General features: G+C 38.8%; 2 protein-coding genes across 7 annotated transcripts; one reads left to right on the top strand and one right to left on the bottom strand.

The window, feature by feature from the left end:
- The first annotated feature begins 25,739 nt into the window (after positions 1–25,739).
- LOC104232332 (proteasome subunit beta type-5-like) lies at positions 25,740–29,854 on the top strand. 2 transcript variants are annotated; one of them, XM_070174033.1, is made up of 9 exons: positions 25,776–25,834; positions 26,181–26,234; positions 26,691–26,814; positions 26,928–27,057; positions 27,792–27,898; positions 28,590–28,724; positions 28,802–28,905; positions 29,394–29,494; positions 29,624–29,854. In XM_070174033.1, the coding sequence occupies exons 3-9, from the start codon at positions 26,698–26,700 to the stop codon at positions 29,749–29,751; spliced, it is 822 nt and encodes a 273-aa protein (XP_070030134.1). In that variant the 5' UTR covers positions 25,776–25,834; positions 26,181–26,234; positions 26,691–26,697; the 3' UTR covers positions 29,752–29,854. The 2 variants fall into 2 exon arrangements, with proteins under 2 accessions (XP_009783836.1, XP_070030134.1); XM_009785534.2 differs by lacking the exon at positions 26,181–26,234 and having other exon boundaries at positions 25,740–25,834.
- Positions 29,855–30,409: 555 nt separating this feature from the next.
- Positions 30,410–44,082, bottom strand: LOC104232110 (uncharacterized protein At5g03900, chloroplastic-like). Of its 5 annotated transcripts, XM_009785241.2 has the most exons (15): positions 43,526–44,082; positions 42,120–42,227; positions 41,922–42,022; positions 41,745–41,825; positions 35,500–35,572; positions 35,351–35,416; positions 35,010–35,096; positions 34,443–34,508; positions 33,620–33,673; positions 33,283–33,425; positions 33,113–33,199; positions 32,962–33,025; positions 32,081–32,224; positions 31,002–31,127; positions 30,410–30,905 (listed from the first exon to the last, which is right to left on the bottom strand). In XM_009785241.2, the coding sequence occupies exons 1-15, from the start codon at positions 43,865–43,867 to the stop codon at positions 30,888–30,890; spliced, it is 1,560 nt and encodes a 519-aa protein (XP_009783543.1). In that variant the 5' UTR covers positions 43,868–44,082; the 3' UTR covers positions 30,410–30,887. The 5 variants fall into 5 exon arrangements, 2 of the variants coding, with proteins under 2 accessions (XP_009783543.1, XP_009783606.1); XR_011407537.1 differs by lacking the exons at positions 30,410–30,905; positions 31,002–31,127 and adding an exon at positions 32,516–32,730 and having other exon boundaries at positions 32,134–32,224; XR_011407535.1 differs by lacking the exons at positions 30,410–30,905; positions 31,002–31,127 and adding an exon at positions 32,516–32,657 and having other exon boundaries at positions 32,134–32,224.
- Positions 44,083–72,089: the final 28,007 nt, after the last annotated feature.

Raw genomic sequence — 72,089 nt, 5'->3', positions numbered from 1 at the left:
ATAAAAAATTCCCTGATGCTCCAGAAAAAAAACACAAATGATTTGCTTGAACTACGTTCTGACTTGATTCCGAAAGGATACGTAGGCAGCCTCTATCTGGGGTTCAGTCACACCAAAACAAAAATCCAATTTTCCCTGAAGTTGAAACTGGGGCAGATGCTATCATGGTTCAACCAAGGGCACACCAAATGGTTCCGAAGTTGTAATTTCATCCACAATTCTTTTTACCAAAAACCAAGTACAAGTCCTTCGGGTCAATTGCCAAAGGCGGTGGAAACCAAGAAATATCATGGTTGGAAGTCGATGCATTCTAAAATTGAGAGAAATAAAATGAGAGAGTCTTGTTGGTGAAAACCTTTGGGTACCATGAGGCAACAAGAGTAGAGAAACCAAGAATGAAAGAGTCTGTTTAGTGAAAACCCGCAAAAGGTACTATCGGGCGACGGTGAGAAGAGAAATGAGAGAGGTCGACTAGCGAAAACCCGCAAAGGGCGCTGTCGGCTGAAAAGATGATTTTACCACAGAAAGTTCTGGCAAGGTTCCCTGGTTGGGAAACATAGATCCGTTTTGGTTCATGAGAAAATGCAAGTTCGTGAGGTTCGGGTATCCAGTCCAAAAAGCGTGTCATGTCAGTTTGAAGCCAACATGCACCTCAGATAAGTCCTTCTTTTCCCCCGACAGGGACGTTTCTCTTTTAAATTCGTTTTTTCCGCTCTTTGTTTATATTTCCTTGAATCCTTTTCGGCTTAACCCTAAATTCCAAAATGTGTTAGAAAGAAAATGTGGCAGGACCGATTTCACAAAGCTCCGTCTGGAAAGAGGTGAAGAAAATACCCAGCCTCAGTGATGCGTCAGTCCAATCCCGACTGATCATGACGTTTGATTACCTCCAAATCCCCAAGCAGAGTGAGATGGAAGAACCAAAGCCTTACACGGGCGAATCATCATGAAATCCTGAAATCTGAGTCTTATCAGTTTGAAAAGGGGTCGCCTTTGAAGCCAATCAATGGCGAAGTTTCTCAACAGAAATGAGGCTGGGACCAAGAAAAATAATGAAGGCCACAAACCGACCATAGTTTCAAACTAACAATTGTTCTTTGTTTGAAAAATTGAAACAGGTGCAATCCAAAGCAACTGTGCAAGAAGCAGGTGCAACCAAAAGAAAAAAAAATGCACAAACCGCACAAGAAGCAGGTGCAACGGTGCAAAAGGCAGGTGCAGCGAAAAGGAAATGCGCAAGGGTTAGAAATAGCTATGCTGCAATAATCAACCCAAAAGGGAAGTCTCCTCCCAATTCTTTCCTGCATTTTTACTCATTTTTCTTAAAAAGGGTCTCAATCCCTAGTTGATTCCCGGCATAATCCGTGGGCCTCCCTGGTATCACCCAGGGACCTTTTTCCTTTTTTTCGGCATAACCCGATGACTTCCCCGGCATAACCCGAGGACTCTTTCCCTTTTCCGGCATAACCCGATGACTTCCCCGGCATAACCCGATGACTCATTCCCTTTTCGGCATAACCCGATGACTCCCCGGCATAACCCAAGGACTCTTTCCCTTTTTCGGCATAACCCGATGACTTCCCCGGCATAATTCGAGGACTCTTTCCCTTTTCCGGCATAACCCGATGACTTCCCCGGCATAACCCGAGGACTCTTTCCCTTTTCGGCATAACCCGATGACTCCCCGGCATAACCCGAGGACTCTTTTCCTTTTCCGGCATAACCTGATGACTTACCCGGCATAACCCAAAGACTCTTTCCCTTTTTCGGCATAACCCGATGACTCCCCGTCATAACCCGAGGACTCTTTTCCTTTTCCGGCATAACCCGATGACTTCCCCGGCATAACCCGGGGACTCTTTCCCTTTTTCGGCATAACCCGATGACTTCTCCGGCATAACCCGAGGACTCTTTCCTTTTCCGGCATAACACGATGACTTCCCCGGCATAACCCAAGGACTCTTTTCCTTTTTCGGCATAACCCGAGGACTCTTTCCCTTTTCCGGCATAACCTGATGACTCCCCGACATAACCCGATGACTTCCCCGGCATAACCCGAGGGCTCTTTCCCTTTTTCGGCATAACCCGATGACTCCCCGGCATAACCCGAGGACTCTTTCCCTTTTCCGGCACAACCCGATGACTTCACCGGCATAACCCGAGGACTCTTTCCCTTTTTTGGCATAACCCGATGACTTCCCCAGAATAACCCGAGGACTCTTTCCCTTTCCGACATAACCCGATGACTTCCCCGGCATAACTCGAGGACTCTTTCCCTTTTTCGGCATAATCCGATGACTCCCCGGCATAACCCGATGACTCTTTCCCTTTTCCGGCATAACCTGATGACTTCCCCGGCATAACCCGAGGACTCTTTTTCGGCATAACCCGATGACTTCCTCGGCATAACCCGAGGACTCTTTCCATTTTCCAACATAACCCGATGACTTCCCCGGCATAACCCGAGGACTCTTGCCCTTTTCCGGCATAACCCGATGACTTTCCCGGCATAACCCGATGACTCTTTCCCTTTTTTCGGCATAACCCGTGGACCTCCCTGGCATAACCCAGGGCCCCTTTTTCTTTCCTCCCCGGCATAACCCAAGGACCTCATTTCTTCACGGCATAACCCGTGAACCTCCCTGGCATAACCCAGGAGCCCTTTTTCCTTTTCTCCCGGCATAACCTGGTCAGTTTTCCGGCATAACCTGACAATCCTCCCAATTTAGGGCTCCAATCCCTAAGTTGAGCGAGTTTCCTTTAGCCGACATTAGGGCTCCAATCTCTGAGTTGAGCAATTTTCTTTTAGCCGACATTAGGGCTCCAATCCCTGAGTTGAGCAATTTTCTTTTAGCCGACATTAGGGCTCCAATCCCTGAGTTGAGCAATTTTCCTTTAGCCGACATTAGGGCTCCAATCCCTGAGTTGAGCGAGTCTTCTTTAGCCGACATTAGGGCTCCAATCCCTGAGTTGAGCAAGTTTCCTTTAGCCAACATTAGGGCTCCAATCCCTGAGTTGAGCGATTTTCTTTTAGCCGACATTAGGGCTCCAATCCTTGAGTTGAGCAAGTTTTCTTTAGCCGACATTAGGGCTCCAATCCCAGAGTCAAGCGGTTTTCCCTTTTTAGCCAATATTAGGGCTCTAATCCCTGATTTGACCATTTTGCCTTTTGCACACATTAGGGCCCCAATCCCTGAGTTGCGCCTTTTAGACTTGAGGTTTCCAATCCCCTCATCAATTCTGTAGATTTTATGGCAATTAACTCACGAAATTTTCCTAGTGAAAACTGGGGCAGAAAATTTCGTTTGTTTGTTTGTTTGTTTGTTTTGATGTTTGAGCAGGTTGCCCTCGAAACACAAGGTACAAGATGACTGATGGAATGAATCTCAGTCTAGAATAAAGAAAAGAAGAAAAGAACAAAAAAGAGAAGTGAATTCATAATATTGAAGTGGAGAAAGATGCGGACTGCTCAAGATACGTTTGAAGTTACAAGTTTTCGCATGTCCCGCCTTGATCCAAGCTGAGGAAAGAATCAACACCTACAGCTAACAAGCATCAAGATTCAGATCGGAGTCTGCAGCAAGACCTAGCCAAGACTCAAGATCAAGCTTCAAGAGATTTATAGATAGGAATCTTGTAACTCGTAGCTGATAGGTTTAGTTAGTCTTTTTAATTTTGATTTTATGTAATAAATAGGACATCGGACCGGAACTTCGACGGAACCTCGCGCGGCTCTCAACCTCAGAACTCCATCGCCCCATTCACTTCTGAACTACACCTGACCTGATTCCTTTATAACCCGGGATATGTAGGCCGTCCAAAACCAGGACTCGGTTGCGCCTTTCCTTTATTTTTCTTCCTCTTTTGAATAACGATATGGTCAAAAATTAGTCACATGGTTCACTTTATCTTTCCTCAAAAACTCTTCGTGTTTCCGAGCAAAGAGGGGCAGCTGTTGACACCTAATTTTTTACCCTATTTGAATTTATTCCCACTTTTCCCACTTATCTCGTCAATACCTCACTTTCACTTTCCCTCGCCCCCACACCGGTCCCTCATCCCACTATTCCCATATTCCCATCCCACCTTCTTTTGTCCCCCATTTTTCCTTGTCCCCTCTCACTTTATCCATTTCCAACTCACCCATGTTACACTCCAACAACAAGATAACTTTTACCTCTCCCCCTTTTCCTCATTTCTTAAGCTTCTTTAACACACACACGGTCAGAGGCAGCAAGGAGAGCTCCCCAACTCTCTCCTCTACCCATTTTTTCTCCAAATACACTCACCCTCCCAAAAATGCGGACAGAGTATACCTTCGATATACACTCGATATACCGTGGGTATACACAGGCAGAACACCCCCTCCCCAACGGATCTCCTTCTTTCTTTCTTCTCAAACCAGAAAACAATGACCTTTTCACCATCAAGATCAGCCTTGAAGCTCCAGTAATTCAACCATCAAAAATCCGTTCAAAACACACCAAAACAAGCTTGAAAATAGCTCCATTTCTTTTAGTCAAAACGACCTCTAAAATAGCAGCAAAAACCTGTTGCAAACAGCCATAAAATCCACCCCTAACACCACCCAAAATGAGCCAAAAGATCTGCTGAAATCGGCTAAAAGAAATCGGAACAGATGCGTTTGGATTTTCGTCGCCGGTCGAAGTCGCTAGTCCGGGTTTCCGTTTGAGTCTCCTTCTAGTCCGTATGGTTTTGCTTGGCTTTATTTTATTTTGGAGTAACGATTGTTGAGCTGTATCCATTTCATGAAGAAGGTTGTCTGCTCAGTCTATTGATAGAATATTCATATCAAAGGTTCATTTCCTCTAAATTCTTGTTTGCATTAAGTGAATATTTCAGTTTTGATTTAGATCTGTTTAAATGTTTCATTATTATTTCTTTTGTTTCTATTTTGATTTATGTGTGTTTGATTAGAATTAGTTTCTCAAATTACTAAATAATTAGCTTCTCACCTATGTTGTTAGATTAATATGATTTGAGAAATCCATGTTAGACTTGAACGTAAATAAGTCATTATTTTAAAGGAAATTCTTTTTTTTTAAAAAAAAAACAATTTTTATGTTAGCATTTTATTCCTTAGTTGATGTTATGTTTCTAGTGTTCAATTATTTTAATTTCTTGTTTCATGAAACAATATATGGCTTTAAGTTCAAAATTATTATAGTTATCTAATAAAAACGAAAAAATGGAGCCTTACGCTAAAGAAACTATGGTATATTATAGCCATTGGATCTTTTAAATTCAAAGTGAGATGAATGAGATTTTGGGCTTTTAGATTTAATAAGTCATAGCAAGGATTATGATCCGGGCTCAAATACAAACTGGGTAAAGAATAAAAATCTACACTATATCACTTTTACCACAATAATTCCATAACTCTCGGCTTTCCAATAATCTCAAAGTAGTTTAGAAAAAATAATTGTATATTCGTAGTTTGCTTTAGGCGCGTTAATAAATTATCGTGGCTATGGGAACGGTTCCCGTGGCATAGTTGCGATACCAAATCTCCTAAATTTGGGTGTGCATTTATGTGACCCAAATCCAAATCTCAACGGAGCCGGAATGTATTAACAACCACGGGTGCATTGATTGCGACGTGGTTCGAGATGCATTTTCACGACGTTGCAATTCTATTAAAATAATAATAATAATAATAATAAAAGCGGTTTAAAGTTGATAAAAGCACATAAATTATAATATGTATTAAAATCAGATATTTAGCCATTACAACAATTTAAGCGACCGTACTAGAACCACGGGATTCGGGGTTGCCTAACACCTTCCCTCGGGTCAACAGAATTCCTTACTTAGAATTTCTGGTTCGCAGACTTCATTTGGAAAGTCAAATATTTTTCTCGAATTGGGATTCAAGATAAACCGGTGACTTGGGACACCAAAAGCCAAACCTTTTCCAAGTGGCGACTCTGAATTAAATAAATAATCCCATTTCGAATATTGTCACTTAAATTGGAAAAAACCCCTCACGCATTTTACCCTTCGGGGTAGGAGCACAAAAAGGAGGTGTGACACAAGTTTCACTCCTTTTGAGCTGATATTTGACATCTTATCACATTATTGATCAAACTTGCAATCAAGCACAACTTGTGAGCCTTTTGGGACTATTTTGTACAAATTTCTAATCAAAACTTAAGCAAGAAGGAGTATAAAATGTATTAGAATCCCTAGTTATCAACTCCCCCAAACTTAAGCTTTTTCTTGTCCTCAAGCAAACAAAATAAGACTCACCCCTTAAGAGAACATCCAAGAAATTTTCAGTTGTCCTAAAGTAACCTCATCTAACATCAATTGGGACTAAAAATTGCCCTCAATACAAATGAATCATTAACAACTTTTACTCCTTTAAACACCATGGATTAAGTGTGATACAAGAGCATCAAGAATTGACTCAACACATCAAAGAACTCTTTTCTATTACTTTGGTCATTGTGGAATCCAAACTCACACATCCTCAACTCTCCCTAATCAATCCTCACCTTTAAGATAGTGGCACTCAGAACGAGGATAATGGAAATTCACTCATCTCTCTCAAGAAAATCCACAAGTCCGGCTCTAGGTACCATATGCTTGCCCCTTATGTGAGTATCCACTTATGTAAGCTTCATTCAACTCAATATCATATAGGGCTTTTGTGGAGACATTGTGAAGGTTTTTGGTTTAGGGTAGGAAATGTTTTGGTCTAAGTAGGTTCCATCTTCCCTTAAGCACTTCTTTTGTTTCATTTGGCGTACATTCACTTGACTCTTTGAGTCATTTCACTTCTTTCTAAGGTGTTAGAGAGACACACTGTCACTCTTTCTTATGCATTTCAAACCTTTTCTCCTTTTTCAACTTTTCATACCTTTCATTCATTGCTTTTCTTGAATCCCTTCTTATTCTTTTTTACATTGAATATTTTTTTTGTCTTTTTGCTTTTCTTTTACTCGTTTTCATTGCCTTTCCTTTTCTTCACTTTTTGTGCCTTTTTACCACTTTGCTACAATTCTCGTCTCTCCCCCTAAACTTATACTTTTGCCATTTGCTAAGGAAAGATCGAGTTCCAAAAGAGGGTATCTTTTAAAACGGGTATAGGCTTGTATTATGGGTTTTGAAGGAAAAAGGTCTAAGGCTCAAAAGGGTTGACTAGGGATCTTATCATTGGTAGGTTATGGAAGTGTTCAAGCTATCATTTGGACTAAAGAGAGCCTATAATCATGTCTCAAGTCAAAATTCACTTAGGATTTTGCCTCAACAAACATTCAGGGCAAGTTCTAGACCAATGACTCGGGACTTGGACTTGCAATGCAATTACTCACCACACAAGCTATGGGAGTGCTAAAGGCGCAGAGTCAGGGGCCCACAACGACCTTAGATAGGATTTCAGCAAACCATGGTTCCGAAAAACCATTTGATGATTATCGATCAACACAAGAGTCTCAAGGTCTCTACTTTCACCATCTTAAAGACAATAATTTGTTTTTGACTATAAGATCAAAGGCAAATGTGTTAGGCCTAAGTGAAGCTTTGCTTGAGGCACCCTTATCTACTAACTACTAAAAACAAAAAGAAAAACGGACTCAAACCCTTAAGAAGGTTGTCACACCATCCATCATTGCGAAGAGCCACCCGGTTCACACAAAATTCACCTTTAGAAAGAATCGTGGCATTAAGAAAACCAAAGGCTTATTTCAAGCTTTAAAAACAAGAAGCTAAGAACGAAAAATTTGCGGAAAGTAGAATGAATATATACAAGAGGGGATTTGAATATACAATAGATGAGATGAATATGTACAATGTAGCATAACTTTATATACAGACCCAAAGTAAAATAAAAGTGCGATAAATGTAACGAAATATTAAGATTATATACAACCCAAAGATGAAAAATCAAGAAAGCATAAAAAAATGTCAAATATATACAATCATCCGAATGTAGGGCCCAACCCCTCAAATGAAAGTTGGCATTGTCCCCAATGCCAACTAAATGAAATAAAGCACCAAAATGAAAGAGAAAAGGATATAGAAACTCCATATGGCCCGTTTGTCTGCATAGGCTGCTGAGTGGTCCCAGGGTCCTCACTGTGCTCGGGAACCTCAGACTGGTTCCCGGTGGCCTGCTGCTGTGCTGCTGGGACCTAGGCCTGGACCTGGACAGGCTCCTGAAGTGTATCATGTGGCTAACTGGAGGAAGCCTCCGGTGGGTCGGCCAACTAGATTACTGTATCATCCGCTATAGGAATCATCCTCTTCCTCTTGGGAGGCCTCTATGACTGCTCTTGCTGGGAATGAACTGCATGTCCTAGGTCCTGGAGCAGTAAGTCTAAAGGTAGCTAATCTACCTTCAGTATGTCGACATCAGCTCTCAACTGCTTTACGGACTCCTTGGATGCCCATGTCTTCCTCAGCTTCTTGTGATCCCGAGTAAGCTCCTTGAGAGCCTTGCTATGTGAATCAACTGCCTCAGTCAGTACATTCTGAGTGTCGAGGATTTTCTTTTGGTTGTCTAGTATATCCTTGAGAACATCCTCTATCGACTAGGGAACCAGTGGGGGTGGAGGTGCTGACTAAGCCTCTACCATGGTAGTGAGTGTAGACAACTGGGAAGACGCACTCTGCATCCAGTTGTTGATACTAAGAAGTGTCTGGCTCAGTCAGTGGGCAGTAATAGAATGGACACGGGAGGATGGAATCTCTAGGTCCGCTGAGATGGATGGACTAGGAGGGATAGTAGTGGAAGTAGAGGCAGGCTCAGCAGGAGTCACTACCACAACTGGCTCTTCAGACTGGCCAGTTGGAGCAGTAACTGTACCCTTCAAATTCTTGCTCTTGGGGTTATCATCCCATGTATGTTGTACCAGGAAAAAGGGGCCTTCGCTTTGACTTTAATGTCGAAGGGCCTCTTTTCTACTTTCAGATCCCGGAAGTACATAGTGAGAAAACTGGGGAACGGGTAGTTTCTGTCATGCTCAGCACCCACAATAGTAATAATTCTTGACATCACATTCCCCACATTTATTGGGTACCCCGCCATGATTGACGCCACCAAAACCGCCAGGTGAAGAGGTAGGGAGTTGTCATGTGTCGTGGGGTCCAACCTGCTACATACAAATGTCTCCCACCCTCGTGGCTCAAAATTCAGACTATGTCTCAGAATCTTGACGCCCGCAGTCAACCAATCAGGGGTGGTACCCGGGATTTCCAAGTATTGTGCTAGCCAGGGACGGACCTCCTCGCCCATTTTCATCTTTGCCATGTATAGGGTCTCATCCTCCTCATTGAAGCCAAGGTAATTGTTTATTGTCTTCCCGTCAAACAGCACTTTTAGATTTCGAACCTTGGTCACTTTGGAGCCTTTTTTGATGTGGGCTACATTGCTGTAAAATTCCTTGACCAAGTGTTCGTTGGCATCCACACACTCATCTAGAAAATGTTCCCAACCTACTCTTGTCCTAAACTGCCTCCTCACGTTGGGGTTGTGAGGTAGCAAGTCTCTATCAATAAAACTCCGCTCCGGGATTAACTTCCTCACCGGCCACCATTCCCGAAATTTATGGTATGCTACTTCACTAACGAATCGGTCTTGCCAAACCTCCGGGTTCCTAGTCCTAGCAATACCCCCTACCTGAGGTTCACCTCCCTCTCCTACTTCTTCTTCTCCCCTTATTTCCCCTTCATCACCTATTGTACCCTCTCCAGATAATGAAGCTGCGGGAGAGGTGGAGTATTCCCCACTACCTTCACATGAGCCCTCAGACGACCCAGAAGAAATATTTACGGAAGCTTATGCAGCGGGGGATGCCGGAGGTGTGTCTCTCAGCCTGTTCCTCTCTGGCCAGTCAGGGATGAATTCTAGCACAGAGTCCGAAGAGATCTCCTGGGAGGGCTCGTACTCACTCCCCGACATGTCAATGGCTCTGTCAGCAGTTTTATCATCTTTCTTATTTTTTTGATGTTTTGCCTAGCTTGGGGAGTGAGTTTTATCATTTTCTGCTTCCCTCCCCCAGAGGATGCACCTCTGCCAGATTGTTTAGATCTTTTACCTCGTTGTTTCACCGTTGTCTGCAACCACAATTAGGTAAACTTGTTAGAATCAGTAAACAGTGAAAAGCAATATTGCAGAAAGGGTTGCAGAACAGGAGAAAAAAAATTGCAGACATGTTGCAGAAGTCACCTAGTTTGGACCGCACAAAATGGTGTGCCGCCGCACATGGGTCAATGCGGACCGCACAAAATGGCCATGCGGTTCGCATAGAGGTGGGGTTCAGACTACCCACTCTCTGTATCCCGGCAGTGCGGACCGCACAAAATGTAGTGCGGCTACACAAGGGGCAATGCGGTCCGCACAAAATGTAGTGCGGCCGCATTCCCTAAGATTCAGCTTTCAGAACAATAAGCAGTACGGTCCGCACAAAATGGTACTGCAGACCGCACAGGGACACCGCGGACCACACAAAAAAGACAGGGGTCCGCACTGAATGCCCAGCTGTGGCACTAAGTTAGGGTTCCATGGATTTTTCATTTTAAGCTTAATTAACACCTGAGTCATGTCCCTACGTGATTTACCATTGTTTTTAACCACATGATCCTACTCTAATCAAGAAATTAACAACCCTAATCTAATCAATCGAGGAAAATACGAGAAACATAGGAAAGGATGCAGGAAAAAAAATTAAAAGAAATTAACAAAATTGAACAAGTAAAAGGGGTGTAATGGTACCAGCTATGCAATGAAATGAAGAATAACGATTCCAAGCAGTTAGTTATAAAGAGAAAAGATGATGAACGGTGTTTCTATTAGTTCTAAGAGTGAGGGTTCGAAAAGGGTAAAAGGAGGGCCTCAGACCCTATTTATAGAAAAGGACCTGAGGCTCAGTCTCACCAACTAGTGCAGACCGCACAAAATGGACCGCGGTCCGCACGACACAACTATTTTCAAGCTTGAGGAGGCAACATACTGCGGTCTGCACAAAATGGACTGCTGCCACAGTGGTCCACTGCAGACCGCACAAAATGTAGTGCGGTTGCAGTGGCAAACTTCAGAGAGGTCTACATTTCACCCTTACCAGTGCGGTCCGCACTAAATGTAGTGCGGTCACATTAAATACTTCAGAGACCTGGCACTTTTTTCACTATATTTTACATTGCACCAACACAATCCTGTAACATCTCACAACCAGTTAGCCCAAAAATCAATCCTACTCTACAAATGAAAATCAAATAAAAACAAGAAGAAAAACACATGGGTTGCCTCCCAAGAAGCGCCTGATTTAATGTCGCGGCACGACGCAGGTTACCATCACATCATCTGAAGTGATGAAGTGCCACCACATGGTTGTCATCAATTTTTCCAAGATAATGCTTGACCCGGTGCCCATTAACTCTGAAAACTTCACCATTTTTGTTCTTTAAATCAAGAGCACCAAACGGGGTCACACACACCACTTCAAAAGGTCCACTCCATTTTGACTTGAGCTTTCCTGGAAACAGATGTAACCGGGAGTTGAACAAGAGAACCAAATCACCTACTTTGAACTCCTTTCCACGAGCATATTTATCATGAAAGTACTCCATCTTGTCCTTATACAAGGACGAACTAGAGTAGGCATGGAATCTGAATTTATCAAGTTCATTGAGATGCTCCACACGAAGATTGGCTGCAACAACCCACTCAAGATTTAGCTTCCTCAAAGCCCACATGGCCTTGTGCTCTAACTCAACCGGTAGATGGCAAGCTTTCCCAAACACCAACCGATACGGATACATACCAATCAGAGACTTGTATGTAGTCTTATAAGCCCATAGAGCGTCATCCAACTTCTTTGACCAATCGGTCCTATTTGTATTGACCGTCTTTGACAATATACTTTTGATTTCCCTGTTGGAGACTTCAACTTGACCACTTGCTTGAGGATGATAGGGAGTAGAAACTTTATGATTGATACCATACTTTGAAAGCAAAGTGTCGAAAGCTCTATTGCAAAAATGGGACCCCCATCACTTATGATTGCACGAGGAGTACCAAACCTTGTAAAAATGCTCTTTTTGAGAAATGCAACAACACTCCGGGCCTCATTGTTGGGCAAAGCCACGGCTTCAACCCACTTTGAAACATAGTCCACCGCCACAAGAATTTAAGTGTTCCCACAAGAGCTAACAAATGGGCCCATGAAATCAATGCCCTATACATCAAAAATATCAACCTCAAGGATGGTATTGAGAGGCATCTTATCTTTCTTCGAAATTCCACCTGCTCTTTGGCATTCGTCACATCTCTTCACCAAATCACCCATATCTTTGAACAAAGTTGCCCAATAAAACCCACAACTAAGAATTTTAGAAGCCATCCTCGCCCCGCCATGCTGGTCACCATAGGGAGAGGAATGACAAGCCTCCAAGATACTCAATTGCTCCTCCTCCGGGACACACCTTCGGATCACACCATCTGTGCAAATCTTGAACAAGTATGATTCATCCCAATAGAAGTCCAAACTATCCTGCTTGAGCTTCTTTCTTTGGTTAGAAGAGAGCTCATACGGGATTATACCGGTCACAAGGAAATTAGCAACATCGGCAAACCATGACATATCATTCATCGACACCGAAAGGAGTTGTTCGTCAGGAAATGAATCATTGATCTCTAGGACATCACGAGGCCTCCCATCCTCCTCTAAGAGGGACAAGTGGTCCACCACTTGGTTCTCACTACCTTTTCGGTCCACAATCTCCAAATCAAACTCTTGAAGTAACAAGACCCATCGCATCAGTCTGGCTTTGGAGTCCTTCTTTATCATCAAGTACCGGAGTGCGGCATGGTCGGTATGAATAATAACCTTAGCACACATAAGATACAGCCGGATTTTTTTCATAGCAAACACAATAGCCAAAAGTTCTTTCTCGGTCACCGTGTAGTTCGCTTGAGCATCATTCATTGTCTTGCTCGCATAGTACACCAGATGAAATATTTTGTTCACTCTTTGCCCCAAAACCGCCCCAACCGCAACATTGCTCGCATCACACATGAGCTCAAAGGGCAAGCTCCAATTAGGCGCGATGATGATAGGAGTGGTGGTCAACTTATGCTTGAGAAGTTCAAAGGCTTGCATACACTTGTCATCAAACACGAACTTAGCATCTTTTTCCAACAACTTGTACAAGGGATTCACTACCTTCGAAAAGTCTTTGATAAATCTCCGGTAGAACCCCGCATGCCTAAGAAAACTTCGAACTCCCTTGACGGATGTAGGGGAGGGAGTTGAAATTACCTCGATCTTTGCTTTATCCACCTCAATGTTATGCTTCGAAATTTTATGCCCAAGAACTATTCCTTATTCCACCATAAAGTGGCATTTCTCCCAATTGAGGACAAGATTGGTCTCTTCACAATGTGCCAACACCCTATCAAGATTCTTCCGGCACTCATCAAAAGAATCCCCCACAACACTAAAATTGTCCATGAACACCTCTGAAATGTCTTCCACCATATTGGTGAAAAATAGCCATCATACACCGCTGAAATGTAGTCGGTGCATTACACAATCCAAAAGGCATCCTAGAGAAGGCAAAAGTGTCATATGGACAAGTGAATGTGGTCTTCTCCTGATCTTCCGAAGCAATCAAGATTTGGTTGTACCCAGAATACCCATCCAAGAAGCAATAGAAGGCACGCCCAGCAAGTCGGTCTAACATTTGGTCAAGGAAAGGTAAAGGAAAGTGATCCTTGCGGGTCACTTTATTCAACTTGCGGTAATCCATGCATACCCTCCAACCGGTGACAATTCTTGTAGGAATCAACTCATTTTTGGAATTTGTAACCACGGTCATGCCACCCTTCTTCGGTACACATTGCACCGGTGAAGTCCAAGAGCTATTAGAGATGGGGTACACAACCCCGGCATCCAACCACTTGATCACCTCCTTTTTCACAATTTCTTGTATTGCCTCGTTCAACCTCCTTTGATGCTCCAAGGAAGGCTTTGCATCATCTTCCAGAATAATCTTGTGCATACAAAATGCGGGGCTTATTCCTCGAATATTAGCTAAAGTCCATCCAATTGCCTTTTTCCACTTTTGAAGCACCGCCAATATGGCATCAACCTGCATGTTAGTAAGGCAAGAAGAAAGAATAACTGGCAAAGTAGAATTTGAGCCTAATAACTCATACCTGAGGTGTGTAGACAGTAGTTTCAACTCTAACACCGGAGGCTCCTCAATTGAAGGTGTAGTTGGTGGAGTCTTTCTATTCTCGAGATCCAGAGACAATTTCCTAGGCTCGTAAGAATAAAAGCCCATCCCATGTAAAGCATTCACGCACTCCACTCGACTTGCATCCTCATTGACATCAAGATTCAACAATACGGCCTCTAATGGGTCCTCCACATTGATCATTACACTAGGTTCATCAATTATCACTGCTGTGACGAGGTCAACAAAAGAGCACACTTCGATACTATTGGGCTGCTTCATAGATTTGCACACATGAAAGACCACCTTTTCATCACCCACCCGGAAGGTGAGTTCCCCTGCTTCCACATCTATCAATGCCTTCCCCGTATCTAGAAAAGGTCTGCCCAATATGATAGGAACTTCGTAGTCCACCTCGCAGTCCAAGATCACAAAATCAGCTGGCAAGATAAATTTGTCCACCCGGACAAGCATACCCAAGGGTCTCTTCATCGATCTATCCGCCATTTGTAACCTCATGGAAGTTGGCCTAGGTTGCCCAATACCCAAAGTTTTGAAAACTGAGTAGGGCATCAAATTGATACTAGCTCCCAAATCACATAGAGCCTTGGCAAAATCCGCACTCCCAATGGTGCAAGGAATGGTGAAGGCACCGGGATCTTCAAGTTTCGGGGCCATTGAATGCACTATAGCACTAACTTGGTGAGCCATCTTTATAGTTTCACAATCCATAGAACACTTCTTTGTGACCAAATCTTTCATGAATTTTGCATAGCCCGACATTTGTTCAAGAGCCTCCACCAGAGGGACATTAATGGACAAGCTCTTCATCATGTCAATGAACTTCTTGACTAATTATCATTCTTTTGCTTCGCGAGCCTTTGAGGATAAGGTGGAGGTGGCCTTGGCAAAGGTGCCTTGGCTTTAGGCACAACCGGCTCCGGCATGTCTATTATGTGTTCCCTAGACGGGTTCACATCATTTTGAGTTTTCACCTCGACATCTTGAATATCAATCCTCATTTCGTTGGTCACATTTTCTTCAACCACATCTTCAACTACCAAAGGGACTTCATCTTCTTGCAACTCAACATCATCATCCAAGATCTGCTTTTGTTTGGAGGCATTCACATCACTGCCTCTTTCATTTCTCGTTGTTACCGCCATGATATGATTGTTTCCACCTTTCGGGTTCACTACTGTATCACTTGGTAGAGCACCCTTAGGGCGAGTATTTAAAGACTGTGAGATTTGGCCTAGCTGTACCTCCAAATTTCTAATAGAGGTATTGTAGGAAGCCAAATGTGCATCCGAATCCACATTCTTCTTCATCATCTGTTCGAACATCATTTCAATTCTACTCATATCATTGCCAAAAGAACTAGGACCTTGAGATGGAAATAGGGGTGGATTGTTCGATTGTTGGTACATTAGGGGCCTTTGAAAGCCTTGCCCCCGATTTCTTTGGTTTCCATTGTTCCATCCACCTTGATTGTTATTGCCACCCCAATTGTTGTTATTACCATTCCAATTCCCTTGATTATTCTGGTTGTTGTTCTGATTGCCCCAGTTGTTGTTTTGGTTGTTGTTCCCCCAATTACCATTTCCTTGTTGTAGATTGCCCCAATTACCATTGCCTTGTTGTTGATTGCCCGAATTGCCTTGAGGTCTCCACTGTTGTTAGTTGGAAGAGTTGCCCCGTTGGCCTTGATAGTTGTTTACATATTGAACCTCTTCACTCTGGTCATCATAATCATCATTTTGAAATCCATCACAGTCATCATCAAATTGCTCAGAATTCCCTTGGTTTTGTTTCCTCCTTTGCCTTCTCTTATTGACAAGCATATTGACACCCTCCATAGCATTCATTTGGCGAGGGTTTTGGACTTGTTGCAATTGTGCCTTAGCCAATTGGTTCACAGTAGTTGTCAACTCCGCTATAGCTTGCCCATGGTCATGCAATTTCTTGTGTAAATGAGTAAACGTGGGGTCACCCTGGGGAACATTTGCTCTACTTTGCCATGTAGAAGAAGTGCCAGCCATCTCATCAAGTATATCACATGCATCATCATACGACAACTTCATAAAGTTGCCCCCAACTAGTTGGTTCACTATGCATTGGTTTTTGGTGTTAATACTCCGGTAGAAGATTTGTTGGATCATAGCCTCGGTCATATCATTGTTGGGGCATTCTTTCACCATTGTTCTATAACACTCCTAAATCTCATGCAAAGGTTCCGTGGGATCTTGCTTGAAGGCCAATATCTCATCACGCAATGCCGCCATATGTTCGGGCGAGAAAAATCTAGCAATGAATTTATCCGCCAACTCATCCCAAGTTGTGATGGAATGGTTGGGAAGTCTCTCGAGCCAATATAATGCCTTCCCCCGAAGTGAGAATGGGAAGAGTCTCAACCTAAGAGCATCCTCGGACACATTCGTCTGCTTGCTCCCCCAACATGTATCCACGAACCCCTTGAGATGTTTGTAGGCATTTTGATTTGCAGCGCCCGTGAAATACCCACGCTGCTCAAGTAAGGTCAATATCATATTAGTTATCTAAAAATTGCCCGCCCGAATTCGAGGTGGGACAATAGCACTCGCATAGCCCTGGTTCGGAAGTACTCTGGGAGACACTCTTGGAGGTGGCGGAGGAGGGTCTGGAACATTGTTATTATCATTCGCAATAGCCTGACGGCCTCTACGTTGTCTTGAGGTACAAGAGGCACCTTATCATCTCCGACATCATCTACCTCCTCCCCCACAATCATATTTCCAAGAGGGTCGTTAGCGTTGTTCGCTGCTATTTGGTACCTAAGTTGTGACACAAAAAATTAAGTAACAAAGAAGGAATGAAGAACAATACACAAAACTAACTAAATAGATAGCCAAAACTGTTAGCTCCCCGGCAATGGCGCCAAAACGTGATCGCGGCCTACTCCACACCATTATTGAATAGTGAGAGAGGGTCGGAGCAGCTTTTACCCGATTTAGGGTCGGGATCGATTTCCACAGAGAGCTAGAATTTGGAATCGAGTATCTATCTAGTTTAGGGTTACGTATGTGTTCCAAATTACACTTCTAATCATTTTTGGGGTTTTCATTTTACTTATACTTTTATCAACTACAAATGGTAAATGCAACTAGATTAAGCTAAGAACTAATCTAAAAAGGGTTATTCAAATGGTTTAAAAGGCACTAGGGTAATGACTTTCACCTAGGTGGTTAATTGACGGGTAATTGAATCTAAGACACGATTGACATAATTGGGGAGTATGATATAACCGTTGCACGATATTACCCACTCTACACCTCTCGGTGGTTCGAGTGATTTTGCCCGAATGACTTTCTCAAGACCAATTGGGTATGCAAATTTGCACAAGCAACTAGGGTTTAAGTCGGGTATTACTCTCTCGAGATTTAACCCTTTAATTGGGGCTATCAATCTCTTGAGTACGCCCCAATTCCTAGTTGGACCAATTTCGGAGATTTAGGCTCTCTTTCTCAAGAAGAGCCCTAGTCAACTAAGCACAAACTAGTGCTTGCAACCACTAATTCAGCAATTAACCATGAAATTGGACCAAATATCAAACACTCATAGTCAATATAGCCCTAAAATACAAGACCTATCAATTACCCACACTAGGGTTGAGCCACAACCCTAGCTTATGGACTAGCTACTCATAATTAAAGAAGAAAAGTAAGAGATAGATGAGGAACAACTCATATTAATTAATCGCTAAGGTAAATAACAAGATTCAATGATGAAAAATAAATAAAATTGCCCAAAATGGCTAAGAAAGTCGAACCCACGAGCGCAGCTACGTTACAAAACTATCTGATACCCTAAAAATGGGAAAATAAACTATTTATACTAAGCTAAAAATTCTGGAAAAAAATGCTCCTGCGGGGTTAGTGAGGACCGCACAAAATGGTGTGCGGGAGCACTAGGGCTCTGAACTTGAAAATACAGCTCTCTGAACTTGGGCAATACGGACCGCACATAATGGACTGCGGTCGCATAGGCTTCTAGTGTGGTCCGCATAAAATGGACCGCGGACCGCACTAAATCGAGTGCGGCCACATTGCCTTCAGTGCGGGCCGCACAAAACCTAGTGCATCCGCATTGCATATTTGCCTGGAAGTCGACCTCTCTGAATCTCCTAGTGCGGACCGCACAGAATGGTGTGCGGCCTCACTAGGCCTGCTTTGCCTGAGCTTGTCTTGTCTTTGGCACTTGTGCAAGTTTCACTCCTTTTGAGCTGATCTTTGACATCTTATCACATTATTGATCAAACCTGCAATCAAGCATAACTTGTGAGCCTTTTGGGACTATTTTGTACAAATTTCTAATCAAAACTTAAGCAAGAAGGAGTATAAAATGTATTAAAATCCCTAATTATCAGGACACATGGCATTTTCGGCAGAAAATCAAACATGAGTCTTATTTCTAACCCATTAACGTATCTTGGGTTTGTTAACTGGGTCAAAATATTAAAATTAACCCATCCTTTTTTATGGCATCAGACATTTACATTAATCAAACGATGTCGTATCAGCAACTGGAAAATTCATTTTCCGATGGTTGTACCTCTACTGCGGGTGGACACCTGGAAAGAAAGATGTGGGAGGAAGCAGAGCAAGATGCAGGAGTTGATGATGAGATGCTTGCTATTTTGGGTTACAAAGTGAAGGCATCAGACATGGCTGAAGTTGCTCAGAAAGTTGAACAGCTTGAAGAAGTTATGGGTAGTGTTCAACAAAATAATCTTTCATTTCTTGCTTCTGAAACTGTTCATTATAACCTTCAAATCTCTCATCTTTGGCTCGAATCTATGATTCTGAACTCAACCACAAGAACCTTTTATCAATTAATCATCCTCTTTCACAACTAATATTCCTCAAAGAACAAATCTAACTACTATCCCAAGTAAAGCCGTTTTTCCCCAAATTGAAAATCCAACTAGATTACTACATGCGTCGCCGGTGTAACAACTACAGAGCAAGAGATTAAAACTCACAACTACAATAGAGTTATTGTCGTCCTCCTCACGAATCTTGGTGAGTGGTGGTATGTGGGGTAGTTTTGAGAGCGAGTCAATTTCCACGCGAACGTCTCAGTCAACTTGGCCACACATTAATGGCATGTGCAGGAGCAATTCGACAAGAGAACATGAAATTAGGTGAAGCTTTGTTGAAGCAAATTGGGTTCAAAAGGATGGGTTAACGTAAAGTTTTTGAGCCGGGTAAAGTCGGATCCATTAATGGGTTGAAGTAAGACCCATGTTTGATTTTTTGCTGAAAAGGCCACGTGTCCCAGTAAAAAAATGTCACCTCATTAAATGAAAAGCGTGTTTGTTTTACCGTTAGACGCGAGGGTAATTTTATTAATAAAATTAACGTCATGTGTTTTTTTGGACCGATAAATGTACGGAGGTTATTTATATACCATTTAGCAAAACATAAGGGTAGTTTTGACTGTTTTCCGTTGGTATTATCATTCTCCCTTCATTTTCAATAGTTTCACAAGATATGTCAGTTATAATAGCATAGAGATTAAATATATTATATTAGTAATAAATTATTATTATTATTTTATATAAAAAATTATATTTTTTTTAGATATAAGATATCTTACTTAAATAGAGTGGTATCTGACATTATAATATGATATCTATATCTATCTAAATTCATATCTACACCCACTACCTACCTAACATTATACAGATTAGGGCCAAATATCTTAACAATGACATATCAAATTCAGCAAACCTAGTTCCAATATACTATTATTCCAACCTTATCATTTAGTATAATGAATTATGTTTAGTAAATTTTGTTTATTAACCCCCTCCCCCCCCCCCCCCAAAAAAAAAAAAAAAGAAGAAGAAAAAACAACACAATTAGATGTAATTGCAGGCAAAGTCAAAAATCACAATAAGACATTATTTTAACGTTTTATTTTATAAATCAAACTGTAGGTGATTGTTTTAAAATTATGTACTCAATTACATAGAGTACATGTGCAAAACGCGTATCAAAAACTAGTCTTTCAAAAGTTTGAGCTTTTCCTTTGAATCAAAATGGAAAAAAGCTATTTTTTACTTTGGGCTAAAATAGTAACGTCTATCCTCTAAGATTCATCGAAAGGAGCTAACGCGAAATGTTTCGTGTGAGACTAGTTTAATCTGAAATGGAGGAAATGATTTTAATTACCATTTGAAACTTAGAGTTATAGAAGAGTAAAACTCTAACACACGCGTTTATTGACTTGCATGTTTTCTTGAAAACATAAACTCAAATTCGGAAATTGTTGAGAAGAACTTTCAATTTTACATCAATCTAACTTCAGATTTAGAATGTTATATTGACTTATTTTGTTTCAATGGAGGGGAAAAAAAGAAGAGAGAACTATAGAAATAGCATAAAGAGATATTACTTACCAATAGTTAGCCATTAAGTTATGTTACCTAAAATAGCTAGAATAAATTACCAATGATATATAACATTCAAAAACCCTAAACAAAAAAGGAGTTTGTGTACCCAATCTATTCCAATATCATTCGCTCAAAATAAATTTCAATTTCAATAACTCAAATTTTCATATTCAACTTTAAGCTAGCTTCACTGGCTTTCAATGGAGTTTTAGCTCATCTTCTTCACTATCTACTCAACCAAACAATCAAATAAAAATAAATAGAATTCAAAGATGTATATATATATATATATATATATATATAATTTGTACTATAAGCAACGTGGATTGGTGTGATTCACATAATTATACTTTTCTAAGTACCTTCTAAACAAAGAAATTTCTAATATTTTTGTTGCTGGGTCTAAAAAATAAAAATACTAAGATGACAAAAAGGAACAAATTGGTTGACAAGTCATCATCGTCGTAGTTTATTTATCTTGGTGATTTGTAAGTTATAATTTGCTTTACTAGTGCATCATATAAGTTTAACGGTTCCTCTAATATGAAGATTTCACGAATTTTTCTACTTTAAGATCTTAAATAATTTATTTGAATACTCTAGGAAAATTCTGCAAAGAGGGAGAAAGAGGGGAAAAAATGGAGGTAGATTAAAGGGAAGGAGAAGCATATAATTAGCCAATTGAACTAATATTTGTAGAATTTGGTTAATATTGGTCGTATTTTATGAATTTACTAATTTTAGTAGCATATTTTCTCTTAAAGGCCAAACTGTTATAAAATAATAAAAGAAAAAGAACAATATTGCAGAGAAAGAGGGAGAGGGAATTCTTATTGAATTTTGGGATGAATTACAATGGAATAGAACCCTCTATTTATAGGGAGAGAGTGACTTAGCCACCAAGTAATAAACCCTAGAATCTCTCTAAATATAGACATTCACCATAAATAAAATTTTATTTATAACACTCCCCCTTGAATGTCTATTTAACAAATAATGTGCCTCGTTAAAACCTTAATTAATATAAAACCCAATATGAAAAAAATTCTAGAAAAGGAAAAAGAGTACACATGTTTAGAAATGCACCTATTGGTTGCCTCGTTAAAAACCTTGCAAGAACAACCCAGTGAGACAAAATCTTGTAAGGAAAAAAGAGTGCAACACGCATTAACTCCCCCTGATGAGAGCATCAATTCACATCCTTGAGCCTTCGCATCCCAATCTTGTACACTAGCTTCTTAAAGGTTGACGTCGGTAGAGATTTTGTAAACAAATCAACAATATTATCACTTGAACGAATCTGTTGCACATTGATATCACCATTCTTTTGAAGGTCATGTGTGAAAAATAGCTTTGGTGAAATGTGTTTTGTCCTATCTCCTTTTATGAATCCTCCCTTCAATTGGGCTATGCATGCTGCATTATCTTCATACAAAATTGTGGGTAGTTTGTCATACTTCAAACCACATTTATCTCGAATAAGATGTATTATAGACCTCAACCACACACATTCTCGACTTGCTTCATGAATAGCAATTATTTCAGCATGATTAGATGAAGTAGCCACAATTGATTGCTTAGTCGATCGCCAAGATATGACAGTGCCTCCATATGTAAACACATAACATGTTTGAGATCGAGCCTTGTGTGGATCGGATAAATACCCAGCATCGGCATAACTAACAAAATCAGGGCTGCAATTATTGTCATAAAATAAGCCATATCGGTAGTTCCTTTTAGATACCGTAATATGTGTTTAATTCTATTCCAATATCTCCTTGTAGGAGCAGAGCTATATCTTGCTAAGACATTAACTGAAAAGGTTATGTTAGGCCTTGTAGTATTAGCAAGATACATTAGTACACCAATTGCACTTAGATATGGTACTTCAGGACCAAGTAGCTCTTCATTCTCTTCTTGAGGTCGGAATGGATCCTTATTCACATCAAATTATCGAACAACCGTTGGAGTACTTAATGGATGTGCTCCATCCATGTAAAACCGTTTCAATACCTTTTCTATGTAGGCAGATTGATGGACAAAAATTCTGTTTGCCAAATGTTCAATTTGCAAACCCAGACATATTTTTGTCTTTTCGAGATCTTTCATATAGAATTCCTTCTTTAAATAATGAATTGCCTTTTGGAGTTCTATAGGAGCTCCAATAAGGTTTATTTCATCAACATAGGCAAGTACAACAAATTACGATATTGTTTTCTTTATAAAAACACATGGACAAATGACATCATTTATATAACCTTCCTTTAATAAATACTCACTAAGACGATTATACCACATTCGTCCTATTTGCTTTAAACCATACAAAGATCTTTGCAATTTGATTGAAAACATTTTTTGGGACTTTAAATTATTTGCATTAGACATTTTAAATCCCTCGAAAATTTTCATGTATATCTCATTATCAAGTGAGCCATAAAGGTAGGCGGTAACCACATCCATTAAATGCATGTCAAGCTTTTCATGGACAGCAAAACTAATGAGAAAACGGAACGTTATAGTATCTATAACGGGTGAATATGTCTCTTCATAATCGCACCAGGCCTTTGTGAAAATCCTTGTGCAACAAGGCGTGCGTTATATCTTTGTACCTCATTTTTCTCATTCCTCTTGCATACAAAGACCCATTTATAGCCAACAGGCTTAACACCATTAGGTGTTTGGACTACAGGCCCAAAAACATCACGTTTTGCAAGTGAATTCAACTCTAATTGGATTGCTTCTTGACACTTTAGCCAATCACCTCTTTGTCGACATTCTCCAACAGATTGAAGTTCAAGATCCTCACTATCTTGCATAATGTTAGATGCAACATTATATGCAAAGACATAATCCACCTCTATATCCAATCGATTCAAATTTGTCTTAATATCGATTGGATTTATTGATAGTTCCTTATTTTCTTGAGTCTCAGGTTTAGTGATTTCCTCATGAATCTCAGGATTGGTTAAAGCATGGATTTCTTCATGAGACTCTTTCTTAGTATCATTTTGATAATTTGTTTCCCTTTTTCTAGGATTTTGATCTTTAGAACCTAATGGTCTGCCACGTTTTAGACATGCTTTTGACTCATTAGCTATGGCACTAGAAGGTTGTCCAATAGGGACACCAATATGAATTGGAACATTCTCTGCCGGGATATGTGATTTTGTTATCCTTTCAGATCCGTAAATGCATCTGGCATTTGATTTGCTATTCTCTGCAAATGGATAATATTTTGTACCTCTTTTTCACAAATAGAGGCATGTGGATCAAGATGAGATAATGATGGATTTTTTCACAAACTTTTCCGTTTGGTTTCACCAACTTCTCCCCCTAATTTTGGGAAAAGTGTCTCATCGAATCGACAACCTACAAATCGTGCAGTAAACAAATCCCTCGTTAATGTTTCGAGGTAGCGAATAATAGAGGGCGATTCAAACCCAACATATATTCCTAACCTTCTTTGAGGATCCATTTTGGTGCGATATGGCGGTGCTACAGGCACATATACTACGCATCCAAAAAAAATTTAATGGGATATATTAGGTTCATGACCCAAAACTAATTACAACGGGGAATATTTACGATAATTTGATGGTCTGAGATGAACTAACATTACTGCATGCAAAAAAGGCATGACCCCAAACAGAAGTGGGAAACCTCGTTTTCATGAGTAACGGCATTGCTGTCAATTGCAGACATTTAATTAAAGACTTTGCAAGACCATTTTGAGTGTGAACATGAGCTACAAGATGTTCCACTTTTATCCCAATTGATAAGCAATAATCATTAAATGCTTGGGATGAAAACTCAGCAGTATTATCAAGTCTAATAGACTTAATTGGATTATCGGGAAATTATGCTCGTAATCGAATTATTTGTACCATTAATTTTGTAAATGCGAGGTTGCGAGATGACAATAGGCACATATGAGACCATGTACAAAAATGCATCTATTAAGACCATAAAATCTCTAAACGACCCACTAGGTGGGTGAATAGGTCCACAAATGTTCCCTTGTATATGTTCCAAAAACGCAAGGGACTCAATCCCAACCTTTGTTGGTGATGGTCTAATAATTAACTTGCCTTGATAACAAGAAGTGCAGGAAAATTCAATATTTAAAAGAATCTTTAAATTCTTCAATGAATGCCCATTTGAGTTTTTTTATAATTCGTCTCATCATAATTGATCCAAGATGTCCCAATCGGTCATGTCAAAGTACAAAAGTATTGAAGTCAGTAACCTTTTGGTTTACGGTAGAATGTGTCTTAATTGCACTAATTCTTGTCCAATACAGGCCACAAGATAAAGATGGGAACTTCTCAATAGCCCTCTTCTGACTAGAGACATTCTTGGTAATGATGACATATTCACAATTATTCTCATCTATTGTCTCAATATGATATCCATTTCGACGGATATCTTTAAAACTCAACAAGTTCCTCTTGGACTTGGAGGAGAACATTGCATTCTCTATGATAAGTATTGTTCCCTTAGGCAGAGTTATAGTAGCTCTTCCAGAGCCTTCAATTAATTTACTACTACTAGAAATTGTAGTAACATCTGCCTTACACATACTTAAATGAGAGAAATATTTCTCTTTGAATATTGTATGTGTTGTACATGAATCAACTAAACAAATATTTTTACAATTGAACTTTGATCCAATTTTGCTTTGAGAGATATCCATATTTGCTTAATCTTCTCAAAGAGCTTCTTGAGTCGGTAGAATCTCGTGCTGATAACGTATTACAAAATAATAAAGTAGAAGAACAATAATATTGCAGAGAAAGAGAGAGTAATTCTTATTGAATTTTGAGATGAATTACAATGGAATAAAACCCTCTATTTGTAGGAAGAGAGTGACTTAACCCCCAAGTAATAAATCCTAGAATCTCTCTAAATGTAGATATTCACCATAAATAAAATTCTATTTATGACACAAACTAAGTAACTTTTAAGGATGAGTAGGAGGATGATTTGGGCCTCAATCGGAACCCGTTCGATCGAAGAATTTGGGCCTTATTTTAAGTTACAAGCCCAAATTACTTTAGCGAATGGATTTGGCCCAAACTGCGATTCGTTTCGGCCCCATTTCAAGTTGGTCAGTGTTTCTTGTTCAGCAAGTTGACACTTTCCACTTCAGAAGAAATTGCACTTCCGGCGAAACTCTTTCTCCAGCTAAATTGAATTGTAAGTTCCCTAATTTTCATTATATAAGCTTCCTGCAGCAGTTTGCATCCACTATCTTCAACTCGAACTATATACATTGTTGAATTCTTTTGACAAATATATACTTGTACTATATAATAGCCCCAATTTGTGGTGGTGTAGTAAGATGCCTATTTTAGTAATCGATGTTTTGATAACTTTCCTTAGAATCACAGAAAAAAAAGAGAGAATTTTTTAATGTTTTTTGAGCTTTTCGATATTCAGCATTTGAGATGAAAGTGATAATGTCAAGTTATTTATGAAAGGATTTGAATTATATATATTGATGCTTTAGAAGAATTTTCACGTATAGTTTAACTGATTGTAGGAGGTTATTTTATTCTACTTTCGGGTTATCAACTCAGGCTTACTGTAGATACAGGTACCTTAAATTTGGATTTTAAATAACATGATGGGGTAGATAATTTTTAGATTTGTCCTTGAACAAAAAGTATACCAAAGGCAGCTGTGCCAAGTTCTAGTAACTGCTTTTCGAATTTAGTTTTTGTACATCGTTAATGGATTTCGTAACACATATATTGAGTTTGGGCAAAGCCAGTGGGTCCGCACCCATATCTTAAAGCCTACATCCAGCCCTGCAATTATCCACAACCATTTTTGGATTCTAACTCTGAAATATCAGGATATGATATCAGTTAATTTAATTTATCCCTTTAATCCAATTGAGGCTGTACATATAGGCCCTTGAGTTAAGTTTAGTACATTGGAAAACTTTGTTAGTTAAGTTCTCTAATAATTACTCAATTTGTTTGTCTACCGAGATTGATAAGTATTACAGAGTGGAACATATCTGATTTATCAATTATTGCTGTTAAAGGTTTTCAATGATGAAGATCGATTTTAGTGGACTTGAACCGACTGCCCCACTTCGAGGGGAGTCTTCGGAACTGTTTGATGACATTCCTAGTTCTCCGTCATTCCAGATTCCTAACACTACTAATGTGAGTCTGACTACTTTTCTGTGTGATCAATTATATTCTGTTAATTGGGAATCTATCGAGACCTGAATCTCTAACTATGCTTCCTTTTTTTTCTATCCTGTGTGTTCCTTCAGTTTGACGGTTTTCAAAAAGAAGCAATCCAAATGGTGAAGCCTGCGAAGGGAACCACAACTCTTGCTTTCATTTTTAAAGAAGGTGTCATGGTTGCTGCTGATTCTCGGGCTAGCATGGGAGGATATATATGTAAACACTTCCGCTCATTTTTGTCTTTATGATAAACAATGTGAAGAAAATCGTTTATTACTTGTCAACCCTGCTACTGTTATGAAGCATCGATTTGTCTATGGATCTTGTGATCCTGCTCTCTGCCAAATGACTTGATATGGAATTGATATAACCATAAACAACGGTTCAAGGGACATGCAAGACCTAATTGTTTTCATGTTTGAGTTTTTCTGCATACATGTGAAGCTGTATTTACCCGGTTTCAGCATAAAATGTTATTGGGTTCAAAAGTATCCACATTCTACAAAATTTTCATCAATGGCATATTCAAGTATATCTCTGTGTCATATGCTATACCTTTTTGAGTAGCTTTGTTGTCAATGTCACTAAGGTTATTGGTACAATGGCTAGAACTTGGAATTAGTACCTTAAGCAGTGTGTGTGGATAAATAGAGACATAACCTGATTTCGTGCGTACCTGAAAAGAAAACTTTAATTATCTTCCGTTTTTATATGGTTGTGCTGTGGTCTTATGGACTTGTGCTGCACGAGACATGTGTATGTATTAGTTTTGTATGTTCCATAGCTGAGTGTCAAGTTCTTCATTAGAGGAATGTGAGTTCCAAATTTTAGGTAGTTGGATTTCTACTTCTTTTGGAGGATCCAAATACTCTTTTAAGTGTTATTTCATTATCTGTTGATTTGGCTAATCCTTTTGAGAAATATGTTCTTTTCTTTTTAATATCTCGCAGCATCTCAGTCTGTGAAGAAAATCATTGAAATTAATCCATATATGCTTGGCACAATGGCTGGTGGGGCTGCTGACTGCCAATTCTGGCACAGAAACTTGGGAATCAAGGTATGTGGTTATGAAGTACTCCATTTCCTTTTCCAAGTTGCTGCATTTACCCATTTTTGCCAGGAGAATACTCGATCTCGATCAATTCTGGTCTCTTCCGCATTACAGATCTATGTACTCTAGAGAATTTTAATGCTTCTGATGGCATATATTTATTTAGGGTGGGTATGTCTCTCCTTCCACTCTAAAGTAAAAAGATGAGGAAGGTTAAGAAAGAAAAAAGGAGTTAGCTAATAATGAGAATGGAAATGTGACTAGATTGAAGGGGTAAAAAGAAAGAAATGACAATTATTAAATGGTGTTAGATTTGGGGAGGGAAACGATAATTGGGAAAATGTTATATTCCACCGCTGTTAGCGCACTAGTGTTTTGAAAGTTTCTTCCCGCTTATTTTCTTAAAGGCTAAGCCCCCAAGGGTTTTTGTCTTTTACATTTCTTGGGCCATCTTTCACTCTGCATATTAAAGTCTCCCGAAGTTAAAGTCCAACTATGTTTATTTTTTTAGTGTGTGTGTGTGTGTTGGGGGGGGGGGTGTATATATATTATATCTATATATATAACACATCAATATATCCTCCTCCTGACCCATTACAGAAGAAAGTTCTGCAGTTCATAAGCAGAAATAGTATTATGGAATTTGGCTTCATACACTTGGTAAAACTTGGTCACCTGTTCCCTTTTTGTGATTCAGTGCCGTCTGCATGAACTGGCAAACAAAAGGAGAATTTCAGTTACTGGAGCTTCAAAGCTGCTGGCAAACATTTTGTATTCTTATCGCGGAATGGGTTTGTCTGTTGGAACTATGATTGCGGGTTGGGATGAGAAGGTATTGAAAGATGGAAGCTGGTACAGTTCGTAAAATGTTTCCTGTTTTCTTACTAATATAAAAGCTTGATTGTGCAGGGTCCAGGACTATATTATGTGGATAGTGAGGGAGGAAGGCTTAAAGGAACCAGATTTTCTGTTGGATCTGGTTCACCCTATGCTTATGGTGTTTTGGATAATGGGTGTGTGCTTTCTTCTACGTTTTCCTATCAGCATTTCCATGGTTTCCCTAGTATCTGCTTGAGAATGATTGTTAACTAGTTTCGTCTTATCTATATGACAAAAACCGACCTTCAGACATTGTTATAGTCAACTCAGTCTTTGATATGTGGCTTGTGCATATTGAAGTGCAAAGGACTGCATGCGCGAGGTGCAGATGCACTTATCTGTTGGTCGTACTTGATCTCAGTGTCTTCTGAAAGAGAGAAAGTTGTGTTGTGTCACCAAGGTCTAAATGCATTCCGTACGCGGAGGCCCTTTTTTTTTTTTTTTGGTTGGGGGGGGGGGGTTACAACCTTTTCAAAATGTCTCCTTAGTTTATTGTGACAATGCTATGGTCAAAACTTTCGCAGCTTACAGCTCATGCTTCTGATTCGTTAACTTCAGGAAACCACTGAACTCTTACCTTCTCTCTAAATCTAATATTTCTCCCTGTGCTGTTTCACTTTAGGTACCGATATGATTTGTCCGTGAAAGAAGCAGCCGAGTTAGCTAGACGAGCGATTTATCATGCTACGTTCCGTGATGGAGCTAGTGGAGGTGTTGCTAGTGGTATGTTTCTTGCATCCTCATCCTTAAACAGAGGAAGTACCATGTTAAGTGGCTATTTCCGTTCTCTCTGTTGTATTTTTGCTCCATGGTGTTTGTGTATTTGGCCGTTAACTTTGTGGTTCGTTTCAGTTTATCATGTCGGACCAAATGGATGGAAGAAGCTATCAGGTGACGATGTTGGAGAACTCCATTACAACTACTATCCTGTGGAAGTAGCAGCAGTGGAACAGGAAATGGCTGAAGTGCCAGTAGCCTGAGTATAAGGACCCTGTAATAGTGTTTTTTTATGTCATGATTTTGTAAACCAGATCAAATATGTTCTCATCTTTGCATATTAAAGAGACATCAAAGTTTATTTTTCTTCTCAGACTTTATTGTGCAGTTTGCACAAACTGCATCTTTCCACTCTTCAACTTCTCTCATACAATTTCAGTCGTTCAGCTAATCATGTATTGTTAAAAAGAAACAACAAAAACGAAAAGCGGATAAGTGACGAAATAAGTTAATGTTGACCTAAGTAATTTTTCTAGTCATGTCTTATCCTTTTATAATGAACTACATAAACCACCAATGCTTTCTAAGACTAAAGTAATCTAATCCCTTTAATCCAAAGTGTCACCAAACACCAAGTAATTTGATTTAAAGAAAAGTTTTACACACCAAAATAACCATTATTTCACTAAACCTAGCTACTCAATTTCCTTTAATACAATCAGACATTCACAGTGTGTTCTCCCTGCTTACAACAACAACAACAAGGACCCAGTATAATCCCACAAGTGGGGTCTGGGGAGGGTTGTATGTACGCAGACCTTACCCCTACTCCGAAAGGTAGAGAGGTTGTTCTCCCTGCTTATTTAATTGAATAAAAGACATTTATTAAAATATGTAAGCGACAGCCCAAGTGAAACTGAGTTAGGGGCAAGCAAATTGTGAAAACACACATTGGAAGACCAAAAAAATTGTATTTTAGGAGACAAAAGTTTCTATACTCGACTATACAAATAGTATGATGAATTTTCCCTTGAATCTTGTGGTTCTGAGACCAAGAGGATCCCTGCTGTCAATCCAATCAGAACCTACTATACTTTGAATGGATAAATTCTTTACCTAAGCATATGGAAATGGAATATACAAAGTGGCATAACAGTTGATCCATTTGCAGCTTGGATGCCTCAGTTATTGATGCTGGAGCACAAGGCGTTGCTTGATGTCTTATTCCTGTATATGAAGATATACCCACAAGAAAAAAATATATACAATAATACAATCTATTCAGAAACTCCATTTGTGTGAGCTTATTCAGCAACCCACGCCCTCATAAAAGAGGAGAGTTGCAGTATGTTGGCAGACAGCACAAAACGAATCGCTATGATGAATGAACGTGCCCAGATTATTGGAATGAAATGAGCTGAAATGGAGATAATAATGAGAATTCATATAGCTGATTTCAACTAACTTGGTATTGAGGCATAGTTTTTATTGCAATCTATTCAGACTTTTCTACCTCACCGAATCTCTGCTCCCATTGTTGGGCATCATAATCTTGCTCATACAAGTCCTTGCTTGTACTGTAAACAATTCGATCCTCACCAATAAAAGTTCTTTGTGCCATATCTCGAGCACTCAAAAGCTGAAAATTATTCGATAAAATGAAGTGAGAGTTAACCCAAGGAAGAGACATTATACCAGACATAAATAGAAAGTTAATGTACCAGGACTTAACACGCCAAGGGTCTCTTAATTTTCCAAATCCAAACTGATATTTTAGATTATAATCAAGCACAAACAATATACCACATAAATAAGCAACATACTCCATATCTTTATGGAGTAATAGTAAAGTTGTCTTTGTGTGACTAACAGGTTACGGGTTCAAGCCGTGAAATCAATCACCGGTGCTTCATCAGGGTAGACAGCCTATATCACACCTCCTTAGGGTGCGTCCCTTTCCGGAATCATGCGTGAATGCGGGATGCTTCGTACACCGGGCTGCTCTTTTATATAAGCAACATACTCCATATCTTTATTTTTCTCCCATTTACTTATTATGATTCATTAGGAAAATTTATATTTCCTTATAAGCTATATGCACATACAATTTTGAAGGAGTTGAAAATCCATTGTGCTAAGTCAAAAGTCCTCTTTGTTTAATTTATTATGATGCAATAAGAATTTACCTTCTTGTAGTATAGAGAGTTGGCTAGTTTTCTCAGAAGCTTACTGAATACCTACAATACACCATTTGTTATGTTGACTCTTTCTTTGTGTGATATTAGTGAAAGACGTCTCTGGCTTATCAAAGAAAAGAAAGTAGGTGTATGTGCATACATTTCAAACAATTAGCAAAATCTCATTTTTCACAGAACAAGTTAAAGTGCTAAGTTAAAGCTTATTTCCTAAAAGGAAGAGGAGGCTGCGATTATGCAAGTTCTAGAGCAATTAGACCGAACTTTTGATGAACTACTTAGCCAACTTTTCCCAAGTATAGATGTTAAACCTGTACTGTTAACCAAACATGCAGAAAATTGAAACCTCAGAGGTGGCCAAAAAAAATTACAAAGCGAACCAGCTGAACCTTCTTACCTTCCATCTTAGTGAGAAATCGGGACGCACAAGTGCTTGGGCATATTGTTCCCTAGCTCGATTTCTCTTTTCAATTGCAGAATTTCTCTTTTGAACAAGAAACCAGCGAACAAAAGGAATGGTGAAAAATGAGCCAGCATAAATCTGCAAGTAAATCAGATTTGAAGTTAGCGGTTCAAAAAGCTTATTTACCTTTGCAAAGCAAAATGAATACATCTTCTGAATGTGTTAGGTTACAGGAATGAATACGGCTTCAGAATGAGTTAGGTTACAGGCTGTCTTATAAGATTCATTCAAGTTGGCCACCATAACTCGGAGGTCACTTCATAATTAAGTAACGTTAACTTCAGGAAAGTTCAACAAACAACAACAACAACAATTCAGTATAATCCCACTAGTGGGGTCTGGGGAGGGTAGTGTGTACGCAGACCTTACCGCTACCCTGGGGTAGAGAGGCTGTTTCCAATAGACCCTCGGCATCCTTCCCTCCAAGAACTCCCCACCTTGCTCTTGGCGTGACTCGAACTCACAACCCCTTGGTTGGAAGTGGAGGGTGCTTACCATCAGGAAAGTTCCTCTCAGAAAATAGAAAATACAGAGATTCAGGCTCCATCATAAGGAGGTTCAAGTCATCACAATCCACGAGGTATCTAAATATTTTATCACAGTTAAAAAGATTACAACATAAGCTAAACAAAGCACTATTAAAGGAAATTAAATTTCCATGAAATGAATAACTCCAAAAATATGGACATAAAGCAAGGAGCTCTTTCCAATAGCCTGAGATTACCTTTATGTTGTGATTAAATAAACGGCGTGAAAGATCAAAATAGTTAGACCAGATAATGCACTAAACAAAGTCGGCTGAATGAAAACACTACCTGAAGTAATGGAAATAACTTGGACACAGACGAAATGAGGCTACTTGGACTAACAGTCATGCTCCTTCAAGATACAGTCAACGGGAAGAGTTAAAAAAAACATATAGATGGCAAAGTTAAGAAGTCTAAAAAAATACAAAAAGAACCATACTTCAACATGGTACCAAGAATGATAACTCCAAGTAAATTCAGCGCACCCAAACCAACGACCAATGCTGCTTGTGATACACTAGCTTTACTTCATTGTGGAACACCCATTGTTAGGGAACTTCAATCTATAGGTAAGAAATTTCAACTATTTACAAGCAAGAGAAAATGTACCTAAATTTCCACTTTATTTCTTTCAGATATTTCTCAACCTGTCCATCCCAGTTAGGCCATATTTTCCCTACGTACTCCTTCCTTCCGCTCCATTGGCGAGCAGCTGTACGCTGGAGTGATGGGAATCGATACAGAATATTTCCCTGAAAATACAATTTATACAAGATAAGGCTGCGGAGAACCTTTTGGAGTATAAATCAATTTTCTTATGCAAACAACACTGGGAAAAGGCATCAAAAGCCTCACAACCACCATGAATTCATTCACTCAGCACTGAACTATTATTTTTGCATCATTTAGCTATTTAAAGTATCTCTTGTACAACAGCTCCCCAGACCTGATAGACCCCTTGAAATAACCGCAAATATCTGTATTTGCCCCCTACACTTGTCTGCAAATGACAAAACACAACATCCAACATATAAACTGCATAAATCAACTAGTTTTAACATTTTAGTTGGTCGGGGAAGTTATCTTGTATTTTTTTCTTCATTCTTTTGTTTTCTTTGTGCTAGAATCTAGAATAACCATTTAAAGATAAATTGGAAATGAAATCTGAGAAATGAAGACCAGAATAGAAGACAAATGATGCTTATTTAAACACTTACACTACGTTTGGCTGGAGTTCTAAGAGAACGAGATGGGAAGAAGAAAAAAGAAGCTGTTTGTCTAAATATAGGTTATTCCCTTGTTGGTAAGGACGTAAAAGTGGAGAGCTTGGACATCCTTCCACATTATCTTTTAACACTTCAAAAATGAGAAGTTTTCCATTTTTTTCTTTCCCTCCCAACCATACCAATGGGTTTAAAAAAAACTACCGACACCGGACACCACATCCAAGTGAAATAAATCCCCGGGTTGTTTTTTAGGAAGTTTAGTGCTTGATACCGTTTAATGATATTATACTGTACAAATTTTCACAAATTTCAAGAACTTCAATTCATTTAAGCATTCAAAAACTTTAATGTTATTTTTTTTGATAAGTAATTAACAAGGTAACTTATACTAGATGTTTCAAAATATGCAACTGATCCAAGAAATTTCTTGAAGCCATGAACATATTAATTGGCAAAATTGATCATTTCAAACAGCAATAGGCTTCAACCATGCCGATAAGAGTAAATATTATGATAGAAGATTAAATAACGTTTGTCACAGACCTCCTTATCTACTTCTGGCTGACCATCAAACTGCAATAGCACCGGAAGGATATATGATTCATTATCCTGTCATTACACACAAAAAAGTAATTTAAGAAAAGAGAGATTTTTAACATTGGTGCAAAAAGTCCCATTGCTTCGCTATAAGAATCAATTTCTAAGAAAAGGAAATATAATTAAAAGGGCAGTGCCTGGATCAGTTCAAACTTCGTTTTTTTTTTCCTGGCAAGTTCCGAAAACTAACTTTTGAAGACAAATATGGATAAAAAGTGACCACCCAGAAACTGTGCACAAGCAAAGTAAAGAAGTGTAAAGAAATAGACTAACATAAAAAAATACACTAATGAACCTACGACCAAACCAGCAAAACAAGTCCCTCACACTTTACAGAATCTTGCAAAATTCAACAACAACAACAACAACAACAACCCAGTGAACAAAATTCAATTCATATAAAAATAAGCCAGTTTTCAAAAAGGCTACTTGAAAAAATTCTACCATTCCTGTCAATAGTTACAAAATACTAATAGAAAAACAAAATCAGGTCATGTAAACCACACAAAGTACCATGTAGTTGGGATTCATTAGATCGAGAAAGGGGGCAAGTTCTTCAGCAATGACAACACCACCATTTGACAATATATGTTGTCCTATCTGCAAACAGTTTTTACAGACAACGGTGACTGTTAGTCTGACAACGAGCAACTGGTTATGTATAAAAGTACTGACTGTTAACAAGTAAAGCAACTACAATCTCGTGTAATTGTACATTTGTCAGGATTGGCATAAAGTACGCTCAAAGTGTGGGAACAATGGCAGGATGGGCAAAAGGGAAAACATTGAAGCAGATATGTGTGAAATGATATGTTAAAAGTAACGAACCACTAAATTTAGTGGTCAATATTTACCAACTTCCACCTCTCTTCATCAATACCTTGATTTGGATCACCATCACCAAATACAAAGGAGAAAACCTGCAAATCGAGCGTCAAGTATTAATCATTTCAAAAGCAGATGCAAACACAGAGCAAAAGAAGAAATAGCTTTTCCCCCATACAGATTCAAAGAAGTTCATCCTGACACCATCTTCGTGAATTTGTTGTCGCCTATGATTGTTTGGATCCCAATACCTAAAGAAAGTATAATTTTTTAGAAGTCAGCAAACAATCTAACAGAAAGTTAAGAGGGTCAGATGACTCAGATGTGTAGCCAAGCTTTCTTGAAGTGACCATGAATGGTTGCTAAGATTTTGAAAATGATCAGACATCCTAAGGCTCATCCATGTTTAGCATATGATCGAACTATCCCATTGGATGGTATCATATTACAATTTTAAGATGTGTTATAAATAATGAATTTTTTTGCACTAAAAGCACTGAGAGTTCTTGATAAGAATTAGAGCAAACTAAATACAAGAAGGAACAACCAAATCAAGATAGGAGAGAGGATTCTAATGTCTTTTAAATAAGAATCACTTAAGGACCTTAATAGCTAGTGTTAGTTTGATAGTTAAATAGTAGTATATAACCCTAATCTCATATGTATTAGGAGTAGGACATGTATTATATATATAGGGCTCATTGTATCATTGTCAATTTTTAATAAATAATATATTTTCTCTCGTGTTTTCTCATATAATATCAGAGCTTTAGTGAGAAAATTATCGTTGTGCGTCATTCCAGCGACTTCCGGGAAGAAAGACCTCGTCGCCGTGCAATTTTCCAGCGACTTAAGAGGCTGTCCGTAACAAAATCACTTTCCGTTCGTGTTGTGCAAAAACCAACACCACCACAGGGTTCCCAAGGCTTAGGCGACCAAACCCCACCAAAGATCTCCGGCAACCGACCTCTCATGCGCCCTCACGCGCAGATCGGAAGTCTATTTTTCCGGCAAGTTTTTCCCCACACGCCGGCGCGTGTGGCCTTTTCCCGACCAGATTTCAAATTTTTTCCTTCAGACAGCCTATTCGCGTGGCCTTTTCGAGCCTGCCCATCAAGTTTACATCAGATTCCGACGACTTTTTTATTTTCCGGCGAGCTATAGTGTTTTCGGTGAACAGTAACAGTGAAACAGTGATTTCCAAACAATTTTCTGACCTTTTCCGGCGTGAACATTATAATGTCATTCTTATTAGAAGCCTTAGACTCACAATTCGTTGGATCGAATGCATTAAATCCAATCCAGATGGTTTCTTTACCGGATTATATTGAGTTCCTTCAGTACAAAGCACGTAAACAGACATCTTCAGGATTAGCCTCCGTTGTTCTAACAAATAGTAGCATGACTTGTCTCCCAATCTTCACCTTCTGAGTCTTGGGTCATTGATTCAGGTGCATCTGATCATATTTCTGGTAACAAATCTCTTTTCAGTAGTATCTCATATTCTCAATCTCTTCCAACAGTCACAATGGCCAATGGGTCTCAAGCCATGGCAACTGCAATAGGTCAAGCAAATCCACTTCCTTCCTTACCTTTAGACTCAGTTCTTTATGTTCCTGGTAGTCCTTTTAATCTCATAGCCGTTAGTCGCTTAGCCAAATCACTTAAATCTGTTGTTTTATTCCTTGATGACCTTGTTTTTATACAAGAACGCAGTACAGGGCGGATCATTGGAACCGGACGTGAATCAGATGGACTTTATTACCTTATCCTTGCAAAATCACATGGACTCGCATCTTGTCTTCCTCCAATAACTTGTCCCGTTACTGATTCACCAGATTTATTACATAAACGGTTAGGACATCCCAGTTTGTCAAAACTTCAGAAAATGGTACCTGGCTTATCTCACTTGTCCACTCTAGAGTGTGAGTCGTGTCAACTCGGTAAGCATACCCGCTCCCATTTCCCGCGGCGTCTTGATAATCGAGCAGAGTCACCTTTTACTTTAGTCCATTCAGATGTTTGGGGTCCTAGTCGGGTTAGTTCTACCTTAGGATTCCGCTACTTTGTCAGTTTTATTGATGATTATTCCAGGTGCACTTGGATATTTTTGATGAAAAATCGATCTGAGTTGTTTTCTATTTTCCAGACCTTCCACGCTAAAATCCAAAATCAATTTGGGGTTTCTATCCGCACATTTCGTAGTGATAATGCCCTAGAGTATTTGTCTTCCCCATTTCAGCAGTTTATGAACTCTCATGGGATTATTCATCAAACATCTTGTCCGTACACATCCCAACAAAATGGGGTAGCTGAAAGAAAGAATAGACATCTTATTGAAACTGCTCGTACCTTACTCATACAATCTCATGTTCCGCTGCATTTTTGAGGGGATGCAGTTCTTACATCTTGTTATCTTATTAATCGTATGCCATCTTCAGCTATCCAAAATCAAGTTCCATTCTCTGTCCTGTTTCCCCACTTACCTTTGTTCTCTTCCACCTCGTGTCTTTGGGAGTACGTGCTTTGTTCATGACCTTACTCCAGGAAAAGATAAGTTAGCTCCTCGTGCTCTTAAGTGCATATTTCTGGGTTACTCAAGAACGCAAAAGGGATATCGATGTTATTCTCCTGACTTTCAGCGATTTCTTATGCCTGCTGATGTTACCTTCTTTGAAACTCAATCATACTTCACAGGTCCAGTTAATCACTTAGATATTTCTTAGGTGCTACCCGTTCCTTCTTTTGGAGATTCAATCCCTATCTCCTATTCATCTTCCTCCAGAGCTCAACCGTCTACAGTTCCAGTTGCAGTTCCCCCACCTATAGCTCCAGTGCCACCACCTAGTCCAGTTCAACCTTCTACAGCTCCACCACTCCTGACTTATTATCGTCGTCCGCCTCCAGCATCAGGCCCAGCTGATTCACGACCTGCACCTGACCCTGCTAATACTGCGGAATTGTCTCCTCTTAATCAACCGATTGCACTCCGAAAAGGTATACAGTCCATACTTAATCCTAATCCTTATTATGTCGGTTTAAGTTACCATCGTCTCTCATCATCCCATTGTGCATTTGTGTCATCTTTGTTCTCTGTTTCCATCCCTAAGTCTACAGGTGAAGCACTGTCTCATCCCGGATGGCGACAGGCTATGATTGACGAGATGTCTGCTTTACATACGAGTGGTACTTGGGAGCTTGTTCCTCTTCCTTCGGGTAAATCGACTGTTGGTTGTCGTTGGGTGTATGCAGTCAAAGTTGGTCCAGATGGCCAGGTTGATCGACTTAAGCCTCGTCTTGTTGCCAAAGGATATACTCAGATATTTGGACTCGATTACAGTGATACTTTCTCTCCCGTGGCTAAAATTACATCAGTCTGCCTTTTTCTATCCATGGTTGTTGTTCGCCATTGGCCTCTCTATCAGTTGGACATTAAGAATGTTTTTCTTCACGGTGACCTTGAGGATGAGGTTTATATGGAGCAACCACCTGATTTTGTTGCTCAAGGGGAGTCTAGTGGTCTTGTATGTCGGTTGTGTCAGTCCCTCTATGGTCTAAAACAGTCTCCTCAAGCCTAGTTTGGTAAGTTCAGCACAGTTATTCAAGAGTTTGGCATGACTCGTAGTGAAACTGATCACTCTGTATTTTATCGACATTCTACTTCAAATCTCTGAATTTATCTGGTCGTTTATGTTGACGATATTGTTATTACCGGCAATGATCAGGATGATATTAGTAAGTTGAAGCAACATCTCTTTCAGCACTTTCAGACTAAGGATCTGGGCAGATTAAAGTATTTTCTGGGTATTGAGGTCGCTCAGTCTAGCTCAGGAATTGTGATCTTACAACGGAAGTATGCCTTAAATATTCTTGAGGAGACATGAATGACAGGTTGTAGACCTGTTGACACTCCGATGGATCCGAATTCTAAACTTCTGCTAGGACAGGGGAGCCTCTTAGCGATCCTGCAAGATATAGACTGTTGGTTGGTAAATTAAATTACCTCACAGTGATTAGACCTGACATTTCCTTTCTTGTGAGTGTTATGCGTTAGTTTATGGATTCTCCCTGTGATAGTCATTGGGATGCAGTTGTCCGCATTCTTCGGTATATAAAATCAGCTCCAGGCAAAGGCTTATTGTTTGAGGATCGAGGCCATGAGCAGATCGTTGCATACTCAGATGCTGATTGGGCAGGATCACCTTCTGATAGACGTTCTACATCTGGATATTGTGTCTTAGTAGGAGGAAATTTGGTGTCTTGGAAGAGCAAGAAACAGAATGTGGTTGCTCGGTCTAGTGCAGAAGCAGAATATCGAGCAATGGCTATGGCCACATGTGAGCTAATTTGGATCAAACAGTTGCTCAAGGAGTTGAAATTTGGTGAGATTAGTCAGATAAGACTTGTATGTGATAATCAAGCTGCTCTTCATATTGCGTCAAATCCAGTGTTCCATGAGAGAACTAAACACATCGAGATTGACTATCACTTTGTTAGAGAAAAGATACTCTCGGGAGATATTGCTACAAAATTTGTGAAGTCGAATGATCAGCTTGCTGATATTTTCACCAAGTCCCTCACTGGTCCTCGTATTAGTTATATATGTAACAAATTCGGTACATATGATTTATATGCACCAGCTTGAGGCGGAGTGTTAGTTTGATAGTTAAATAGTAGTATATAACCCTAATCTCATATGTATTAGGAGTAGGACATGTATTATATATATATAGGGCTCATTGTATCATTGTCAATTTTAAATAAATAATATATTTTCTCCCGTGCTTTCTCACAGCTAGAAAAGCAAGAATCACTTAAGGACCTTAATAGCTAGAAAAGCAGACATTTGACAAAAATATAGCTAATGATTATTCAACTCAAAGATACTCCCTGGTCTAATAATTATCTCTGTATATGCTTTCTGAGCTATACCGTATGTGCAGTGTCCCTTTCTATTGCATGACAAAATATACAATGTCACATCTTTCAACTTCAATAACATGCTAGTTAGAACAGCAAAATATTATGTAGCTGCTAAGAAGGAAGATGCGGACAGTTTCCAAATCAAAACTTCTCAAAATACGGAATTTTAAAACTGGAGAAATGTTCCACAAATCTGGATCAAAAGTTTTCTAAACACCATATAAAGCAGCTTCAGATTAGATTACAGATTTAGGAAGTTTTTTTCTAATCCAGTAAGAGATTTAGGAAGTTAATCATCTATCATGCAGAATTGGAAGCTTTTGAGGGCTGGGATGAGAAGGATATCTAATGGTTTAAATCTTTTTTTGATAAGGTAAGGTAATCTTATTCAAGAAATTAGTACGAAGAAGGTACTGCAAAGATGCAAGAAAACAGAAGGATGAGGAGAAAATTTCCTGTTACAACTGCACCCTCGGGAATTCCCAAATTCCAAAACAAGGTGGATTCTCCAACATACTAACCCCAACACCAAAAGTATAAGTTGTATACATTTGTATTTGACAACAGAAAGTTGTTGTCTTTCCCATCAAAACATCTTCTATTCCTTTCCAGCCTTATATTCCACATAATGCATAGAGGAAGGGTTAAAACTAGTTAAAGGAAGAATGCTAAACTTGATAGTCAAACCCATCTGAACACCAACTTCTCTTGGTGCCGGGGAAAAGTGTTCACACCAAGTTCCTTATTAAAAAAAAGTGTTCACACCAAGTCTGGACACTGATCCATGGCTCTATAGCAATCATATCCTTCCATGCTCATCAGAAATGAAATAAAGAATAGAATTTCATAACCTGCCAATACAACTCTAAGAAATTCCAAATCTCTAGTACAAAAGCCGACGAAACTTACATGCTTGCAAGAAATTACCATACGCAAAGCTACTAATTTGGTACCAATGCCTCCCTAGCCCCTAGTAGGTCGAGATCATTCAACAACTAATAAGGAGTGGATTAACAAAACGTGCTGATCAATCTACCTTTAAGGACATTTGGCAAGGCACCATGGTTCCCCATCAATCAAGAAAAGGAGGAGGACAATAACAAATATTTTGGTGTTATTACCTTTATCTTTTAAGACATTATAATCGAACTGAATGCATTTTTTTAACATTTTAAATATTTTAATTATAAGAAATTGTAATGCTCTTTTTATGAAATCTCTGAATATGCAATCATTATTAAAATTCACACTGAAAATTAGATGCTTTTTAACCTTCGTGCTCTGAATCCCATCATTCTTTTTGGGATGCAGGGAATTATAATACTCATTGTATTAAATGCAAATAATTTTACTAGACTGTAGATGAATTTATTCCAAAGCCCAAAGAGAGGCTACAAGCCAGGCCTTTAAATCAACTTAAGAAAATAGACCGATGTAACAAAAGTTAACATAGAAGCAACTTCTTCTTCAATAAGGAAAAAAGGTCAAATTAAAAATTACCAGAACAGACCACTATCATAAGATGTCGCTCGCCTTCCCTTATTGTTTAAACCAATGTCAGGAAAGCTTATGTCATCATCACTGTAAGGAAGGCAAATGTCAGGTACAGAATGACATTTAAGCGCAAAAAAAATTAATTGAGGAAAAATGAATAGGAGATGTAAGAGGATCTGATACCCTCTACTTAAGGCAATGGCGATTATGGTCGTATAGACAATAACAATTGAAGCGATCAGTGTGGTACCAAAGGAAACCCTGACTAAATATTCTGCTGCCATCTGCAAAGTGTTTGGAACTTGCACAAAGTATGAGTTTTATGGGATAACTTATTCAATATAATACATTCAGCAACTGACAATATGGGAGGGTAAGTACCTTTGCTTTCTCCAGCAAAGGCTCAACTTTCATCCTAAGTGATTTAGCAGCAAGATTTGTTCGAGAATTCTCGGGAAACACATATAGGACATCGCCTTCATCAGACACCTATCAAAACCATATTAGCCGAAAAATCAGATATACAATAATTACATGGTGGAGCACGTGCGATGCGGCAATGCCCTACATGGTCTAGTTCAGCAGTTGAGGTGAAGCATATGATTTGTCAAAAGAAAAAATATATGTTTAATTATGAATAGTATTCCACAAATATTAAGAGGACTCAATTGCAGAAATGAAGAGTCTTGAAGAAACTTAGCAGAAAACATAGCACACAATTCTTTTATTTATTTTTGAATTTTATAATAAGAAACTCAATACACAGTTCTGAAAACAGAAATTCTAATTTCTGTCACCCATCCAGCTATTGGAAGATTGTTAGTTACTTTCCTCTATAACACGTCTCAACATCTCATCATCAGTCAATCAACCCTCTTCCTCCCTTTAATCAAGCCTATCCATCAATATTTACAAGTTCAGTTCTTACAGAAAAATAAGCTACTGCAATTTATAATGCAGCTGAACTGGTGACTCTGCTCCTAACTCATTCAATTTTACCCCTTCACATGTTTGGGAGATATTGCATGGCATCTAATACTTTCCCTTTCCCAAAAGAAATGACATATTTATATATGTAGAAATAATTTAACTTTAAATCTCTCAACTATGGCCTCACGGATTTTTATGACTTGTTTTATACTACAAGTTTCATCAATTTTTATTTCTTAAGCTTCATGTCAGTCAAACACCATCACATAAAATGAGACGGAAGGAGTAAGTATTAAAACACCAATCCTTGTGAGTTGGTTGGAAATAAATTCACTGATGGATCAAATCAAGCACAACCCAAGTTAACCTATCTAAAAGTTGGATTGTCTATATAGCCCAAATTAACTCATAGGCAACTTTGTCAAAAAGAAAAAAAGGCAAGGTAGCATAAAAAATATCAGAAGTTAACTAACATTAGCATCTCAAAATACTACTACTTAGTACTAAATAATTTTTGAAAACAAGCTAGAGGTTCTATAAATTTCAAATTTCTTCCTAAACTAACATGCAGAAATGCAGGGTAAGGCTGCGTACATCAGACCCTCGTGGTACGGCCTTTGCCCGGACTCCGCACATAGCGGGACCGGGCTGCCCTTTCCTAAACTAACATACAAGTCATTAACCAGACTGCATCGGTGAAATAGTCCACAGACAAGCTGGCCCGAAAATCACGGTCATAAAAAAATCTTTAACCATACTAAATTACAAATATATTACAAAGTCAAATTGACGTTACAATACACAAAATTAGTAACATTAGCATCTCAAAACATTAAAAGAAGGATCAGAAATTTTACCTCCAAAAAGCCATTAGTATCAGTAGCCAAAGCTTGCAAAGCTATCTGTGCTTCACTCAACTGAAGGCCAGCCTTGCTGGCAACATCCCCAACTGTCACCCTCCTTCCCAATGATTCAATTGCATCCATAGCTCTCTTCGGTACATCCCACCGCAGCTGATCACTCTCCACTAAACGTCTACTGCAACTAAGTATCAGCTTTTTCCTCAAAGACCCATGAGTTTTTTTGTTATATCTTAAAGACCCATAAGTTTTAGTGATAAATTTGAATGTTTCAGAATTAAAAGATTGAATCTTTAATTGTTTCACAATGAAGAAGCTTGTGGAATAAATGGCTGCCATTTTAATAGAAGTTTGCTTTTGTGATCAATATTTTGCCTTTGAGAATTTTGTGAGTTTCTTTGGTTTTTTTTGTGCCCATTTGTTGAAATTGGAATTTGCTTGGTGAAAATGTCAAAGCTATTGCTCGTCTGACCACTTCACGGGGAAAGCGAGAGGATGTTGTATTTTGCACCAACTAACGCAAGTCAAACTATGTACTCAAGTTTTACGTTCGTTTCCAGAGAGGAATTGTCAAGAACACCTCCTCCAAACTTAAGTTGGTCAAGTCACCTTGTATTGAAGGAAAAAAAAAAGAATTTTTTCGTGCCATATAGCAAACTATATTACCCTCATTATTTAAAATTTAATATAATTATATTTAGCATACCAAATTATCAATTTTATACCATAAGTTTTTTTAACTGTACATTAATTGTACCTTATATCACTCCTACATTTATGATATCGTATATTCATCCAAATCCCCCCTCTCCCCACGTTTCTCTCTCCCAACCCCACACCTTCACCCACGTATCACCACACACCTAGAAACCAGAAAAACCAGAAAAACAATTGAAACCCTCTACTAAATCCAGAAAAACAATTGAAACTCTCTACCATTAACGTCCAAAATCAATGTTTTTTCTTCTACAACCAGTCAAAATTGAAGTCAAATCTTCAAAGTTTCATACACAGCAATAACTTTTGATAGTTATGATTTCGGGTTCCTTCAGTAATATAAGAGGAAAGGAAAAAAAAGCAGCAATTCCACCATTGACAGCCATTAAAAAGATTTGAAGCTTTGAATTCAAATTTGGGTTTTTAAAAATCATTATTTGTTTGGATTGGGTGTTGTTGTAAATAATTGGGAATATGGTTTGAAGTTTATATCTCAATTTTGAGGGGTTTTGATGAAGATTAGACTTGGTTTTGGCTGAATTTCAGATTGAAATTCGAAGAAGAAGAAGAAGAAGAAGACGTATAAAAAATTGTAGACTGTTGTTTATTTATTTTTCTGGAAGAAAAATTGTAGAAATATTTTTTTGGATTCCATATTTAGCATAGCCGTTTCGTAAGGAGTAACAAGAGCATATAGGAGAATCACAGATTGTAGCATAATCGGAATTTTTGACATAATTGCGTTTTTTGCAGAAGATTTGTAGAAGTTTTAGTCGTTTTTGATTTATGAAAATAGAAAACAAAGCATCTACAATCAGAATACAAATAATCTACAATTTATCGATAAAATATCTACAAACTGGGTACATTGAATTTTAATATCCCAATTCCCATTCAATTGTAGCATAATTGGGATTTTCGACATAATTGCGTTTTTTTGCAAAAGATTTGTAGAAGTTTTAGTCGTTTTTGATTTGTGAAAACAGAAAATAAAACATCTACAATCATAATACAAATAATCTATAATTTATCTATAAAATATCTACAAACTGGGTATATTGAATTTTAATATCCCAATTCCCATTCAATTGTAGCATAATTGAGATTTTTGACATAATTGCGTTTTTCAGAAGATTTGTGGAAGTTTTAGTCATTTTTTATTTGTGAAAACAGAAAATAAAGCATCTATAATCAGAATACAAATAATCTACAATTTATCTACAAAATATCTACAAACTGGGTACATTGAATTTTAATATCCCAATTTCCATTCAATTGTAGCATAATTGAGATTTTTGACATAATTGCGTTTTTTCAGAAGATTTGTAGAAGTTTTAGTCATTTTTTTATTTGTGAAAACAGAAAATAAAGCATCTACAATCAGAATATAAATAATCTATAATTTATCTACAAAATATCTACAAACTGGGTACAAATTTGGACTCGAAATGCTTCCCCTGAAACGTATATTTCACATTTTTTATACATATTTTTGTCCAAAACAGTACTAAATCATCCACTTAAATACAAATTTTATACAATATTGTTCAACTTTCATACAATAGGTAAATGAATAAAAGAAAAATAAATAAACAATTGTCTACAATTTTTCTACAATTTCTGCAATATACTTCTTCTTCTTCTTCTTCTTCTTCTTCTTCTTCTTCTTCGAGTTTCAATCTGAAATTCAGTCAAAACCAAGTCTAATCTTCATCAAAACCCCTCAAAATTGAGATATAAACTCCAAACCATATTCCCAATTATTTTCAACAACACCCAATCCAAACAAATAATGATTTTTGAAAACCTAAATTTGAATTCAAAGCTTTTTAATGGTTGTCAATGGTGGAATTGCTGCTCTCTTTTCCTTTGCTTTGTATTTTCGCCATAATTGCTATTGTTGCAGAAGAATTATAGAAGATTTTGTCGATTTTGATTTATGAAATCAGAGAAAATGTTGAAACAGGGTTTAGCGCAAAAAACAGAGTACAAAAATTTTGTAAAGAAGTCGACAATAGTGATTACTGTGCGTGATCTGCGTTGGAAGATCTGGAAAATATTTAACTCCCCTTTTTTAGCGCGCCTAAATAAGGAATCCTACAACTATAATAATTCCTTATTTAATGCATTGTATATATTATGTAGAAATACTATTAGCATGAAGGGTAATATGCAAACTATGAACATATTTGGTAATATAGTTTCCTATATGGTATAGGAACGAAAATTTCCCCAAAAAAAGTCACCTTCTATTTTATTTCTCAATCTTTTTTTGGGTTGGAAAATAATTAAATGAGAGACTTAAGATGGATGAGGCCTTTTTTAACATTTTCAAAACTTGTGAGTCACCTATAAAATTTGAAGAACAATATTTCTCTCTTATTTTTTCGCCCAAATTCTCTCTCACCTCTCTAGTCTCCCTTATCTCTCTGACTCAAACCCCTCGACCACGGTAGTTTTCGGCGAGAAGGAACAAGAATCAAGCTCCGATTTTGGGTGGAATCATCTCTACAGACCCAACAAGCATTGTATTGTTGCTCAGAACGAGTCAATTTTGGTAATTCTAATTTCCTTTCCCGTTTCTTACATTTATGATTTCGAGTTTTGTAGAATGATTCGTTCATATGCATGTTCAAGATCTATTGGGTTGTGTATAACCATATCTTATATGGTGTGGATGATTATATTTGCTTCTTGGACTACCTTTGTACTCTGTATTTTAGAATTTCATCGTAATTAGTGACCAAAATTTTATTGATAAAACTGTGGTCGATTGTCTTCTGGTCATAGATGTTTACTGGAATTAGGGCTTGTTTTCTTATTCTGATCATAATTTTTAAATTATTTAATGTGACATTGCATATTTGTATGTAGACAACATGAGGAAGAAATCAATTGCTAAGAAGCATATTCCTTCGACAACAAAGGCAATTGCACAACCTTCAAAGCCTCCAAACGTAAAAGGAAATGCAAAAACACAAGAAGCATTGCCAAGCAAAGCAAATGCTGGGCTTTCAAAAACTACTACTAGAAAATAAAAAGTAGATACTTTTAAAGCTTTCCCTAGTAAAGGAAATACTGAGATTTCTAAGCGTGATAGGAGAAAAAAGAACAAAGAGCCATCAAAGTCTACTGGTAAAAAAAGAACAAGATCAAGGTCTAGATTAGTTGACGAGGACATATTTGTTAGTAAAAAATCTATTTCAATAAGCTTAGCATTAGAGGATGTTGATGAGGAGGAAAAATTCTTGGACATAAATGCAGCACAAACTCAAATGGAAGAACAGGTTTTCGAAAAAAATAATTGTCAAGGAAGAAAAGGAAAATGATAATGAAGCTTTAGGTGGGGAGGATGATGAAAATAGTGATAATGATGCTCAGGAGGTTGATAAAAATGCTGAAGAAGAAAAAAAAATGAAGATGTAGCAGAAGAAGAAGATGATAAACAACTCGAAGATGGTGAAGATGGGCTGGAAAGTGAAACACATGCAACAATTGAAGGTGAACAAGATGCTCTGTCAATTCATGTGTTTGTAAGAGCGATCGACGCATCTAAATACAAATTCAAGACTTTCCCAAGAAAGCATAGACGTTTTTCGGTAAAGATTAGTGTGATGTCTAGGATCAATGTATTCCATGAGTTCAAGGATAAACTTAGAGTAGTTAAATTGATGGAAAATTTTAATAGTAGTTGTTTGGATAGTTTGCAAAACTTTCATAGCACTGGACACAGATCAATTGACAGCTTATCCATTCCCTACTTATTCGCCAAATTTATTGCGCGAAAAAGTACAAGTTATGATTTTTAGTTAGAGACAAGCATGTTCACTTTGGATTGAAGGAGTTTGCTATGATGACTGGATTGGACTGTGGTGCCAAACCCAGTAAAGAAGAAATGAAGAAAGTAATGGATGATGGCGAAGCATTATGCGACAAAGTTTGCCGGTGTAGTAGGGAGGGGGTGGAAACAGAGCTACTTTTGAAATAGTTGAGGTTCAAGAGGTTTGATACAGTCGAGAGGTTTAATATTGCATTGGTGTTTGTCCATTCAGTATTAATTGCAAGGGATAACATAACGCGCGTCGATAAGAAGTGGATTTGTATGGCTAACAATTTGGAACTTTTCATGAAATATCTAGGAGGCAAGGAATGTTTTGAGCTTACAATTGAGTACTTGAAGAAGGATGTGTTGCTAATGTACAAATCATATGTGAGCAAGAGGAAGGAAAATAAAATCTCGGGTAAAAAATCCAGATCGGTTAGTTATGCCATGTACGGCTTCCCATGGGCATTCATAGTAAGTATTAAAAAAAACTTCTCAAAATTTCTTTGCAGTTGAGTCGTCACGACCCAAAATCCAACTAGTCGTGATGGCACCTAACTCGACAGACTAGGTAAGCCAATATAATAATAATCCAATTCAAATGAGATTTACTAAGAGAAATGATGATAATATAACTGAATTTTTATACAAAGAATTCTCAAGGACTGGTAGTACAACTCATGAGCCACTAAGACTTAGATTTTTATAAAATTGAATTGAAATAATTACAATATCTATTTGAAATATAAATGAACAGAATATGAATCTAATGCTACCACGGACAAGTGATAGTCATAACAGGAATGCAGGTATATCTTCAGTGTTAGCCCTTACCGTACACAGCAACATCAACACAAAGATCTGCACACAAGGTGCATAAGTATAGTACGAGTACAACCGACCCCATGTACTCAATAAGTATCCTAACTAACCTCGACGAGACAAAAAAAGCAAGAACTATACATGATACTCACTAACACCTGTGCAGTTCAATATTCCAACAAGTATAGAATAGTTATATGATCAAATTAGGAACAATATCAGGTAAAACCATTTTTTACGCTCACAATTCTTGGTTTTAAAGTGTTATGCTCAGTCAACAATCCAGCATATAATGAAGATATGCAAGTAAATCAGGTAATCAGTCAAGGTATTTGCATGTAAAGTGAAATGCAATAACCAAATATCAGTACGTTGTGGCGCACAACCCGATCCAATAACGGTAACCAGCTCTCCTAAAGCTCACATCAAGATCGACCATACAGATAACTCACGTGCTATAGTATCAATATCTAGATCAGCACGGATAACTCATGTAATGTACGGGAAACTCACATGCTATAGTATCAATATCTGGATCTGCACGGACAACTCACATGCTATAGCATCAATAGAGTTTTTGGCAAAAATCATCCTTGACTATAGCCCAAACTTAAAGTACATCCTTGTGATGTCTTAATGAACAAAAAACATCCTTGTACTATTTAAATTGTTGCAAAAATTATCTTTTCGTTAATTTTTGTCAAAAAAACTAACGGCAGAAACAAAAGTGCATACCAAGCACGTGGGTTTCCCCCTAAAGTTTCCAAAACTGCCCCCCCCCCGGCCAATCATCTTTCACCTTCACCAAAAAAGACAGACTTCAAAAATAAAAGTTCTCAAAACCAAACTATAGAATTGGAGATTAAACTCTAAAATACAATCAAACTCCACAAAACCTATATATAATTTATAACTTTGGATCTACTCCTACAGTTTGCAAGGTCACCACACCCGACTTCCTTCAATAATAAAATTGCTAGATAAGTACCAATTTATTCCATATTTGTGCTAAACGAAAAGAGAAATTAAATTGAAAAGCAAGTAGTCGTAGTAGAAGTAGATAATAGTAATAGCTAGCTTTACTACTAACTTGGTATAAACATCGCCACGAGCTGGATCAGGGGTATCGCCTCAGTTGATGCATCACCGTGTGCAGCCCAAAACTCGCCGATAGTCCGATCATTCCTAGCGCCACATACACTGGCACAAAGTCCCCCTTTTTTTACTTGCAATATCAGAGGCTAATTTGGGACGATTCTGTATAAAATTGAATCCATTTATGGAGTATACATACGTCTTAAAAAGGAGTAGATTATGGAAATGAAGCCTTGTCTTGTTTGGTGAAGGTGGAAGATGATTGGCAGAAGGGAAAGTTTTGGAAACTTTAGGGGGAAACCCACGTGCTTGGTATGCAGCTTTATTTCTGTCGTTAATATTTTTGACAAAAATTAACAAAAGGATAATTTTTGCAACAGTTTAAATAGTACATGGATATTTTTTGTTCATTAAGACATCAAAAGTATGTACTTTAAGTTTGGGCTATAGTTCAAGGATGATTTTTTCCAAAAACTCGCATCAATTTCTTGATCCGCACGGACAGCTCATGTGCTAATATCACAACCTGCCCGGCGTGGTCACATGCATAACAACATAATTTGCCCGGCGTGGTCACATGCATAACAACATAATTTGTCCGGCGTGGTCACATGCATTTCAACACAATCCACCGGCGTGGTCACAGGCATCTAGTCCAATCATGTCACACATAAGCAAATGTATAAGAACACATGTATATGATGGATAAAATATCAGATTTCATGCTCCTGGATTGGTATAATTACATGCTAAAGTGTAGGCATGTGCAATGTGTGTTATCATAGCTCAAATCAGCAATTTATCACAGAAATAGTAATTACCAAGTTTTATTCAGGGATTTAGCCTCTTCGTAACCTCAAAAATGGCTCAAATAGTTCACAACAATGATACAAACATGAAATACATTGTAGCTTAAAGCTTAAATGTCAACTCTAGGCGTATCATAGCCTAAGCACTATCCTGAAAATGAAAAAATACCCTTGCGCCCGCACATGGGCTCAAGGCCCACACACATGCGCACCCATAGCGCGTCTATCACAAATAATTCAGGCAACTAGTGTCTCAAGTAAGTTTAGATAGGATTCTTACCTCAAACAAGCCGAATTCAATATCGAGCATGCCAACCAATACTCTAGAAATTCCATTTCGCACGTGTTGATACCCAATTTTTCCCTGTATATTTTAATATGCAAAATACTTTCAAAATAGCATATGTATGCATATATAAGTATGTCCAAATATTTTTTATTGCCCTATTTTATCCATAAAAATCCAATAATTATTCCCAAAATTATCATTTTGGTAATTCATTTATTGGATTCTCATATTTATGCTAAAATATAGGTAATATAATTTTTGCATATTTTTATAAAGTCATGTAGTATTTTTAAAGTTAAATTGTATATATTACAACATTAGCCTATTTTAAGATTGATTACGTTTATATTCATAAAAATTAAGACTGGTATTTTTAAATAGTTAATTATATGCTATAAATTATTTTGGTACCTTTAATTTATTTCCAGAATTTAATTTATTATTTTTTATAAATTAAATGGGAAAAATTAACTATTTAAATGTTAGCCCAATTTTATTTCGATTATAGCCCAATTCTGACCCCAATTGAACTCAATTGAAACCATTTGAACCCCCGGCCCAATTCTGATTTAATTCGACCCAAACCTATCTTCATAACCCGCCCACTCGCCCGTTTTGATCCAGGTCGTTGATCATTCAGATCAACGGCCAACAAGCATCCTTTCCTTTTTAATTCAAACGACCCCTAACTCTCCTACCAAACTCCACCACCCATTTATCAATCACCTCCGTCTCACACATATCAGCCTACTTCACCCAGATATTCCCAACCTGCACATGTTTACCAAGCCTACAATACTCAACCATCCCACTACCAATCACCTCCCGCACGCCAAAACTTCCATAGATCTCGACCAAATTTTGACCGCAAACCTCCTAAACAATACACAGCCATTACTGAACCTATTGACCAGTAGTACGATAGACTCAAAGCTGTTGATTATGTTACCCCCATCCCTGCTGCAACCCCTGAGAACCCTTCTCAGTGGGTTAGCCAAACAAATCCCGTGCATACCATTCTGGCATGAAAGGACACACCATCGACGAATGTCGTTCTTTGAAGGATAAAATCCAGGCTTTAATTGACAACAAGATTATTGTGGCGAAGGAACCCGCTCCGAATGTCCACAATAATCCTCTGCCAGACCACAAGGGTGGAGGTGTTCACATGATTGAAATAGAGGATGATTGGGATCCCGAGGGATCAATCGGGTTGATCGCAGAGGGTGATGACCCAAAGAAGCCAATAGTTACTCTTAATCCGATTGTAGTCCAGATGCATCTCTCTGGGGACACTAAGGTAAATATGTCCGTGCTACTTGAGTTTGAAACAACGCCATCTGCAAAGACACCAGCGTCAATTGAGGTCGAATTCGTGTCTCCGGCAAATTCACCTATACCATTAGAAGTTGCAGTTTACCGCCCAAGGTACACGCTCCGTTCGGAGTAAAGATACCCACGCCGATCCCAGTGGCAATGTTGACCATGAGACCATTCCATACAAAGGTTATACCATGGGACTATACAACCGAGGCAAAGAGGAAAGGCAAGGTTAGGTTTGAGGAAACTGTTGTCGCACAGGGTATGACGAGAACTGGTAGGGTCTATACCCCAGAACACCTAGCTGAGTCAAGCAAGCAGGCCTCTAACCGATCACCCATCATTGAGACAGGTCCAGACGATCTTTGGAGAAAGATACAGGCCAAGGAATACTTGATTATCGACCAGTTGAACAAAACACATGCGCAAATTTCCATCCTTGCTTTGCTACATAATTCTGAGGCACACAAGAACGCTCTGCTGAGGGTGCTGAGTGAAGCATATGTGCCAAGCAACATCACTGGCGGGGAAATGGCCAACATAGTAGGACAGGTATTGGAAAGTCATAAAATTACTTTTCATGAGGATGAGCTGCCACTTGAAGGGTTGGGTCACAACAAAGCACTGCACATCACTGTGCAATACGAGGACTACTTTATCACCAGGATCTTGATCGACGGAGGTTCTAGTATCAACATTTGTCCGCTGGTATCACTCAAGAAGTTGGGCAAGGGACTGCACGAGATAAAGGATGAAGCCATAAATGCGAAAGCCTTCGACGGTTCCTAGAGGTCCACTATTGGGGAAATTAGTTTGTGTTTACAAATGGGGCCAACTTGGTTCGATGTTGATTTCCAAGTGATAGACGTGCCAACATCTTACAATTTGCTGTTGGGACGACCGTGGATTTATGTTGCTGGGGCCGTAGCATCAACACTGCATCAGGCGGTAAAATTTGAATGGAATCACCAGTAGGTGATCATTCACGGCAACGGTAGCAACCCTATATACAGTCGCCAGACCGTTCCGTCAATTGAGGGAAGAAGGAAGCTAGGTGGAGAAACTTACCATCACATCAAACGGGTAAATGATGTTGATAAAGACAAATGGTGGGATAACAAGATCGAGAGTATACTGAATTGGAGTGGGTATGAACTTGGCAAAGGACTCGAAAAGAATCTCCAAGGAATCGCTAAGCCCATAAAACTCAAGAAACACGAACACTTTTAGTTCTGAACTCACACTTACACTCAAACACTCTCTCTTGCTTTACTACTACTTGTGTTATTGCCTATTTAGCCGGCTGAAAGCCAAGGCTATATTTCGAAGTCCTGCTACTTTTCTTTACTGCACTTTGCTTCTTTGACTCGTATGTTCTAGTTAAGTTTTTCAGCACCAACAACAACATGCTTACTTACTGATTTTGCATTCTTGTATGCCTACTTCTTGTATTTAATTCAGTACCATTATTTAGCATGCTGTAATTTCCTTCTCCTGTTCTGAATCAATGTATTATGAATCCCAAATTCCTACCCCAATATGATTAATATTTGTGGTTAGTTAGGGGCATGACAGCATTGAATATTGTTGAGCATGACCCAAACTTGATCCTCCTAGGATTATAACCTCCATTTTACCCTTATATGTTGTATGTTCTGGTTGATTTACAAGCATGACAACACTCCCTATTGTTGTGCATACCCAAAATTAACCCATGCCTAAGTATATAGTCCCTCTTGCAATGGATTCCCAATCCCCTGCCCCTTTGTGTGAAGTTATAAATTCTTTGAAGTGTTAATGGCTGACTCCCCTCACCCTTTCCCTCTCCTTTGTTCCCTCAGTTGTTAGAACTCAGTTTCTGCACTTTTCACTCTCTTCTTAGACTTAAGTTCTGCCCCCCTCATGTGAGCCTTGCCTTGGGACCCATGAGCTCCCTCTGAACTTGGACACATGAGGGTTGGCATTTCCACACTACACTTGTCCCTATTCTGATTATAAAACTTGGGTGTGAGCACTACTCGGGGTCCTATTAAGGCCCTTAGGGAACTTTGACACACTCAAGGCTGAGAAAGGCTTTGGATCAATGGTATTTTGAGTTGGTTTATCTCATAACTCAGAGAGGAAGTCAAGAATCAGGCTTCCTCTAGTTGTAACTTTTCTTTGTACTTTTTCTGATATAATTTATTATTCCTGGTTTGTAATAATTTGTAATGAACATTTGGGGTTGGCTAGTGAAAAAAGGGTTGGGAAATTATGCATGCTCAAGGGTAGAAAACATGCCTATAGGACTACATTCTCTACTTGTTCAAATCGCATTTAGAAAACATGCCTATAGGACTGCTCCAATTCTGCATATTCACATTACATTTAGAAACCATGTCTATCGGACTTACTTGTTCAACATCACATCTAGATAACCTGTCTATAGGGATTGTCTAAAATTCTGCACATTTGTCACCGTTTAGATATCATATTTTTTTAAGGTCCAATTGGTTATAACCCGATAGCATGCTGAAATCAGTAACACATAGAAATCATGCCTATAGGGGTTCTTAAATAAATTTGAGTCGTTCCATTCACATTCAATGTTAGATATCATGCCCATGTGGATTAGAGTCAGTAATAGTAGATACCACCATCTGCAGAATTTGGAACTAGTCTAATTTAAATTTGTCTATTCTAAACCTCTGTTTAATAATTCCTTTAGTTTCAACAAGGTTTAGCATGCATGCCTATAGGATTTCAAGCAGTACGTTTTGAGTTATCACTGTTTCACTACCATCTGAATTAAGTAGATATCATGCCTATAGGACCACGTCTAAACACTTAGGCAAAATTTAGAGTAATAACTGTAAAATTGAATTCGCCTTTGTTAATTGTTACAACCAGCAGGCAGACCTGATTCAGGCTTCTTATCTGAGTTATGTAATAAACTAATCTGCCTCAACAATTAACTTCTCTCATCTTTATGTGCTTTAAATCAGACCTAAAAAGTATGTGCAAGTCATGCTAGTTATGTGCCTTTGTTTTGAGGAGGTATACGTGAGCCTTTTGTCTGTTTACATGCTTCCCCTTTATATGCCATATTATCTGTTTTTGTATGTCGCCTTAGATTTTTATCCTTTGAAACCAATCAACCTAATATCCCCCCCCCCCTTTAGGAATAATAGTCCTAAGTGCCTCCGGGACTGATAGGAATGGGTCGGGTAATAGCATGCAATATTAATCGAATCAATCCACGCTATAATACCTTAACAGGGTAGGAAGGGTAGATATGAATATGATGACCGGTGTGCTAATTCCACGTGTAACCCCTCTTTTGAGGAGTGATTACCAGGTATTGCATTGATGTGATCCATTTTTTTTGTGAACCTAGGACCCATTTTCTTTATTTCCCCCTTCTTTTTTTTAAGCATTGCAACTCCTTATTTAAAATCAGCTCTTTTAATTGCTCTTTCAAATTTTGTTTAATTTCAAACTATTGTGCATTGAAATCCCCTCTTATTTGAGCCTTATCTGCTTATATGTTAATTGCACCCCAAATTCACAATAATTGTCTGGCCGTGAACCACACTAGTGGATCCTGAGGGGTGCCTAACACCTTTCTTTGGGATAGTTTCAAGCCCTTACCCAATCTCTGGTTACCCAAACAAACTTAGAATTGAATCTCTATTGGTGTCCTAATGCACCTTAATCATTAGGTGGCGACTCTTCAAATGCAAAAACCTAGTTCCCAAAAGGAACGATTTGTCCTTCCTAATGTCATAAACCTGATTTTGCGAGAAAAAGGGGGCGCGACAGCGCGCATCAACCTGTAAAAGGCTCAAAACTAGCCAAAAGCAACCCAAATACATCAAATAACGCCTAAGGGAATAATTCCAAATAATAAAGGCTGAATTTCTAATCAAAATCCTGAAGTCAACCAAAAAGTCAAATTCGGGCGCGTACATCGGAACCCAATGAAACTCACAAAATTCGACAACCTATTCACATATGAGTCCAACCATACTAATTTCACTTAATTCTGACTCCGAATCGATGTTCAAAACTTGAAAATTCATTTTATGACATGATAGACGATTCCTTCGATTTCTCTTTCAAAATCAATAATCATACGCGGAAAATGAAGATTAAATCATGTATAATCACAACCGAGTTAAGAATGCAAACTCCAATTTGTATGGTGAAATTCTTCTTCAAAGTTTCCTAAATCGAGCTCCAAAATCCCAAAATGTGAAATAAACGACCAAAGCCTCGAAATATAGTTCTTCCCAGGCGTGTTCGCTTCTGCGAATAATTTAGCCGCTTCTGCGACGTCTCTTATGCGACATCGCTTTTGCAACCTGAAGACCACTTCTGCGGAATCAACTGGAGAAATGGCTCTTCGCACCTGCGAAAAAACATCCTCTCCTGCGACATCGCAGGTGCGATATTAATCGCGCATCTGCGCAAACGTCCGCTCCTGCGCCTCAGCCATCGCTTCTGTGATAACGCAGATGCGGCCCAAAACTTTGCATTTGCGATGCTTCCAAACATAGCCTTTTCCACCTATGACCACTTTGTCGCTTTTGCGGCTGTGCATCTATTCCCATAGCTCTGCAGATGCGGTCACACTAGAATCCCTGCCAAATAGCCTTAACCAAATAGTTCAAAAATGATCTGAATCCCGTCCGAAATGCACCCGAGCCCCTCGAGACCCCGTATGAATATACCAACAAATACCATAACATAACACGGACTTATTCGAGGCCTCAAATCACACAAAACAACATCGAAACAATGAATCGCACCTCAATTCAAACTTAAATGAACTTTGACCTTTCAACCTCCAAAACTTGTGCCGAAACATATCAATTCAACCCGGAATGAGCTCAAATTTTGCACACAATTCCCAAATTACACAATGAAGCTATTTCAATTTCCAGAACCAAAATCCGAACCCAATATCCTCAGAGTCAACTCCCGGTCAAACTTATGAATATTCCAAACCTTCAAATTTCTAACTTTAGTGCCGAAACCTTCTAGAATTATCAAATGCAAATTCGGGAACAAGCCCGAGTCCAAAATCACCATCTGGACCTAACGGAACCCTCAAAATTTTGAACCGAGGTCAAATGCTAAAAAGTCAAACTTGGTCAACTCTTCCAACTTAAAGCTTCAAACATGGAATTCATTCTTCCAAACACCTGAAAACCAAAATCGATGGTACACCCAACTTGTAATACATCATACGAAGCTAATCGAGACTCCAAATAGCTCAACGAAATGCTAGTTCTCAAAATAACCGGTCAGGTCGTTACAATCTCCCCCACTTAAACATACATTTGTCCTCAAATTTGTTATGAGTCATTCCCAAGCCATCAAATCATCACGTAACCTTACCATGCACATATCCAGGGGTCATCCCACATCACTCTATTCCATATAGGCCTGACAATACAACATAACTGAAGATCATTACTCCAACCTTAGTCTGTATACCTTAGAATCTAATTTCTAACATCCTAAATTTCCTACAAGATTCAAATCTCGCATTTACACACTGTATAAGTCTAAACAAGCTATATCGGGCCATAATAATAGACCAAGATGTAATCACATGATATACCACATAACTGAAATACCCATAGCAATAACTTCCTGATCACAGTAGCTGCTCAAAACAAACCTGATTCCGGTAATAAACCTCATATCAAACAAAACATCATTCAAAACCTTCGCACACTGTTGATGATGAAAGCAACACACAGAAACTCATAACCGCTCATCAGATCATTAAGTCACAGAGCTCCCTCTCGTTCGACAAGAATTATAGCAAATTTCTAAGCTGATCAACGACATTATCCTTCCAAACATACTGCAATCTAATCCGATAGCACCTATTCTAGGTCCGACGACCTCATATTATCAAATACAGACACCCTATTGACATGCCAAACCAATACAACATTAAGCCACAAATTGTGCAATCCGTGCACCAATACGCAACAATTCAAGTGTACTCAAACATGGAAATTTACTCAAATAAGAGAACCATTCTGCAAGCTCAACAAGTGCCACCACAACGTAAACCCATCACACACTGTAGAACCAAAACATACGACACTAGCACAAAGGATCATATCCCAACATAACTTCACTGTAGTGCGCGATCCTATCCAAACACTGGCCCCTATGAAATACCTCAAGCCACAATGCTTAAAATTAACAACCACACGCAATTCGACATCATGTTCATGAAGTGCATGACAATAACCATGGATAAGAAATAACACAATATACCACCTCCCAGAAAGAACATAACCAAGGTGATATTAACCATTCAACACCCCAATAACCATCTCGCTCGAATTTCGCTGCAAGGCCCAAACAGAACCGCATGTGTGCACATAACCGATAAGTCAAAACCCGTTGCAGCATAGAAGAGTAACTCATAGAACATATCCGAACACTAACAAACTCAATTCTAACCGAATGCCACACCCCTAAACACAAACAATTCTAAGTCATCAAATCCGACCCGGTGTAGAATACACATCCTCATTGGTCCTACCAATGGGTCCCCAAATTAACTCCGGTCATCCTCAAATAGATAAATAGCCCTCCAAAAGTCCACAATGATCTAACCATAACTCGTACCACCAACTAACTAAATTTGGTCACATCTTCACAGTCCGTAACCTTGAGACAATCTGCTTTTGAGAACTCCCAGTCTCCAAATCCATAGAACACATGAATCACCTTAGCCGATCCCAAATCCACCACTCGAATGACTAACATATCTCTCATATATAATCATCCTATGAGAAATACTTCTATAATTCTTCCATACCACATAGAAAAATCTGAACATCAGTAGTCGATCAACCGGGCGAGTACCGCAATATTAATGAAGCATCCGTAAGTCAAAACACAATGCGCCTTTCTGAAATGCACACCCTCCTCAGGTATTGCCAAGTATTTATAGCATTCATCGAAACATCGGAAATCATCCATGTTATCTAAGAATTCATAACCTTCCTTTCAAAATTGAACTGTGATCTTGCTTATGCAAATCTCAATCTCACACACCACACCACAACTATCATGCCATCATATGAAAAGTATGAAAATCTCATAATCAACTCTAAATTACAAGCAAACTACATGATCAATTAGCCAGAAACCTTTCACATGATCCCATCAAGTGGAAAATCACAATACTCAACATGCTCATCATACCGGTAGGAAATATCCGTCTCAAACTGTGGTAGAAATCATCGAGAACACTTTGGAATCCATCTATACATAACAAAGCTATCAGAACTGAATCCCTCTAACTCAACCAAGCCACGCAGGTCGCGAAATCCAAGAGTATTGCCACAAAACACCCGTAAAGCCTTACCTCATCATAAAAAGCAAAAGAACCGAGCATACCATTTCCATACTGATCCAACCTACTACCAAGTTATCTTATTTCTTCCGACTTTCTTCTAAAGTGCCTTCAAGTTGATACTTCTACTTGCCATAATACCACGATCCTCAACCAAAACTCACCATACGAGACCTTAGCGTAAAACCACACCGCCCTAAGGCCCATAAGCCGTTGTATTTCCTCTTAAGCACCCCAAAAGTACCACAACCGAGACACCCACTCTGAAAAGCCCTTCCATGAATCTAAAGTCATTTCCTTCACCTTCCTGATACTGAAATGTATAATACATAATGATATAGAAATACCGCGAGTCTCGACACCGTCCAATGTAAATCACAGATTCTAGCCATATACAAATCCGAAAAATTATCAATTGCTACATATAAATCTTGAATCCATAAGAACTTTCTCGAGAGTCATCCACTCTACTCAAATCTCAATTGTACCGCCCAAACGGGCCGAACAACATGTGCCCCATTAGCACGACAACACCCAAAGAAGTAACCCCGCCTTAACGCAACCAAGAAGATTCCTACACCATGTGCACTATATCCTTCATGAATAATAACTCAATCATTCCATGATTCCCATATTCCCATATAGTGTAATATCCCATACATCCAGAAATTTCCTTGCTTAAGTGATCCTCAAAGCCAGCCTCTGCAAGTCATCATTGATCCACAAGTATGCCTCGGACAGAAACTAATACAACATATAACCATATAATCAAATCATCGATAGCAGACCCCCCCCCCCACTTGGCTCAAATGCATAGATCAAAACACTTGATACTCACAATGCCCATACCTTATTACTGCCATAATACTATAGTGAGATTCAACTAAATCCTTCCTAAGCTCATGTAACACTAATGATAAGCTATAAGTATGTATTTACTCGCTTATTACACTCTGATGTATTGCACTTTAATTGAGTTTGAGCTTTAATCGCTAGTGTTTTGCACTAATTGTGTATTTTATGCTTTATAGGAGTGATTCTGAGCTATGTAGATATTATGAAATTAATTCAAGTGATTTGGAGCTTTGAAGTCTGAGTAAAATCCCAAGGAATCAAGCCGAGATCGTGTTTGAGGATCAATAGATGATAGTTAAGAACGAAACGAAGAATCAAGCGGGCATACAGTGCACTGTTTAGTAAAATACACATAACTTTTCGCTCAGAACTCCGTTTAGGCTCCACAATATATCATTGGAAAGCTATTCGAAAGGACTACAACTTTCATGGTTTGCATTTTTGCATATTCCCATTACCGCGCCGCAGCGTGCGCCGCATTTGTGCAATTTTCCAACAGTCTGTTAGGAAACAGCTCTCTGAACTTCCCCACTGCCACGTCGCACAGTACGTCGGCCTGCGACACGCCTGCACAAATTTTATAGAGTTATTGTCCTATTTTGCATAGGAGAAGGTATTTTCGTCTGGGCCCAACCCTACTTGGTATATATACATGGAAAAATATTTTTTGGTGACGCTGGACACACTACCTAGGAAGAGCACGGAGCCATCGTGGAGACCGAAGATTTGACCTAAGGAGGCAAGAACACACTAGGAGCAAGGCGGAGAATTCTTCTACGAGTTTTTCACTTTCTTCTTCCTATTTTCATTGTTAGTTAAGAATGCTAGTATTGTAGTTATGCATACTATTATTAATAGCTAATTTGTTATCTAGGGTTTTGATGGAATCTACTGGAGGATGATTTTCCTATTACATTAGATAGATTTGCTGTAGTATTTTCTCTATTTGTTCAACTACGTTATTATTGTGGTTGGTTGAAGAACTCTCAATCGACTGTGCCTATTTAGTGTGTATTACTCGAGAGAGAGTGCATATTTAGGTAGTTGTTGAATAACATCACTCCTAACTTATTGAGGGATCAATACAAAGGGTTTAAAGGTGGGATTAGGGATAACGAATCCTTGGGTGCGATCCGAGTGAGCCGTACTTAATGTCAGCTAGCGTAATTTGGGAGAAAATGTCTAGTAAATTGTGGTAATTACTCAGGAGAGAGTTACAATAGTCAGAGCGCTCATGATAGGTAGAGAATACTTAGGCAAATTTATAAAAAATATAGCGGAAAGAATTCCGACAATAGGGGAAATCATAACTCTAGACCTGCTTAATCTTGTCTCCAATACTTATCATTGTTAATTCATAGTTTTACTGCTTTCTAGTATTTGTTAGTTAATTAGATAAAAATAAATATTATAATCTTTATAATTAGGAAATTGTTTGGACTTATGTTTCTTAGCGATATTGAATGGTTGTAGCTAAGCCTTAGTTCTCTGTGGGATTCGACTCCAGACTTGTAAAACAGATTATATTTGCAACGACCGCTTAGTCCTTTTTATAAGGCATAGTTGGGCGTGATCAAATTTTAGCACCGTTGCTGAAAAACTAACGGTGTAGTTGTATGTGTACATATTTCTAGGTTGCAAGTTTGAAATTTTATTTTTGTTTTCTTGTATTTGATTTTTTTTTATTTTTTTGACTTGAGAGACATGACATCTTGGAATTATAAGAGTTTAGATGTTGGTAATTCTACTTTTGATCCTCCTTATGCATATTGTAGAGGAAACTACCCAGGGCAAAATTATCAAAATATTCCCGAGAGCGAGTTACGTGCACCAACTCAATCTTATGTGTAGAATGTGTGTGATATGTGTGGTGGTCAAGATGGTCACTTTCATGGTTGTTCTTATATTTCTTATCTTCCTCCAACCCCTTACTTTGATGGTTCTTCTTTTTCGTGTGAAGTTAATAGGAACAAAGAACCCAGGGATGATGACCTGAAAAAGATCGAGAATATGCTAAAGTGCCTTGTGGAACAATATGACAGGATACAACTGTGGATACAAAGGCAAGATGCAACTATTCGCAATTTGGAGGCTCAAGTGAGTCAACTAGTTGAAGCTTTTAATGCTCAATATGTCAATATTATGGATAGCAGCCAGGAGCAGTGTGTATTAGAGATGAAAATTGAGGTGTCAATGGAGGAGTCCAAAATAGAACCCCAACACTCTAACCAACTAGAATTTGAGGATGCCGATGTTGAAGAAGTAATACTAGAGTCAACCATGGACGTTGAAGATACAAATTTAGTTAACTCTAGTGTGATTGGTGTTTAGGAGGTTAAAAATCTTGAATTTCATGTATTTGAGCGCGTTGAACCTCATTCCAAATACTTCTCTACATTATGTTCAGATGGTGAAATGGAAATTGATCTGTATGAGTCAATGCAAGAATCAAAGGAAGAGATAGGAATGCCTTATATTTTGAAATTTTCAAGGCCGTCTAGGCAAAACGATACTCCTCGGTTGAAAGCCAAAAAGTTCATAAAGTATCATTTAATTTTTGGCTCGCAACAATTTGTATTACTTCATGAGCATGATCATAGAGCAGAATTAAACTTGGGGTCCAATTCATAAGTTCAAAGTGGAGGCAAAAGTGATCCGCGTCATGCCGCAACGTTAAATCAAACGCTTGTTGGGAGGCAACCCAGCTTTACTGCTTTCTTTTATTTTATTTTTAATTTTTTTAATTGTATTATTTTTGTAGTGTCGATTGTTGATTTTCTAGGAGCATGAAAAGCAACGCTATTGGAAGGATACAACAACAAACCAAATAGTTGGAACTAAGTGTGAGGTACCCGCACGAAGGACCAAGCATGGGAGAAGTTTGAATACCCCATGAGCTGCTAGTGCTTCGGACGTTGGCCTACCAGGGAGTTTCTTTTGCCCTCTTATTAGTATGGTGTGCATTGGGGACAATGCACAATTTTAAGTGTGGGGTGAAGATATTGTTTGGGTGAATTCCTATGCTATTTTAGTTGTGTTAGTTTAATTGAATAATTTTTTATTTAGAAAAACGAATGAAAAAAATAGATTGGACTTTTCCTGACGATGGATATCCTAGACAATTTTCTTGAGCGATTTAAGTCTAAAGAAAAAAAAGGACAAAAAGATTTTTTTATAGGTAGTGTAGTAATTCCCCCCTTGGTTTTTCTTTGTGCCGCGATTCTTTTCCAAGGGTTTTGTTTGAACCGAGTGTAGTTAGTTTAAATTGTTTTAGGAATAGGAGCCATTGTGTTGTGTATTGAATTGAAGCAATATCTCTTGACTTTGTTATGCTTTGAGAATAGCGAGTCCTTTGGTTGTGACGCTTAGGCTCAATTTTTGACTCTTATATAAGCACCTTAAATTGTATGTTCTTAACTTTGCTTAACTGCTTTGACTAGAGTGCCTTGATAAATCCAATCCTGAGTGAGTTATATGTCATGCGTGTGTGATGTTTGGGTGTTATTCTGTGCATTGCATTTGATGCCTAGAACTTACCCCGTGTATTTGCAAAGCAAAATAGCAGTTTTGTTCAGACTTGGAAGTGATATAGGCATTTTTTGTTGAGCCAGATATGTATATTTTACCCGCCTAATTGTTATGTATCGTAGTTAACCCCTTTGAGCCTGTAATCCTATTTCTTTGGCAACCATATTACAAGTCTTACCCCTTTATTTGAATTGACCATCTATTTGAACCTTTTCACCTCTCATGAGCACTTGGATTGTTATGAACTTTGTAAAAGTTAAAGTGTGGGGTGGTTGGTTTGGCTTTTGAATGGAACTAATGAAATAAAGAGAAAGGTGCACTGATTTGAAAGAGCAAGAGCCACTTGAATTGAAAAAGAAAAAAAATAGTTGTATTGTGTGCAGATATTCATTGACAAGTGGTAACTCTTGATGTAATTGTGCTTAAATAATTTGGGAGTTGATGTATATTTATGTGAAGGTGGAGTCATGGTTTGACATAAGTGTGGGGTTTGAATGTTAAAGTATATGTATTAAAATGATTAGGGAGGTGTAGTCACTCTTATATCCAAATGTATCCTACCCATCCCACAACCTACATTACAACCAAATAAAGTCCTAATTGATCCTAGACTTAATGAGCTCGATTAGTACAATAGTATACTACGGGCAAACCTATGGTGCATCTTTTGTAGCATGTGAATGTTATTTCTGAGAGTGAATGAATTCTTGCTATCTTGAGTTCCTAATTGTTCTTAAACTTTATTGTGTGTGGAACAACTCTCTTTTGTTGTGTGAGGGCACGTGATTCATGAAAAAAGGTAATATCATTGACCTCCATGTTAGAGTAAGTGAGTGAGTTGTAAATAATGCATAGTATTTGCGAGTCAAATCTTGAGGTGAAGATGTTACACTTTTGTGCTTAGTCTATTTTAAATATCCTTGGTGTGATGAGTTAGGAGAATTGTTTAAAAAGGTCATCTCTATATAAAGTGTAGTTTGATTGCTCGTAGACAAGCAATGGTTTAAGTGTGGGGTGTTGATGATAAGCTATAATTATGTATTTTAGTCGCTTATTACACTCTAATGTATTGCACTTTAATTGTGTTTGAGCTTTAATCGCTAGTGTTTTGCACTAATTGTGTATTTTATACCTTGTAGGAGTGATTCCAAGCTATGTAGATCTTATGGAATGAATTCAAGTAATTTGAAGCTTTGAAGTCTGAGTAAAAGCCCAAGGAATCAAGTCGGGATCGTGTTCGAGGATCAACGGATGATAGTGAAGAACGAAACGAAGAATCGAGCGGGCATACGGTGCATTGTCTAGTAAAATACACATAACCTTTTGCTCAGAACTCCGTTTGGGCTCCACAGTATATCGTTGGAAATCTATTCGAGAGGGTTACAACTTTCATGTTTTGCATTTTTGTGAATTTCCACTACCGCGCCGTACAGTGCACCATATCTGTGCAATTTTCCGACAGTCTATTAGGAAATAGCTCTTTGAATTCCCCACTGCCGTGCCGCACAGTGCGTCGCAGCTTGTGGTGCGCCTGTACAAATTTTACAAAGTGATTGTCCTATTTCGCATGGGAGAAGGTATTTTCGTATGGGCCCAACTCTACTTGGTATATATACATGGAAAATCGTTATTTTGGCGACGTTGGACACACTTTAGACCTAGGAAGAGCACAGAGCCGTCGTGGAGATCGGAGATTCGACCTAAGGAGGAAAGAACACACTAGGAGCAAGGCGGAGAATTCTTCTACGAGTTTTTCACTTTCTTCTTCCTATTTTCATTATTGGTTATGAATGCTAGTATTGTAGTTATGAATACTATTATGAATAGCTAATTTGTTATCTAGGGTTTTGATGGAGCCTATTGGAGGATGATTTTCCTGTTACGTTAATATAGATTTGTTATAGTATTTTCTCTATTTGTTCAACTACGTTATTATTGTGGTTGGTTGAAGAGCTCTCAATTGACTATGCCTATTTAGTGTGTATTACTCATGAGAGAGTGCATATTTAGGTAGCTGTTGAACAACATCACTCCTAACATATATGAGGGATCAATACGAAGGGTTTAAAGGTGGGATTAGGGATAATGAAACCTTGGGTGCAATTAGAGTGAGCCGTACTTAATGCCAGCTAGCGTAATTCGGAAGAATATGTCTAGTAAATTGTGGTAATTACTCGGGAGAGAGTTACGACAGTCAGAGCGCTCATGATCGGTAGGGAATAATTAGGCAAATTTCTAGAAAGCATAGCGGAAAGGATTCCGACAATAGGAAAAATCATAACTCTAGACCTTTTGATCTTATCTCTAATCCTTATCCTTGTTAATTCATAGTTTTACTGCTTTCTAGTATTTGTTAGTTAATTAGATAAAAATAAATATTATAATTAGGAAATTGTTTGGACTTGTGTTTCTTAGCGATATTAAACAATTGTAGCTAAGTCTTAGTTCTCTGTGGGATTCGACTCCGGACTTGTAAACCGGATTATATTTGCAACGGCCGCTTAGTCCTTTTTATAAGGCATAGTTGGGCGTGATCAAACACAAACCATATAATACCTCAAATCATACTTTAAGCTCGCATTCATCCTTGTGACAGTTAGGTCAACCTCCTCAAGAGATCCAAAACCAAATAGCAACACACATAACTTACTAGTAGTAAGAAACTCTCCACACAACCATCATAAGGGTCACACATCCGTAGATTACCTCACAGGTGATACCCCACATGCTTAGTCTCAGACTAACATCTTTTTATACCCTTTCACACCCACAACTACGACGTAATCACTTAATCTTCCTAGGTCTGCACTCATCAACAAGACATCAAAATATACTTCATTCCACAAATGAAATAACATGAAAGAATCTATCAAAAACCTTCATAACTCAAGACCATATAACACATCTACAAAAATCGAGCATCTAATAGCCCTTTTCACAACTCAAGAAAACTCTTCCTGTCACATTCAAACATTTGAACACATCCCGCAGTCACAACCTACTCATCATATAGCCATCCAACCACTCACCGAGCCACCAGTCTCACTCATTAGGACACCACTGGACATAAATGTCCAAAAGCACATGCTTACGCAATTGAAACTACCGAGCCTAAGATGTAGCCCAAAGGGTGGGAACAATTATGTTATAGCGGTCACAACAAGAAGTGGAAGAGGTGGTGATGTGAATGCCTCTAAGCAAAAGCAAGGCGTGGATGATGATGTTGAGTTGCAAGATGACGAAGTCCCTTTGGTAGTTGAAGATGTGGTCGATGAAAATGTGAACAATGAAGTGAGGATTGATATTCAAGAAGTCGAGGTGGAAACCCAAAATTATGTGAACCCGTCTAGGGAACACATAATTGACATGCCAGAGCTGGTTGTGCCAAAAGCCAAGGCTTCTTTGCCAAGGCCACCTCCACCTTATCCTCAAAGGCTCACGAAGCAGAAGAATGATAATCAGTTTAAAAAATTTATTGACATGATGAAGAGCTTATCTATTAATCTGCCTTTGGTGGAGGCACTTGAACAAATGTCGGGTTATGCAAAATTCATGAAAGACTTGGTTACAAAGAAGCGTTATATGGATTGTGAAACTATAAATATGACTCACCAAGTTAGTGCTATAGTGCATTCAATGGTCTCGAAGCTTGAAGATCCGGGTGCTTTCACCAATCCTTGCACCATTGGGAGTGCGGATTTTGTCAAGGCTCTATGTGACTTGGGAGCTAGTGTCAATTTAATGCCTTACTTGGTTTTCAAAACTTTGGGTATCGGGCAACCTAGGCCAACCTCAATGAGACTTCAAATGGCGGATCGATCGATGAAGCGACCTTTAAGCATTATTGATGATGTGCTTGTCCGGGTGGACAAATTCATTTTGTCGGCCGACTTTGTCATTTTGGATTGTGAAGAGGACTATGAGGTTCCTATTATCTTGGGCAGACCTTTCCTTGCAACGGAGAAGCTATTGGTTGATGTTGAAGCGGGTGAGCTCACTTTCCGAGTGGGAGATGAAAAGGTCATTTTCCATGTTTGCAAGTTTATGAAGCAACCCAATAGCACCGAGGTGTGCTCATTTGTAGACCTTGTCACAGCTGTGATTGTGGATGATACCAGTGCTATGATCAACGTGGAGGATCCTCTTTAGGTCGTGCTATTAAATCTTGATGTCAATGAGGATGCAAGTAGATTGGAGTGCGTGAATGCCTTACATGAGATGGGCTCTTATTCTTATGAGCCTAGAAAATTGTCTTTGGATCTTGAAAACCGGAAAACTCCACCAACAAAACCATCAATTGAGGAGCCACCGGTCTTGGGCTCAAACTGTACTTTACCATTTATTCTTTATTCTTGCCTTACTAACATGCAGGTTGATGCCACTTTGGCGATGCTTCAAAAGCGGAAAAGGGCAATTGGATGGACTCTAGCTGACATTCGGGGAATAAGCCCCGCATTTTGTATGCACAAAATTATCTTGGAGGATGATGCAAAGCCTTCCTTGGAGCATCAAAGAAGATTGAACGAGGTTATGCAAGAAGTGGTAAAGAAAGAAGTGATCAAATGGTTGGATGCCGGGGTTGTGTACCCCATTTCTGATAGCTCATGGACTTCTCTGGTGCAATGCTTACCGAAGAAGGGTAGTATGACTGTGGTGACCAATGACAACAATGAACTTATTCCTACTCGGATAGTCACAGGTTGGAGGGTTTGCATGGACTACCGGAAGCTAAACAAGGTGACCCGAAAGGACCATTTCCCATTGCCATTCTTTAACCAAATGCTTGATCGTCTCGCGGGGCATGCTTTTTATTGCTTTTTGGATGGGTACTCGGGGTATAATAAAATCTTAATTGCCCTAGAGGACCAAGAAAAGGCCACCTTTACTTGTCCGTATGGAACCTTCGCTTTCACTCGGATGTCGTTCGGATTGGGTAATGCTCCGGTGACATTCCAAAAATGCATGATGGCTATTTTCACCGACATGGTGGAAGATATATTGGAGGTCTTCATGGATGATTTCAGTGTGGTTGGAGATTCCTTTGAAGAATGTTTGAGAAATTTGGATAGAGTATTGGCCCAATGTGAAGACACAAACCTCGTACTCAATTGGAAAAAATACCATTTCATGGTTGAAGAGGCTATAGTGTTGGGTCACAAAATTTCAAAGCATGGAATTGAAGTTTACAAAGCCAAGATAGAGGTTATTTCAAGGCTTCCTCCTCCCATTTCTGTCAAAGGGGTAAGGAGTTTTCTTGGGCACGCGGGTTTTTACCGGAGGTTTATAAAAGATTTTTCAAAAGTGGTAAACCCGTTGTGCAAGTTGCTAGAAAAAGATGCAAAGTTTGTGTTCGATGAGGGATGTATGCATGCATTTTAGCTTCTCAAACTTAAGTTGACCACTACACCAATCATTACCGCACCAAATTGGAGCTTGCCTTTCGAGCTCATGTGTGACGCAAGTGACGTTGCGGTTGGGGCTGTATTGGGTCAAAAGGTTAACAAGATGTTTCATCCAGTGTACTATGCAAGTAAGACCATGAATGAGGCTCAAAGGAACTACATGGTTACCAAAAAAGAGTTGTTAGCTATAGTATTTGCAGTAGAAAAGTTTCGGCCGTTTCTTATGGGGGCCAAGGTCATAGTGTACACCGATTATGCCTCTTTAGGTACTTGATGACAAAGAAAGACTCCAAGATAAGATTGATGCGATGGGTGTTACTACTTCAAAAGTTTGATCTAGAAATTATGGACCGGAAAGGTAGTGAGAACCAAGTGGCGGACCACTTGTCCCGTTTGGAGGAGGAGGGGAGGCCTTGTGATGGCCTTGAGATCAATGATTCATTTCCCGACAAACAACTCCTTGTTGTGTCAATGAATGATATGTCATGGTTTACCGATGTTGCCAATTACCTTGTGACTGGAGTAATCCCATGTGAGCTCTCGTCTAATCAAAGGAAGAAGCTCAAGCGGGATAGTTTGGATTTCTATTGGGATGAGCCATACTTGTTCAAGATTTGCACGGGTGTGATTCGTAGATGTGTCCCGGAGGAAGAACAATTGAGTATCTTAGAGGCTTGCTATTCTTCACCCTATGGTGGCCATTATGGTGGGGTGAGGACCACCTCGAAAGTTCTTAGTTGTGGATTCTATTGGCCAACCTTGTTCAAAGATGCGGTTGATTTTGTGAAGAGGTGTGACGATTGCCAAAGAGCGGGTGGAATTTCAAAAAGAGATGAGATGCCTCTCAATACCATTCTTGAAGTGGATCTTTGATGTTTGGGGCATCGATTTCATGGGTCCATTTGTTAGCTCTTGTGGGAATACTTACATTCTCGTGGCTGTTGACTATGTCTCAAAATGGGTTGAAGCCATGGATTTGCCTAACAATGAATCCCAGAGTTTTGTTGCATTTCTTAAAAAAAGCATTTTCACAAGGTTTGGCACTCCTCGTGTGATTATTAGTGATGGGGGGTTTCACTTTTGCAATAAATCTTTCGACACATTGCTTTCCAAGTACGGTGTCAATCATAAGGTTTCGACCCCTTATCATCCTCAAGCTAGTGGTCAAGTGGAAGTCTCCAACAAGGAAATTAAAATTATCTTGTCAAAGACGGTCAATGCAAATAGAACCGATTGGTCGAAGAAGTTGGATGACTCTCTATGGGCTTATCGGACGGCTTACAAAACTCCGATTTGGATGTCTCTGTATCGGTTGGTGTTTGGGAAAGCATTCCATCTTCCGGTTGAGTTAGAGCACAAGGTCATGTGGGCTTTGAGGAAGTTGAATCTTGAATGGGATGTTGCCGCTAATTTTTGTGTTGAACAACTTAATGAACTCGATGAATTTAGATTCCATGCCTACTCCAGTTCATACATGTATAAGGACAAGATGAATTACCTTCATGACAAATATGTTCGTGGAAAGAAGTTCAACGTAGGTGATTTGGTTCTCTTGTTCAACTCCCGGTTATGTCTGTTTCCAGGAAAGCTCAAATCCAAATGGAGTGGACCGTTTGAAGTTGTGTTTGTGACCCCTTTTGGTGCTCTTGATTTGAAAAACAAAAATGGTGAAGTCTTTAGAGTTAATGGGCACCGGGTCAAGCATTATCTTGGAAAGTTTGATGATAGCCATGTGGTGGCGCTCCTTCATCTCAAGTGATGTGGTGGTAACATGCATCGTGTCGTGACATTAAATCAGGCGCTTCTTGGGAGGCAACCCATGTCTTTTTCTTCTTCTTGTTTTCTTTGATTTTCTTTGTAGTATAGGATTGATTTTTGGGATAAATGGTTGTGAGATGTTACAGGATTGTGTTGATGTAGTGCAAGACATAGTAAAGAAAATGTTCAGTCTCTAAAGTTGCCAGTGCGGCCGCATTCCACTTTGTGCGGTTCGCACTGGTGAAGGCCAAGGTGATACCTCTCTGTAGTTGGCCACTGTGGCCGCACTACACTTTGTGCGGTCCGCAGTGGACCACTGCGGCCGCGGTCTATTTTGTGCAGACCGCAGTGGGATAATTGGCCAAGCTTGATCATAACAGCTCAGTGCGGACCGCGGTCCATTTTGTGCGGTCCGCACTGGTAGGTGAGGCTGGGCCCCAGGGGCTTTTCTATAAATAGACCCTAGGACCCCTTTTTTGCACTTTTCGCAAAATTGAATCTCAGAGCATATTATTACTGTTCACTCCCTGAAATTGATCGTGAAAACTTGCTTAGCATTGATTAATTTCACTCCACCTCATAATCTGGTAACATTACACTCATTTCTTCCATGTTTAATTTTGTAATTTTGTTCTATTTTCATTTTCTTTTCTTAGCTTATATTTCTTCTTCTTCCTCCCATAATTAGTTCGACTCTAGGATTAGATTAGTTTAAAGGTTGATTTCTGTGGACTTAGTAGTTTTATGGATTGGGTACATCGTTTAGGGACA

The sequence above is a fragment of the Nicotiana sylvestris genome, chromosome 5 (assembly GCF_000393655.2).
Source record: "Nicotiana sylvestris chromosome 5, ASM39365v2, whole genome shotgun sequence".
NCBI classification, from domain to species: domain Eukaryota; kingdom Viridiplantae; phylum Streptophyta; class Magnoliopsida; order Solanales; family Solanaceae; genus Nicotiana; species Nicotiana sylvestris.
This window is presented reverse-complemented; position numbering and strand designations above follow the sequence as displayed.

Bases quoted from the DNA above. Each gene is read 5' to 3' on its own strand.
- LOC104232110 (XM_009785241.2), bottom strand. From the start codon at position 43,867: ATGGCAGCCATTTATTCCACAAGCTTCTTCATTGTGAAACAATTAAAG. The intron at 35,097-35,350 runs GTAAATATTGAC...AACTGTTTGCAG, and splicing joins ATGAAGAGAGGTGGAAGTTG to ATAGGACAACATATATTGTC. The intron at 33,674-34,442 runs GTCTGTGACAAA...TGTCATTTGCAG, and splicing joins AGCCAGAAGTAGATAAGGAG to ACAAGTGTAGGGGGCAAATA.
- LOC104232332 (XM_009785534.2), top strand. From the start codon at position 26,698: ATGATGAAGATCGATTTTAGTGGACTTGAACCGACTGCCCCACTTCGA. The intron at 26,815-26,927 runs GTGAGTCTGACT...GTGTTCCTTCAG, and splicing joins AGATTCCTAACACTACTAAT to TTTGACGGTTTTCAAAAAGA. The intron at 28,906-29,393 runs GTGTGTGCTTTC...GTTTCACTTTAG, and splicing joins TATGGTGTTTTGGATAATGG to GTACCGATATGATTTGTCCG.